The following is a 71,035-nucleotide window of genomic DNA, read 5'->3' as shown; positions in this document are numbered from 1 at the left end:
AGGGACGTATTGAGGTCTATGTATTCACACGTGTATTACGATTTCCGGATAATACAATTATAGCATGAATAAAAGACAATTATCATGAACAAGGAAATATAATAATAATCCTTTTATTATTGCCTCTAGGGCATATTTCCAACAGAACAATCGCACGTGGAGGCTGGAGGAGGTCGACGGTGGACGAACAATAGGACGTGGAGGTTGGAGGAGGTCGATGGTGGAGATGAACAGTATCCCGTGGAGTCCCGTTTTGCGGTACGCCACACCCCACCCGATGAACAGGACCCCCATTTTGACTGTAGCGCTCCAACACAAGTCTGTTTCATCCGTTTTGTGGTACGCCACACCCCTCTTGATCAACAGGACCCCCATTTCGACCGTAGGAGGTCTGTTTCCTCCGTTTTGCGGTACGCCAGACCCCTCCCGATGAACAGGATCCCGTTACGAACATGGCCGGTCGAACACAAGGTCGTTTCCTCTGTTCTGCGGTATGCCAGGCCTCGTTTCCATCGCCTGTTCCGTCCAAGCCGGTTGGCTCCCACACGTTCCGTTGCCTCCCGATGAACACGACGCATTCCTTTGCCTCCCCATGAACACGACACATTCCGTTGCCTCCCCATGAACACGACGACGACGATGTTTCTCCGTTCCGACCCAGCCATGTACACGAGCCCTGGCCATACGTATGCGCGAGTAGGCGTTTGAGACCCCGCCCGTATGTACACATACGTGGCCATATTTTCTTTCTTGCACACTGGCCGATGTACGTACGTGTACATGCTACGTGTGTGCCTCTAGTACGACACGTGCGCGCCTCTACATCCACCAGTATGTACATACATGTTCGTGACCAGAATGACAACGCTACGTACGCTTCGACCAGGTGGGTCCCGACTGTCAGGCACTTCCTGGCGTGCGAAGATGTAGCTGGTGGGTCCCAGCAGTTAGGGGGGCGAATCATTTTCTATTTTTGCCCGGACGCACTTCCTTGCGTGCGAAGATGTAGCTGGTGGGTCCCAGTAGTCAGGGGGAAACGTTTTTTTTTGTGAAATACAGTGGCCCGTACGGTGTGTCCCAGCTGTCAGGTGGAGGAATCATTATTTTCCATGTAATAAGGAGGAACTTCCTTGCTGCGGCCGTGGACCCAGTTGTCAGCCTCTCGACGTACAACCCATGTCTGATGGAAGTCGTTCCTTGACCACGCTGACCACACCGCGCCGAGAGCACCACAGCGGTGGACGACGGCGAGGCCTAGGAAGGGGACGAAGCGGAGCCGGGGAAGACACGGCAGTGGAAGCCCGCGCGGAGAGGAGTACGAGGGTTCACTGGTTCGGCTGCGGTGTGAGGCTGCCGTCGCCGTAGAATAACAGGGGGTGTGGGTGAGTAGAAGGATGGCTTGGCCAGCGGTGGGAGTAGTAGGGGCGGTGAGGCCTCCGCGACATCACAGCCGGCCACGGGAGGCAGGAGCACGCGGCACGAGCGGTGTTGGTTTGGGCGGCTGGAGCAAGAAGACTAGAGGTTGAAGAAGCACTACGGCCGTTGGATGGAAATCGTACGGTCACTGGAGCTAGAATCGTTCATATTGACTAAGTTGACAAAGCCCTCCATCCCCGTCAACTTAGTTGGCCCACAAGTCATCCTCCCACTATGGTGGGTCCCAGCTAGCAGGGGGTATTCATTTTTTTGTGCGTAATAAGGAGGCACTTCCTTGCGTGCGAAGATATAGCTGGTGGGTCCGACCTATCAGCGGGGGGAACATTTTTTCGCATAATAAGGAGGCATTTCCTTGTGTGCGGCTGTGGACCCAGCTGTTAGGTGGAGGCATTTCCGGTGGGTCCTAGCTGTCAGGTGGAGGAATCATTATTTTGCGCATAATAAGGAGGCATTTCCTTGTGTGCGGCTGTGGACCCAGCTGTCAGCCTCTCCACGTACAGTCCACGTCCGATGGATGTCGTTCGTTGACCATGTTGACCAGGCCGCACCGAGAGCACCATGGCGGTGGACGACGGCGAGGCCTAGGAAGGGAACGACACAAAGCCGGGGAAGATTCGACAATGGTTGCCCACGCTGTGGGGAGTACAAGGGTTTACTGGTCCAGCTGCCGTCGCTGGAAAATAACAGGAGGTGTGGGTGAGTAGAGGAATAGCGTGGCCAGCAATGAAGTAGGGTGCGGCGGTGCGGCCTCTGCGGCAGCACAGCCGGCCACAGGAGGTGTGAGCAGCTAGTCCCACCGGCGCTGGTTTGGGCGGCTGGAGCAAGAAGATCAGATATTGAAGAAGCAGCACGGCCGTTGGATTAACATCCAACGGTCACTGCTGCTAGAATCGTTTGTGGACTAAGTTGACAAAGCCAAAGTACACGTCAACCTAGTAGACCCACAAGTCAGCCTCCAAATCTGTCCCAAACAGCATACAGCTCGAAATTTCTAGCCAGATTCAAATTAATTTTAAATCTAAATATACCTTAATTTAAATTCAATGAAATTTTACCCGCACAAAAACAATGAAATTTAAAATATCAAAATCTGAAAGAAAACAGTATTTTGGAACTAATTGCCTGTTTGCTATATTTTTTCATTTTACTGCCCATTTTTATTACTTATAGCCCATTTCTTATTACTCATAGCCCATTTTCTGGGCAAAATGCATCCCTCCTCGTCTTGAAAGATTTCCGGCCCAGCAGGGCATAGAAAGGCAAGTAGGTCTACGTTGGTTATTCTGCAAAAAATAAAATAGCTGGCTAGCCATTTTCAAAAAGGAAAAAAAAACAAACTGGGCTGGTCATGTGCTAAACATATGAAATAAAAGCCTGGGCTAGACGGGCCACGGGTCCTGCACAACCCAGTTGATACCCTTCTTTGTCCCAAAAAAACAAGATTACTGCGCGCGCTGCTGGGTCCCTACTGTCATCCTCACCATGTACAGTCATCTCCTTATTCCTCTCGGTTGTTGATCATGTTGACAACACCATAGGGCGGCGCCGCGGCGAGGGAACCAAGGCGGAGGACGATGGTGAGGCCTCGAACAGGAACGAACAGGAGCCGGGGAAGATGCGCAGAGTTTTAGGGTGCGATGTGGCCACGATGCGTACACGGCAGCACCAGCCGTGGGAGGTGGGAGTAGGCAGTCCCGCCGGCGCTGGTTTGGCTTTGGCGACTCGAGGAAGAAGAGACTGAAGAAACACGACAGACGTTGAATGTCAATCCAATGGTCAAGGTTGGCACAATCGTTTGTTGACTAAGCTGACACCAAGTAGCATACTTTTTTATATACAGGAAGAAAAGAAAAACTGGGGTCGTTGGCCTGATAACTTTCCCGAAACTACGACCGTTCGATCTTGTGTCGCAACTAAAACTACGAGGAAAATGCGTTCGTCTTCCGTCCTCCTCCCAGGGAATGTTCGCCACATAAGTGACCCTTGGTTTTCAACCGAGAGGTCTTGGGTTCGAGTCCCAGGAACTCTCAATTTTGTCCTCCTTCCTTCCTCGCAAAAAAAGGGAAAGAAAATCAAAGACTTGGGAAGGCGTACAGAACAAGCTAGTGTACCAGTAAAGAGACGTTGCCGAGTTTTAGAAAAAAGAGAGACATGCTCCTGTAGCTGGTTCGAATCCAAACCTAGACTATGACTATATATGGTGCTATGCTACTCTGCAAGTAATGAAACTAACATATCCAACGTTCGCTTCTCCTCTTCTCTACTTACTCTGCCTAGCATCAGAATCTCTGGCCGCAGCAACCATGTCCGATGGCTTCTCGTCCACCGGCTCTTCAGCAGGAAACAACTAGATAAGCGCCAAGTGGCCACCCGTACCATCCCCTATGGGTCTCATCACACCCCCATTGGCACGCGCACCGCAGTCGATTGCTCATCGCAACCCGCTGCCATTGGTATGGTGCCACTGCTGCAAATCACGCAGAGTCATCCGTCGTGTCTCAACCACAATCCTAAACCATGGCCGAGTCTTCTACAAATGCGCAAATCATGGGGTGATAATATGTTTAAGTGTTGTTCTGCTGCTTTTAGTTGCTGATTTTTTTGATAGTTTGGTTGATGATCTTCCAATTGATTCATGCAGAAAAGGGAAGATTCGTGTGATTTGTATTTCTGGGAAGTTGCTGATGTGGGGGAATGCAACTACGCTGATTATTTGGTTAGCCGAGGAATCCCAATACTAGCAGGTTGGGGTGTTGGACAAGTAACTGAAGGAACGACAGAAGAGGAACAGGCAGAGCAGAAGGTTAAAGATGAAGTTCCTCTGATCATGGCCAAGCAACAGCTGTTGAACGACCTTGACAGCAATGAGGAGATGAAAGAGCTTGTGAAGATAATGGGCAAAATCGATGTGCTCTATAGGATGATTGTCTCTTTATTTGCAGTGTATGTAGCACTCGTGGTGTATTCAGTGGCTATGACATGAGCACTTTGCTGAAACTAGTAATGAATGAAACCTGTGTAGTAGGCTGGGTGTAGTGTTGTGAACATCTAATGATTTCTATTAACGGAAATCAGGGGGTATCCCTTTTTGCTCATAAATAAATAAATAGCAGAGGCCCTGTCGGGTCAGCTTTGTTCTCATTCGAAGACGTCGAGCAAATTGCAGTCCAACAACAAACTATGTCTTCAAATTCAAGTTTCACAGCCAAATATGAGTACAACTAAACAACAATGTCATCATGTTTTAGTCGTCATACAATCACCAAACACAAATCAGCATACATAACAAGTGATGTTCTCACAGCAAAATACTAAACAACATGTTCATCAGGTTTCAGTTGTCATAGCAAACACAATTTCACATAGTAGATAAAAAACGTCTTCTGACAGGCAAATACGACAAAAGCAATGTAATCATCATCCGCAGCAGCAGCGTCAACATCTTCGCCATGTGTATCAGTCTGAATCGTAATTCCCCATGGTGTCATCTTCTTCTTCGTCCTCAACGTCCTCGAACGTTGGCTTCTTCTTGATCAACTCTTGTATGTCCACAGCACGACAGGCAATCTTTTTGCCGGCGTCATTGACGTGATGGTTCTCAAAGATATTAGGAACATCTGTGTTATCTTGTACATCAGGAGCAGTGTAAGCATCATCTTGTTGTGCAACTTCATTAAACGAATTCCTCTGCTCAAACCTTTGCAATACTCTCCAGTCATCGCTATGTGCAAATGTGTCTTCCAAGAAAAATATCTGTGTTGCTTGATTTGCCAAAATAAAAGGCTCGTTGGTCTGGTACGCCGCCTTGACATTGATGGATTTGAAATAATCATCAGCTCTGGGTTTTGCGATCCTGGAAAACAGGTTATACCAACGACAGCACAACAGAACCACACACCGATGATCCTCGAAACTGGAGATATACTGCAACTGAACAATGTCTGTTATGTTAGCATACATTTCAGTTGTCTCTTTGTCATACGTATCCGTGCTCATGATGGCACTGTTTTGTGTCTTCCTGCCTTCGTCTCGTGCAAGGGTGTTGTAGCGCACATCTCCAACAACGCAAGATTCATAATGTCTTACCCGAGTATCAGGACCCATTGCTAGTGAGTAAAGGGCATCATCAACTGCCTGCCCATCCTCCCGCATCTTCTTAACCTATGGTTAGAAAATAGACAAGTTGATCATCTTATGTACTCAATATATTAAAAAAACTGACAGTGCAATTCAAAAGCTTACATGGCTCTTGAACCATTTCGCAAATCCTGCCATAACCAGTTTGTCAATGTTTCTTGGATTTTGCGGCAGTAACTCCTTTTTGTAGATGCTGCACAACATAGTGATCGCGTCAAACATCTAAATATATAAGAATGTGCTGCAAGTTTAGTAGATTACGATGTATAAGCTGCAGTACTGCACTTACTTGATATAAGGTAGTATCTCAGGACAGTTATTCAACACATACCAAACCATTTTGTCCAAATCTTTAGGTTTGTCCTCTTGTCGACTCTTCCCTGTAACTCGAACAGAATAATCGAAAACATTGAGCCCGGGATTGTCTTCACCCACCTCTTTGCTAAGCTGATCAGCTGTTTCAATGTATTTTGAGCAGAATGTCAACGCTTCTGTAGCAATGTAGGCCTCTGCAATGGAACCCTCGGGTCTAGCTCTGTTCCTAACATAGCCCTTGAAAGTGCCTAGCCGCCTTTCAATAGGGTACATCCAGCCATACTGTACTGGACCTCTAAGTAGTGCCTCATCAGGTAGATGAACAACCAAATGCACCATCACATCAAAGAAGGCTGGAGGATATATCTTCTCAAGGTCGCATAGGATATTGGTATCTTGTCTCTAAGATGCTCCAAAGCATCTATCCTGATATTTCTACTGCAGAGTTCCCTGAAGAATTGTCCCAACTCTGCAACTGCTCTGTATAAGTCAGGGCAGCCCAATCCTCTAAGGATAACAGGTAAAACCCTTTGAAGTAGGACGTGGCAGTCATGAGTTTTCAACCCTTGTACCTTGTTTCCATCTGCACTGACTCTCCTTTCAGGGTTGGAAGCAAATCCATGTGGGAATCTCACACGTGACAGGACCTCGCAGAATTCTTTTCTTTTTACCTTGTCCAAGACGTACACAGCTGGTGCCATATCCCGTGGTTTACCTTCATCTTGCACCTGCAAATCCTGTCTGATACCCAGGTGTGTCAAATCAATCCTAGATTTTAAGGTATCTTTCGTCTTGCCTTCAATATTAAGAAGTGTGCCGATAATGCTGTCACATATATTTTTCTCGATGTGCATCACATCAAGATTATGCCGCAGATCCAAATCTTTCCAATACTCCAAGTCCCACAAAGTGGACCTGCGGGTAAACAATAATCTCTCTTCTGCCCTGCGCTTCCTTTTCCCGCTACCATTACCAGGATGGTTTCCTGGTGTAATATGCCTGACCTTCTCTAATTCCACTTGCAACTCATCGGCGGTGAGCCTCTTTGGTGCATCACGGTTTTCATGCTTTGCATTGAACACATGTCTTTGGTATTTTCTAGGATGCGGCTTGTCCTTGGCAAGGAAACGGCGGTGTCCAATGTAACAGATCTTGCTAAGTATTGCGTATGACAGCGGATTCCTGTCACAGCGAACACATGCATTGTAACCATGTGTCGTTCGCCCTGACATAGTGCCCAAAGCTGGATAATCATGGATGCACCAAATTATAACAGCACGCAGAAAGAAATCAGCTGGTGGGCTGCTATATAGGTCTCGAGTGAGAACACCCCTCCATAGCTGTTGAAGTTCCTCCACAAGAGGCTCCATGAACAAATCAAAATCCTTTCCAGGACTTTTTGGACCTGGGATGAGCAAGGCCATCATGTAGTTTGATTCTTTGGTGCAGACATTTGGAGGCATGTTGTAAGGGATAACAAGCACTGGCCACATGCTATATGTGGCGCTCTGGTGGCCAAATGGGTTAAATCCATCTGAAGCTAAGCCAAGTCTAATGTTTCTCGGGTCAGCAGCAAACTTTTTGTGTTTATGATTGAAGCTTTTCCACTCACTACCATGAGATGGATGGCTCATTACATTCTGATCTCTGTACTCCTGGTTCCTAGAATGCCACAGTACATCCTCTCTTGTTTCAGCATCATGAAACAACCTCTGCAATCTTGGTATAATTGGAAAATGTCTCAGAACATTATGAGGAATCCTCTTCACAGCATCGCCATCTTTCCATCTTGATGATTTGCATTTCGGGCATTCACTTAAGTTGGCATAATCCTTCCGGAACAGAACACAATTATTCTTACAAACATGGATCATATCATATCCAATTCCAACTGCACGAAGGAAATTCTTCATTTTACTGTAGGTGTGTGGCAGCTCAGACGCATCTGGGAAAGATTTGCGGAAAGCAGCCAACATCGCATCGAATGATTTGTTGGTCATCCGCTCAGATGTCTTCACCTGAAGAAAGGTGACCATAGCTGAGAATACTGACAGCTTATTTCCTGGGGTGACAGCCACGTTGCATTGTTCCAACATGCGGGCCCACCATTTTTCTTCTGCAGGTGAAAGTTCACGGAATGCACGAGCATTTCGTAGCATTGTTTCAATGTTGGTCAAACTCACTGGCTCCGCCACCACCACCTCCTCCTCCTCTTCCACCTGAGCATCAGGCAGATCAAGATGGTGATCTGCTGCTTCCACGTAGTCAATAACATTGACGTTCACAGTTTCACCATGATGAACCCACCTAGTATATGTGACCGACATCCCATACAAGTGTAGATGATTTTGCACAGTTGACTGGGGTCTTGTAACTGAATTCATACAACTGCTACACGGGCAGAGCACATCTGATTTCGGACCACCGTACTCAGCTCTGATAAAGTTCATGAAGTTTTCAACCCCCTCGACATATGCAGCGGAGAATCTTCGAGCAGAAGTTATCCAAGTCATGTCCATCTGTTAGACATACAAATTAGTTCTTCTACTAGATATTACAGGAAAAACATATATGCTTTTTTATGAAGTCCAGAAAAAAATACCTAGATCGATGTCTAAAGCTATGGCAAGATATTTGGACGAGCCGATCTAAGTAACGAAATATATGTAAAGCTAATTCAGCAAACAGATTTGAGTGCTAAATTATGGCAGGCTGTTTCAGCAGTCAATGAGGCCGAGCACACAGCCATCAAATTATCGAAGGCCATCGCAACAACAAAGATCGAGTATAGAACGGTGTAGAGCTATTTCACCTAACAGATTGGCTACTAGACCATGGCAATGTAAGTCACAATAAATATGTGGCAGGATATTTTAGCAACTAATCGGCCTTGGCATGCCATCTCAGCTAAGCAGATTGAGTGCAGAACAGGGCAAGTAAGCTTCTTAAGCAGAGCATATTGACTGTAAACTACTTCGGCAAACAGTGAGATTAACAGCGTCTATCAGCTAACATTCAGTGCTACACCGACATGAACGGGGCCTCAGTCTAGAATGTGCGTACCGTGGGAGAAGCTGACTGCCGTGCGTCTCCACACAAATGTCGCCAGTGGTGGCGGTGCTGACCGCCATGTGCCTTCACAAGAACGTAGCCAGCGGTGGCGGCGCGGATAGAGGACGACAGTCTACGAGAGCGTATTGTGGGAGCGAGAGGATCGCCGTGTGTCCCCTCAATGAACCGCGACGCTGACATATCAGTGTGGCGGGGAGGGCGGTTTTGGCGGAGCGAATGGAGTGGAGGGGGACGGGGGTTTGGGGAATATTATTGGCTAGTTGGCCGAAGGGCGGTTGAATCGTATTTGGGGGGAATTTTTGGGTGGGGTGGGGGGGGGAGGATTTTCGCGCGGTGGGTGGGGGGAGTTTGGCGCATGGTTGATTTCTCCAAGTGCAGTCCCACGTGTTAGAGAAGAGGCAAGCCGAAGCGCGTTCCGTTTGCGTGAGCCGTGTGCAGGACCGAACGTGTGTGGGGTGCAATGCGACTGCGACAGGAGTGCTGTGAGTGTACCGCCTTTTACCTTTTAAACTAGGTGCTTTGCCCCCTCAAAAAAAACTTGTTGCTTCGCGCGATCCATGGATACTACTACTAGAGTACTAGTAATCCGGTAATCCCGACTAAAACGGCGCGGCCGGGTCTTTTGCCGCGCGATATGCTGGGAGGTTGGCTTAGTTGGGTTTTTTAGGACGAGTAATGCTACACCTACATAATCCCAGTTACGTAATTAACGTAATGTGAAACGTGTGAACTGTTGATTGTAGATTGGGGGAGGGAGGGGCCCACCACCATGAAAATCAAGGGAGGAGAGAGAGAGGCAATTTACGTTAACCCTTTCGTAGGTTCTCGTAGATGTAGAAAGATGCAAAATGCGTGAATGTGTAGTGGACGTACTATTGGAGTGCCTAGGATAAATTGTGTATGTATAGACCCTATGTGTTTATTTTACTTCGCATGTTAGATTTTCTCGGTTCAATAAAAAGCAGAGTTGGTGATGATGGTGTGCCTGTCATCCTGCAATATAGGTCGTCCGATCTATATCTAACGGATAGGAAGGAAACTATGACAATTTACCCACACTCCTTGTTCATCCTTTTCTCCCACAAGATCTTGATCTTCCGTGCAACGCACGGGCATCTTTCTAGTACTCCTACAATATACTATATTATTGTGAAAGTTCATATACACCGGCCAAGATTAATGCAAACACGGCAGATTTTCATTACATTTTGAACCTTTACAGGACAGAAAAATAAAAGAAACCCGACCCTAAACCTATTCTACGGCAATGACCGTCGTCCTCCATCTGCGATCTCTATGTACGGGGGCAGGGTTCAAGACCCGTGAAGTGAAGGTGCAGTCTCTGGCGAGGAAGAGTAGAACACGGGACACGGACCGGCCAGTTGGCACACACCAGGCCCTGCCGCCTCCCATGCCCTACTCATCCTCGGAGGAGTCCCCAACCTCGGCGGTGCCGGACGTTGGACAGCGGCAAGTAGGACGTGTGGTTGACGGTGCTCCCGTCGTCGACCACCAGCGTGGCCACCGCTTGTGCGGTCGCGTCCTTGTCTGGCTGCGCCGCTATTGCATCGCGAGAGGCGACTTGAGCGAGGGCGGCGACCTCGAGCTTCATCCCCAAAGACAAGCTCTCCTGCAGAGCGTTCGCACATGCGGTCATGGAGGATGTGGTGCCAGGTAGGTGGACGATGTGCTATGGTGTGGAGGTTAGCTGGGCGTTGCCAGTTTAAGTTGCGCATTCCGGTGAGGCAAGGCATACGGGTGCGTCATTAAGTCGCCGGAGTTAGCTCCTCGGGCACCGAGCCTCTTAACGACGACATACGAACGGATGGCATGAATGCGGGCATCTGGCTCCGGCTGGGAACGAACCGCGCGACGGCACGAGGGACGAGGGTTTTGGTGTGCCAGGGTAGTCAGCTACGGTCATGGAAACGTTGGAGATGCCCTTTTCTCACATGTGATCCCCGCATGTCATTGAAAAAGCAAGATGACCCGGCATGGTCTCAGGTCCTGAGGATGCAGTTGGCCGCGCTACACCACTCCGAGGATGCGTCGTGGTGCCCCGTGCATCCTCGACGAGCCGGGTGTTGGGGTGTGTTTGGATTGTGGCCAAAGTACACCTTACCAAAATTTTGGTCATGACCCAAAGATTGGTCTTTGTTTGGATGGTTGCCATTTTTTGGCATGCCAATGAACTCTAGCCAACTCTAGTTCATTTTTCTTGCCAATGTCGGCCAAATCATGGGCAACCAATACCTCAACCAAAATTTTGGCTACCCAATGCTTTGATGGGGCAACCTTGGGCACAACCCAAACATACTGTTGGTCGTGCCACAACACTAACGCCACCCTCGGCACACTGAAACCGACTGTGTCTAGCAACGATATGAGCATGTCGCTCACCACGGTTACTGTGTCCAGAGGCGGTGCTGGAGCTGCACCACGTTGTTGGCCCCAACGACCCACATGAACGGTTGTCGGTTGGCGAGGAGGTCATGGGCCAGCTCCTCCATTGGACTAGTCTGCGCTACGTCGTCCCGACGGGTGTGCCCCACATGTCGGTTTCCCTGTTTTCCTGGCCATATTCGAGCGTCAGTGCTCCGCGTTGCGCATTAGGCCTTTCACTATGTAGGCCAAGCGAGACAACTTGTTGTTTATTTGAGCCGTTCAAGTATAATCATGTGGCGTTTGTTTATTTCTCATTCCTCTCCAACCCTCTTCTTCATCGATCATGTTGCCCTCCGATCGAGTCCATCCTCCCGCATGCCTAAAAAAAGGAGAAAGGCCAAAAAAAGAGGAAAGGCCAAAGAAAAAAAATTAAAAATAAAAAAATAAAAAATAGAGAAAAAAAAAATGAGAGAAAAAGAGAGAAGGGACAATGCTACTATCTCTTTTTCCACACTTGTGCTTCAAAGTAGCACCATGATCTTCATGATAGAGAGTCTCCTATGTTGTCACTTTCATATACTAGTGGGAATTTTTCATTATAGAACTTGGCTTGTATATTCCAATGATGGGCTTCCTCAAAATGCCCTAGGTCTTCGTGAGCAAGCGAGTTGGATGCACACCCACTTAGTTCTTTTTGTTGAGCTTTCATATATTTATAGCTCCAGTGCATCCGTTGCATGGCAATCCCTACTCACTCACATCGATATCTATTGATGGGCATCTCCATAGACCATTGATACACCTAGTTGATGTGAGACTATCTTCTCCCTCTTTTTGTCCTCACAATCACCGTCTTTTACCACCTAAGTGCTATGTCCATGGCTTACGCTCATGTATTGCATAAGAGTTGAAAAAGCTGAAGCGCGTTAAAAAGTATGAAACGATTGCTCGGATCATCATCGGGGTTGTGCATGATGGGAGTATTTTGTGTAATGAAAATGAAGCATGGACTAATTATATGACTTTCTAGGGATAAGCTTTCTTTGGCTATGCTATTTTGATAGGACATGATTATTTGTTAGTATGCTTTGAAGCATTTTTATTTTCATGTTTTATAAGCTTTTATCTTGAATCATTTGGATTTGAACATTCATGCCCTAATAAAGAAAATTACATTGAGAATTATGCTAGGTAGCATTCCACATCAAAAATTCTGTTTTTATCATTTATCTACTCGAGGACGAGCAGGAATTAAGCTTGGGGATGCTTGATACGTCTCCAACGTATCTATAATTTTTGATTGTTCCATGCTATTATATTACCCCTTTTGGATGTTCATGGGCTTTATTTTACACATTATTATTATTATTTGGGACTAACCTACTAACCGCAGGCCCAGCCTGTATTGCTGTTTTTTTGCCTATTTCAGTATTTCGAAGAAAAGGAATATCAAACGGAGTCCAAACGGAATGAAACCTTCGGAAGCGTGATTTTTGGAACGAACGTGATCCAGAGGACTTGGAGTGCAAGTTAAGAAGCAGCCGAGGCGGCTACGAGAGGGTAGGGCGCCCCCCTATAGGGCGCGCCCCTGTCTCGTGGGCCCCTCGGGCGGCCACCGGCGTACTTCTTCCTCCTATATAAGCCTACGTACCCCGAAGACATCCAGGGAGCACCCGAAACACAATTTCCACCGTTGTAACCTTCTGTATCCACGAGATCCCATCTTGGAGCCTTTGTCGGTGCTCCGCCGGAGGGGGAATCGACCACGGAGGGCTTCTACATCAACACCATATCCCTTCCGATGAGTTGTGAGTAATTTACCACAGACCTTCGGGTCCATAGTTATTAGCTAGATGGCTTCTTCTCCCTTTTTGGATCTCAATACAATGTTCTCCCCCTCTCTTGTGGAGATCTATTCGATGTAATCTCTTTTTGCGGTGTGTTTGTCGAGATCCGATGAATTGTGGGTTTATGATCAAGTTTATCTATGAGAAATATTTGAATCTCCTCTGAATTCTTTTATGTATGATTGAGTTATCTTTGCAAGTCTCTTCGAATTATCAGTTTGGTTTGGCCTACTAGATTGATCTTTCCTGCCATGGGAGAAGTTCTTAGCTTTGGGTTCAATCTTGCGGTGTCCTTACCCAGTGACAGAAAGGGTTGCAAGGCACGTATTGTATTGTTGCCATCGAGGATAAAAAGATGGGGTTTATATCATATTGCATGAGTTCATCCCTCTACATCATGTCATCTTGCTTAATGCGTTACTCTGTTCTTATGAACTTAATACTCTAGATGCAGGCAGGAGTCGGTCGATGTGTGGAGTAATAGTAGTAGATGCAGGCAGGAGCCGGTCTACTTGTTGCGGACGTAATGCCTATATACATGATCATGCCTAGATAATCTCATAATTATTTGCTTTTCTATCAATTGCTCGATAGTAAATTGTTCACCCATCATAATACTTATGCTATCTTGAGAAAAGCCGCTAGTGAAACCTATGGCCCCCGGGTCTATCTCTTATCATATTTGCTTCCAATCTACTTTTATTTGCATCTTTACTTTTTGCATCTATATTATAAAATACCAAAAAAAAATTATCTTATCATACTATCTCTATCAGATCTCACTTTCGCAAGTGGCCGTGAAGGGATTGACAACCCCTTTATTGCGTTGGTTGCGAGTTCTTTGTTTGTTTGTGTAGGTGCGTGGGACTTTTGAGGAGCCTCCTACTGGATTGATACCTTGGTTCTCAAAAACTGAGGGAAATACTTACGCTACTATTGCTGCATCACCCTTTCCTCTTCTAGGAAAACCAACGCAAGCTCAAGACGTAGCAAGAAGGATTTCTGGCGCAGTTGCGGGGGAGGTCTTCGCTCAAGTCAAGACATACCAAGTACCCATCACAAACCCATCTCGCTCGCATTTACATTATTTGCCATTTGCCTCTCGTTTCCCTCTCCCCCACTTCACCCTTGCCGTTTTATTCGTCCTCTCTTTCCCAATCTCCTCCTCTCTTTTCGCTTGCCTTTTTCTGTTTGCTTGTGTGTTGGATTACTTGTGGCCATGGCGCAAGATAATACCAAATTGTGTGATTTCTCAAATACCAATAATAATGATTTCCTTAGTACTCCGATTGCTCCTCTTAATGATGTTGAGTCTTGTGAAATCAATACTGCTTTGCTGAATCTTGTTATGAAAGATCAATTCGCCGGCCTTCCTAGTGAAGATGCCGCTACTCATCTAAACAACTTTTTTGATTTGTGTGATATGCAAAAGAAGAAAGATATGGATAATGATATTGTTAAATTGAAGTTATTTCCGTTTTCACTTAGAGATCGTGCTAAAGTTTGGTTTTCGTCTTTGCCTAAAAATAGTATTGATTCTTGGAACAAGTGCAAAGATGCTTTTATCTCTAAGTATTTTCCTCCCGCTAAGATCATAACTCTTAGGAACCATATCATGAATTTTAAACAACTTGATCATGAGCATGTTTCCCAATCTTGGGAAAGAATGAAATTGATGCTTCGCAATTGCCCTACTCAAGGTTTGAATTTATGGATGACCATACAAAAAATTTATGCCGGTTTGAACTTTGCTTCTAGAAATCTCTTAGATTCGGCCACGGGAGGCACGTTTATGGAAATCACGTTAGGAGATGCTACAAAACTTCTTGATAATATTATTGCTAATTATTCTCAATGGCACACCGAAAGATCTTCTAGTAAAAAAGTGCATGCTATAGAAGAAATCAATGTTTTGAGTGGAAAGATGGATGAACTTATGAAGTTGTTTGCTACTAAAAATACTCCTCTTGATCCCAATGATATGCCTTTGTCTTCTTTGATTGAGAGTAATAATGAATCTATGGATATGAATTTTGTTGGAAGGAATAGTTTTGGAAACAATGCTTATAGAGCAAACTTTAATTCTAGACCGTTCCCTAGTAATTCCTCTAATAATTATGGAAATTCCTACAATAATGCTTATGGTAATTTTAATAAGATGCCCTCTGATTTTGAGAATAGTGTGAAAGAATTTATGATTTCTCAAAAGAATTTTAATGCTTTGCTTGAAGAAAAATTGCTCAAAGTTGATGATTTGGCTAGGAACGTTGATAGACTTTCGCTTGATGTTGATTCTCTTAAACTTAGATATTCTTCTCCTAAGCATGATATCGATGAGTCCCTCCATGAGAATTTCCATTTATGACTGCAAGGAAAGAACCGCTAGATTGCGTGCTCAGAAAGATTGCTTTGTAAAGGCGTGTTCTTCTAGTTTCCATGAGAATAATGATAAGGATCTTAAAGTTATTGATGCGTCTCCTATTAGATCTATGTTTTGCAATATGAATCTTGATAATATTTGAATCTTCTCTAAAAAAAATTATGTATGATTGAGTTATCTTTGCAAGTCTCTTCGAATTATCAGTTTGGTTTGGCCTACTAGATTGATCTTTCTTGCCATGGGAGAAGTGCTTAGCTTTGGGTTCAATCTTGCGGTGTCCTTACCCAGTGACAGAAAGGGTTGCAAGGCACTTATTGTATTGTTGCCATCGAGGATAACAATATGGGGTTTATATCATATTGCTTGGGTTTATCCCTCTACATCATGTCATCTTGCTTAATGCGTTACTCTGTTCTTATGAACTTAATACTCTAGATGCAGGAAGGAGTCGGTCGATGTGTGGAGTAATAGTAGTAGATGTAGGCAGGAGTCGTTCTACTTGTTGCGGATGTGATGCCTATATACATGATCATGCCTAGATAATCTCATAATTATTCGCTTTTCTATCAATTGCTCGACAGTAATTCGTTCACCCATCGTAATACTTATGCTATCTTGAGAGAAGCCTCTAGTGAAACCTATGGCCCCCGGGTCTATCTCTTATCATATTTGCTTTCAATCTACTTTTATTTGCATCTTTACTTTTTGCATCTATATTATAAAATACCAAAAAAAATATCTTATCATACTATCTCTATCAGATCTCACTTTCGCAAGTGGCCGTGAAGGGATTGACAACCCCTTTATTGCGTTGGTTGCGAGTTCTTTGTTCGTTTGTGTAGGTGCGTGGGACTTTTGAGGAGCCTCCTACTGCATTGATACCTTGGTTCTCAAAAACTGAGGGAAATACTTACGCTACTATTGTTGCATCACCCTTTCCTCTTCAAGGAAAACCAACGCAAGCGACGTAGCAGATATTTCCGTGGAAGCCTAAAATTTTGAATCGGTTCAGCGAAAAAACTGGCACGCAAAGTGTCATCAGACACGGTCCCTTATTCAGAACTGTGTAGGATATGTGAACACCACAAACGATTCAGATAGCTTAACCCGTGTGTGATGAGTTTGAACGTCAAAAAATTTCGTTCCAATTTCCCTGGTTACAGTGGTCGTCCACGTCATTGCATAATTTGGGTACACAGCACACCCACACTTCTTAATCGAGAAAGTTCAGCAATTAAACAAAGCTAGCTGGCCTAAACATTACTCTAACAAATTAAAGACCGACTCTATTAATTAAACAAAACAAAGAGTACTACTACGGCTGGTGCTTGTCGATCTCCGCCGCCTCCTCCATGTCCAGCTCGCGCCCGACGGTCTCCTAGGGAAGGGGCTCCATGGCATCCATCACACCATACTCAGCAAGCATCTCGCCATCTGCGTCCGCCATCTCTTTGGAAAAGGCCTCCACGAGCTGGGCGTGGGCGACCGCGATCTGGACTTGGACGGGATCCATCATCGCAAGGTATGCGGCGGAGGAACCGACGACTGCTCGAACGCTCTCGGCGATTGCCAACTCTTCAGCCGTGGGTTGCCGATCATTGTCGGAGAAGCTTCATTCGATTTGTGTGATGGCCGCCACGAGCTGGGCGTGGGCGGCCTCGACATGGTCGTGGGCGGCCTCCATCAGGGCTAAGGCCGCCGCTACGGAACGGACAGCTGTTGTGCCCCTCTCGCCAGTTGTTATCCCCGAGGCAGATGTTGCTACCACCATGTGAGAAGCAACATAGGCCGTTTAGGCTGCCTTGGCCGCCCGGTCGCAGATTGTGGCCGCGCTCATGCACCTTCTTAGCACGCGCATGATGGCTGTGGCCGCGCTGTCGCCGGAGTGGGCCGTCAAAGTTGCCCTCACGACGCGGGTCCACGTCCCCATCTTTCACCGGCGACGATTGAACAGTGAAATGATACTTGGGGAGCGAGCTAGTGTGCTTGACACACCGGCTGTGGACTATAGCCGACGCACCTTCTTGTGTAAGCCATAGGCATACTATACACCAACGGTGCTCCAGAATATTTTGTACTGCATTTCACACGGTTGGTGATAATAAACTGTGTGGGATCTACTTGATTTTTCATCTTGATTTGAATTACATAATGGGGTCACAGCGGCAATGGACGGTGTTTGAATGGCTAGACCTTTTATTTGCAGTGAACATGCAACTATATGTGTGTCGTAAAAAAATTGGAATTATTCAGGGTTCGTTTGGAAATTTTATACATTAAATTGGGTTTTTAGCCATTTCAGGTGCACAATTCAAAATTAAAGCACATGCACATGCTCTGGTGCACCAACATGGGTTGTAAAATCATATATGTGTCCATGGGTTTATGCTTATGTCCCATGCAAGAAATGAGGGTGAATTTCGAACACCACGGCACCGTGGCTCTTCGGAAAATGTTGAGGTAGTTGCTTTTGTAATTCTAGTAAATCCAAAACCCGTCTGAAATTCATGAACCTTGGCATGCTATCATGGAATGGCATCAACATGCTGGGGTGAAAAATATTGTCCGATTTGGGGCAGGTTGTGGTATAAGCTTCTCACAAACCAGAGCTTCTCACAAGAAGCCTCATGGTTTCGTTAGGGAAACGTGTCACCTTTGTGGACAAAATGATATTCATCGCGTCTTCTTCCTTCCAATTTTTTTCCTGGTGTCAACATAGAACAACAGGAATGTCGTGTTAAATTTTGGATTTTTTTCGGGAATCGTTTGGACATTTTTATACGGTAATTGAGTTTTCTAGGCATTTATGTGCATAATTCAAAATTGAACTACATGCACATGCTCCAGTCCATAAAAACGGGTTGCAAAGTCAAATGTTTGTCCTTGGTTGCAATATTAGGTCACATGCAAGAAATGAGAATGAATGTCAAACACCTTGACAATGTCGCTCGGCCGCTAACATTGAGATACATGGTTTTAAAATTCTAGTAAATCAAAAACTCATCTGAAATTCATGAAACTTGACATGATATCATGGAACGGCAGCGACATGCCATGGTAAAAATATTGTCCCATTTGGGGCAGGTGTGGGTATAAGCTTCTCGCAAACCAGAGCTTCTCTCACAACAAGCCTGATGATTTCAGTAGGGAATGTGCCACCTTGGGGGACAAAACGATATCTCTTGCCTCTTCTTACTTTCAACATGTTTCTCGTGTCAACATAGAACAACATGAGTGTTGTGTCAATTTTTGGGATTTTTCGGGGTTCGCTTGGACATTTTTATACATTAACTGAGTTCTCTATGCATTGCATAATTCAAATTTGAACTACAGGCACATGCTCTAATGCATATAAATTAGTTGAAAATTCAAATATGTCTCCTTGGTCGCATGCTTAGGTCCCATGCAAGAAATGGAAATGAAAGTCAAACACCCTGCCACCGTCACTCGGCCTCAAACATTGAGATACCTGGTTTTTTAAATTCTAGTAAATCCAAAGCTCGTCTGAAATTCATGAAACTTGGCATGTTGTCATGGAGCGGCATCAACATGTCATGGTAAATTTTTTTGTCCCATTTGGGGCAGGTTTGGGGATATGCTTCTCACAAACCAGAGCTTCTCACAACAAGCCTGATGGTTTCGATAGGGAACATTCTACCTTTGGGGACGAAATGATATCCATTGCTTCTTATTGCTTTCAAAAAAATTCTCGTGTCAACATAGAACAACAGGAGTGTTGTGTCAATTTTTGGGATTTTTCGGGGTTCGTTTGGACACTTTTATGCATTAATTGAGTTTTCAATGCATTTATGTGCATAATTCAAATTTGAACTACATGCACATGCTCTAATGCATATAAATTGGTTGAAAATTCAAATCTGTGTCATTGGTTGCATGCTTAGGTCCCATGCAAGAAATAGAAATGAATGTCAAACACCCTGCCACCGTCACTCGGCCACAAGCATTGAGATACCTGGTTCTTAAATTCTAGTAAATCCAAAACTTGTTTGAAATTCATGAAACTTGACATGCTATCATGGAGCGGCATCAACATGCCATGGTGAATTTTTTGTCCCACTTGGGGCAGGTTTGGGTATATTTTTCTCACAAACCAGAGCTTCCCACAACAAGCATGATGATTTCGGTAGGGAACGTCCCACCTTTGGGGACGAAACGATATCCATCGCCTCTTATTGCTTTCAAAAAATTTCTCATGTCAACATAGAACAACAGGAGTGTTGTGTGAATTTTTGTGATTTTTTGGGGTTCGTTTGGACATTTTTATGCATTAATTGAGTTTTCAATGCATTTATGTGCATAATTCAAATTTGAACTGCATGCTCCCTCTATATATAGGGGGAAGGGAGCATGAGGGGCGCCTTATGGTTCCCTAGGGGGGCCGACGGCCACCAGGGGGAAACCCTAGATGGGTTTTGGTGCGCCTCCCCCCCGGGAGCCTTGGCCCCCAAGGCAAAGGGGGTGGATGCCCTAGTGGAGCACCCCCACGCCTTCTGGTTACATGGGAAATGGTGAGGAGGGCGCACAACCCCTTAGGGCATGTACAATGGTTGATAGGATAGTCTTATCTTAAGTTTTGCATGTAATTTAGAGATGAGCAAAAAACATATCTATAATGGGTCATCTCTTAGCATTATCTTCAATAACTATCTATTCCTAAAAACGTGGTGAGACATATTGTGCTAAGAGATCATCTCTTGTCTTCTCTTAAATAAGAGAAGACAAGCTTTTTCTTATGATTTCTCTCTCCTCCACCTCATTATTTATCCTACGTGGCATTCCTAAGATAGAACCATTGTACATGCCCTTAGTGGGCTGGTTTTCCCCCTCCCCTTGGCCCATGGGGCCCCCTGAAACCCCTTTCGGTGATGCTAGTCATCACCCGATAACCCAGAACAATTCCGGACTCCAATACCCTTCGTCCAATATATCAACCTTCACCTCCGGACCATTCCGGAGTTCCTCGTCACGTTCGGGATCTCATCCGGGACTCCGAGCAACCTTCGGTAACCACCATAATGACTGAACTGTACTTATATCGTCACCAAATGTTAAGTGTGTAGACCCCGTGGGTTCAGAACTATGCAGACATGGCCAACACACCTCTACGGTAAATAACCAATAGCTGGACTTGGATGCCCATATTGGTTCCTACATAATCTATGAAGATCTTATCGGTCGAACCTCAGTGTCAAGGATTATGCTAATCTCATATGCAGTTTCCTTTTGTCTATCAGTATGTTACTTGCCCGAGATTTGATCATGGTATCCCCATACCTAGTTCAATCTCGTTATCGGCAAGTCTCTTTACTCGTTCCGTAATACAAGATCCCGTGGCTAACTCAGTATTCGCATTCTTGCAAGCTTACTGTGATGTTGTACTAGATCATCGATGGCGCGCATTGCTGCGTCCGTCTATTTATAATATATTAAATGTTAGCTTGGCACAAATATGTGAGGCATTTTACATGAAAAATAAAGCAGTAAAGGCACCAACACCATTGTTCCAACATGACACATAAGTAATTCTAAAAAAACATGGCAAACTATGTATGGCAACAGTAAGTATCAGTATTGCATATTACTGCATTGGTAAATATAAATAATTTTGTCGCCAGTTAGATTTCTGTGCCTTGTAGGTCCAACAAATACACACTTTTCTTCTCAACCCAGCCACTTGATGCTCCATAAATGTTGGATTAGATACTTCAAAGATCAGATAGCAGTCGCTAAAAGAAAATCAAGGATAATAATACCAATGTAGGATCACATGTCAAATAGTAGCACATGCCTTGTATTGTTACAATGCAGTACATGCTTCAAGATCATACAGCAACCACTGTATTCCAACAAATGTGTTAAAGTGTTAATGAAAATTTACTTATTATTCCACTCTGGTATTTGTTGTCCGTAATTTAGATAATTTCTATTACTATTGTACAGTTGGCTTTAGAAAAATACCATTCTTCCAAACCTACTTTTCTATTACATGTTGCAGTTTTATCATACAAATTAGAAAACAAGTAGGCATCATCTTCTTCTAGTGAAAGAGCAACAAAATACCAATATACAATGATCCCCAAGATAAAGAGGGTCCTTGGAATTTAACAGGAGGGCAGTAAAACATATCGCAGTGCATATATACCTTAGATTCTAGGTTCATCAAGATTGTTGATTTAACTTATGCATTAACATGATTTGGTTGTGTTTGCTCAACTACAACTAAACATTATGTTTTGGACAAGCAAGTGAACCATAAACTGATTAACAATGAAGCCACAGTTAGCAAACTTTCTTAAGGAAAAATATTGACATTAAAACTGTAATGAAAAAATAAGCAAGTGATGGGGGTGCGAGAATTGGGAGAAAGGAAATTTGATGTCCCCATCTTGTCTATTTTCTATAAAAAGAAACGTTGCAGTTCACGAGTAAATGGCTACACTAGGCAGATACCATTGTAAGTAAAGCATGTCATATGATTAGATACATTATCCTACATTTCCTACAGCATCTGATTATGTAGATGTATACTAACCCTTTATACATAGAAATGTGGACAGCTCATTCGGCCTGATACGACAAACCGAACTAACATATAATAAAAATTGAGAAAAACATTGGGGGGAAGAAGTGTCATGTTGACTTGAGCATGGAGCAGAATTAGAGGCATGATACAATAGACTAAACCAACCTGTAACTCAACATGTAATAACTTAAAAACAAAATATGGCACACTCGGAAGGAAATGACAGTGTCGCTCACCTACAGAGAGGTGCCATGGCACTATCGGGAAAAGGCTTGTGCGCTGCCGGTCAGCGTTCCTGCTATGAGAGTGGGGAGGGAAGGCAGACTGGGAACTCACAATGAGCAGTGGTATGAGAACCATGGCTGCTGGGAAGATGGCAGAGGAAGAAAGGGGAAGTAGCCAGTACCCCTGTAGGGAAAATTCATAAATCAGAGAACAGATGATCCTTTGATAGAGTATAATGACAACAATATAATATGTAAGGCATGTACTACATATATCTTGATTATGAATGCAGCAAAAGAAATCTATTGAGTACCTGCAATAAAATAGTAAATTGTTATGTTGATGCAATAAAACACTAGACTCAAGATGAGTATCTTGGTTCCAATAAACAAATTGTACACCTTGCTCCTGCAATCAACAGTTGATTGACACTATACAGGGAGAATCAAACATCTGCATGTCCTTCGAACTGTAATGTCCTGAATAAACCATGCATTGATTTTGCATTGCCATACCTTGCTACATGTGGGCCTTCTCTTGACCAATACCCCATGTGATTTTGTTAAACCCTAGGAAAGGGAAACTGACCTCGGAGGATGCACAAGTCGGTGAGGCCATCCTCAACATAGATGATCCAGCATCGCCTAACATGGCACAGACAAAAGCAGATGCACATACAGTTTCAACAAAATGAAAGAATCTTAGCGAATACAAAGTGACTAATAGAGATCACACCCACATAAGATTATGAAGGGCTCCATTAGCTTTGCAGGATACAATTAGATGTAAACATTGCTACTTTTGACTTCAGAAACTATAGGATCATGAACAATAATTTACTATTTTATTGCAGGTACTCAATAGAGTTGTTTTGTTGAATTCCGAATCAAGATCCATGTAGTACATGCCTTACGTATTATGTTATTCTTATTATATTCTATCAAAGGAGCATCAAAGATGTTTTGCGATTTATCCTGCAAAGCACAGCTCATGTCATGGCAACCTGAACTTTCAGAGCGTGGGTGTGGTAAACTCAAATTTGGTCTAGAGTTATATGATATTACTGCATACTACTAAAATTGGAACATCAGTAAAATAAAGTGAGCACTAAAATATCATGGACATATCAGAATAATGTGTTTCTTCATGTCAAGATTAGCACTGCCTTCTGCCTATTTTCATTATCCCAGTTATTATAATGGCTCTCCTCAATCCACTATCTTGCAACAGCAGGTGGCAATAGAATTTCTACAACTATTATTGGTCCTATACGTACACCAAGAACCTCTATATGTAAAGTATACCAGAAAATGCAAACAGATCAAACAAATCTAGATTGGCTATTATTAGTCAATGGAAAATTTGCTCATCCAAAAGGAGTTTAGTTACAATTCAAAGGAAAAAATATACTGGAACTGCTAATCCCAGCTTGGAAGCACACATGAGCTCGAGTCAGTCAACCTAGATCACCTGCATCATTTTGGGCGGAGAAAGAATAGCATCAATAACACGGGCAGAGGAATGGAAGAGCACGGAGTGGTAACGGACCTGCAATTAGTAGCCGTTGAAGAGTGGCATGGTGATTTATTTCCTAAATTGTCGGCAAGTGGAGTCCAACCAACAAGCAATGGTTCGCTGCCCTTGTCGCTGCCCTATGGCGTCGCCGGCGATGCTTGAGGCCCATAGCCGAAGTTGTGGCACCGTCCGCAATCTAAGCCAGGTTGTGGGAGGCCATGGGAAGAGGTGTGAAGCAATCTAAGCCAGGTTGCGCCGTCCGCAATCCTTGCGCGGTGCAAAGCAAGATCCCATCAGCATACATGAATGGGTATGAGCGCGATAGAGGTTGATCACCATCGGAAGAGCGGGCACGCGAAGGGTGGGAGATGTGTGACCTAGCAAAATGAAATGATTGATGGCTTAGGGGAGGCTGCTACAGGCCCATGAGGCCCAATTTAACCAGAGACAACCAAAAAAGCGACCGGAGCAGCTGCCGAGGACGGTTTGCGCTCGTTAATAGCGAACGAAGGCTGATTAGGTGCGATTCACATCAAATCTGATGGCCGAGAATGCTTGAAATTGAAGATCGGACGGCCATCGACGCTGATGGCCTGAGAGCGCTGGAAATTTGCACAGTTATAATGTATCTAAATTACCGAGTGGGCCCTGAGATACCTCTCCGTCATACGAAGTGACAAATCCCAGTCTTGATCCATGCCAACTCAACAGACACCCTCGGAGATACTGGTAGAGCACCTTTATAGTCACTCAGTTGCGTTGCAATGTTTGATACGCACAAGGTATTCCTCCGGTGTGAGTGAGTTGCATGATCTCATGGTCATAGTAACATATACTTGACATGCAGAAAACGATAGCAATAAACTTGACACGATCATATGCTATGTTTATAGTTTGGGTCTTGTCATCACATCATTCTCTTAATGATGTGATTCCGTTATCAAATGACAACTCATGTCTATGGCTAGGAAACCATAGCCATCTTTGATCAACGAGCTAGTGTGGTAGAGGCTTACTAGGGACATGTTGTTGTCTATGTACCCACACATGTATTTGAGTTTCTGGTCAATACAATTATAGCATGGATAATAAACGATTATCATGAACAAGTAAATATAATAATAACCACTTTATTATTGCCTCTAGGGCATATTTCCACCCCATACTCTACACATTGCCATCCTTACTGGGGGCCTGGCGCGCCTAGGTGGGTTGTGCCCACCTGGTGGGCCTCCTCCAGTAGTTATTTGCTCCAGTATTTTTCATATATTGCAAAATAATTCTCCGTAAATTTTCAGCTCATTTGGAGATGTGCAGAATAGGTGACTCTGACGTAGATTTTCCAGGTCCAGAATTCTAGCTGCCGGTATTCTCCCTTTTTGTGTTAACCTTGCATATTATAAGAGAAAAGGCATTAGAATTACTCCAAAAAGCATTATTATGCATAAAAACATTATAAATAACAGTAGGAAAACATGATGCAAAATGGATGTATCATACGTCTCCGTCGTATCTATAATTTTTGCTTGTTTCATGCCAATATTATACAACTTTCACATAGTTTTGGCAACATTTTATATGATTTATTGGACTAACATATTGATCCAGTGCCAAGTGTCAATTCATATTTTTTCTCAGAATATCCATATCAAACGAAGTCCAAACACGGTAAAAATTTACGGAGAATTATTTTGGAATATTTGTGATTTTTGGGAGCTGGAATCAACACAAATGAAGGCCCACATCCACCCCGAGACACCAGGGCGCGCCCCAGGGCCCAAGCGTGGGGTGGTGGGTTGTGACCTCCTCGTAAGTCGGTTGGAGCTCTACTTCAGGCGCAAGGAAGCTTATATCCTAAAAAATCGTGTTAAAATCTCAGCGCAATCGGAGTTACGGGTCTCCGGATATTTAAGAAACAATTTTCAGCCAGATCTGGGGAACGCGAAATAGAAGATAACAGAGAGGGAGGTCCAATCTCGGACGCGCTCCCTCCCCTCCGCCGCCATGGAGGCCATGGACCAGAGGGGGAACTCTCCTCCCGTCTAGGGGGAGGCCAAGGAAAAAGAAGAATGAGGGGGGCTCTCTCCCCCTCTCTCTCGGTGGCGCCGGAGTGTCGTCGGGGCAAGGATCGTGACGGCGATCTACAACAACAACCTTGCTACCGTCAACACAAACTTTCTCCCCCTCTATGTAGCGGCGTAATACCTCTTTTCCCCACTGTAATCTCTACTTAAATATGGTGCTCAACACTATATATTATTTCCCAATGATATGTGGTTATCCTATGATGTTTGAGTAGATCCGTTTTGTCCTATGGGTTGATAGATGATCGTGATTGGTATGAGTTGTATGTTTTATTTTGGTGCTGTCATATGGTGCCCTCCATGTTGCGCAAACATGAGGGGTCCCCACTGTAGGATATTGCAATACGTTCATGATTCTCTTATGGTGGGTGGCATGAGTGACAGAAGCACAGACCTGAGTAAGGGGGTTGTTGCGTATGGGAGTAAAGAGGATCTGATACTTAATGCTATGGTTGAGTTTTACCTTAATTATCTTTAGTAGTTGCGTATGCTTGCTAGAGTTCCAATCATAAGTGCATATGATCAAAGTAGAGAAAGTATGTTAGCTCATGCCTCTCCCTCATATAAAATTGCAATAATGATTACCGGTTTAGTTATCGATCACCTAGGGTCAAAATGACTTTCTTGAGTGACAAAAGCTATCTACTCTTATCTTGCATTTTATTTGTAGTTTTATTCTTGCAAAGTAGTTCTAGCATCATACCTACAAAATAGTTTCATACTTGTTCTAGGTAAAGCAAACGTTAAAGTGTGCATAGAGTTGTATCGGTGGTCGATAGAACTTGAGGGAATATTTGTTCTACCTTTAGCTCCTCATTGGGTTCAACACTCTTATTTATCGAGATAGGCTACAAATGATCCCCTATACTTGTGGGTTATCACTGTCCTGGAAAGGAAACACCTCGTGACTATGGACCGTCGCAAAAAATGATTTTTGGTGGCATTTCCTGGTTCGTCACCAGGGTTTTGGTCATTGAACAGAGCAAATTTTGTAGTGAGTACTACTTAGTAGCACCACTTCGACCAATAGATTTTTCTGATTTTTTTATCATTTTCTGATAACAATGCCCGCCTTAATATTCATAGTAATGTTTAATAAATTTGCATGGTTGTGTTTTTAGAGATAAAGAAGAGGGTGAAAGACATGTCGGTATACGTGCATCCAAAATTAGTCAAGTGCATCCAAAATCAGTGTGCGTATAAAAAACAATCAAGTGCATCAACACTAGCAGTTTCTGGCGCAGATGAACTAAATATGTGCTCAGGACCACTCACATTGATATCATCCATGTGGACGTCAACATTTTCTTCTGTGGGATCATCTCCCTAATAATTTTTATTAGTATTAGTTTGGTCACCGCAAGAAATCACCAACTCGTCTGGATTTCTTGAAGTGCTTGTATCACTCTTAAAATATTTACAAAGGGGTCTTCTCAATGATCTTTTCATCTCATCTCCCTTCCTCCTTTTACTTTTATCACTGCTAAATGGATACTTTCCACCCAAGTCTCACATTATGATGCTCAATCTAAACAGAACAAATATCTTTTAAATTAAGCGCAAAGCTATGTAGATAAAAGATCAATTACAGAAAAACCTAGGGCATAGCTTCTCTCTAATCTAATCTGGATATAATTGTGTTCCGTGTGCAATGATTCGAGCGACACAATGTGACAATTCTCTATTCGATTGATCGAGATTCGGGAATTCAAGATTAGATATGGAACCAGAAGAACACTAGAACAATACATGGAAGGATAAGAGCATCTCTATAACGGGTTCGGCCTGTTTTTCTGGCTAGAATAAACACCATATCTGCAACCCGGTCCGTAATTTTTTTACCATGGCCTGTAAAACTCTCTCCCCACCGTTATATATGAGGTTTCACCGCTCAGATATGGGTCAAACCCTATCCGCCTCCGTCGCCGCTCTGCCACGATTCCCCTCCTCCCCCGCCCAATTTCTCTCCGCCGATGAGCCTGAAAAAGCCATGGATAGCAACGGGAGCTCAGGAGATGGCGCGGAGCGCTGCCGTCGCGCCAGATTCGACGCCGCACACAAGCGGGCGCGTGGAGGTGGCTCAACCGTGGGAGCCGGCCGCTGGAGTTCGAACGCCGCGAGCTAGCGAGCACGAGCGCGCCCGCCGCCGCCACACCTCCTCCGGCCCCTTTGCCGCGGGGAGCTCATCCGCGGGCGCCTCGAGCTCGCGGCTCACTCCGGTAAAGAGAGAGCCGGAGGAGCTTGGGCCGCTCGCCGTCAAGCTCGAGGCTGACACACCACTACGTTGAGGAGTGATCGGCCTCGAGGACTACCTCCCCCTGGGGCAGGAGGAGCACCCAGAGCGCGTCGTCTTGGAGCGGTCAGCGAGGGAGTAGGAGGAGGCCGAAGCACGCCGCCGCCACGAGCTCGAGTACGAGCAGATGTTCCTCCAGATGGGCGTCGCAGGCGCACACGTCCAAGGAGGTGGACCTGCGCGTCATGAAGGCGGAGCAAACCAAGTTCTTCATTGACCTCGACTCCTCCAACGAGGAATGAGCTCCTCTGTCGCGTCGTCGCCGCCGCGAGCTCGTCGTTTTTGGTAGCTAGGCTCGGGCCCGCAGATTCCCCCACTAGTATGATCAATGTAGATGAACTATGTATGACCAATGTAATATGTAGATGAACTAATGTATGATCAATGTCGTTGCAAGTTTCTCCTGCGAATGTTTTTTTTATTTTATAGTTTCATAAATGGGATTTGATCTGCAGCGCACTAATTTGACCCGCAAAACTCATCTGTAGCAAACTGTAAACACATTTTGCGGGTCGGCATTATACGAGGTTTGCTAGAGATGTTACGGCGCGAGGAGACGCAGTCGTAGTCATACCTGGCGTAGCTGCATGCCCACGTCGTTGTCGGTCGTCAGGAACAGTCATCCACGATCGAGGGGGATAAGCCAAACAAACGTGCACCCGCAAACCTATAGGACTGTCGACTCTTTCCTGTTTTCCTCTCGTCCCTGGCGGCTGGAACCCTAGCCGCCGCTAGGGGAGGCCGATCTTCCAACACCGCTCTTCGGCGGCTCCCCTCCGCTGGCGACCTCGATCATCGGTTGTGAGGGGAGTTGCCGGATCCACGCGTGTGGATCGCTTTTACTCTCTCATAGTCTAGGTTTTTAGATTGTTCATCGTCTTTGCTTCGGCGGCGACGATGACAATGCTGAATAAAGATTCTTCGGATCCTTCCCTGACGAGGCCATCGGTCCTATGGTTGGGGATGGATTTGGAAACCAGTCTGCTCAAGCAAGGATGGCGTGGCGGCGACGGCATCCTTGTGGTGGACCTGTGTCCTCGGGCTTCGCCGTTGCGATGGCGTTTGCTCCAGCATCGGCGCGGAGCTTGGGATGTAGTCCAGGAGCGGATGCAGATTACGGTCTGCATCGACGACAACTGGAAGACGGAGCATGTGCTGGGCTCGTGGTTCGTGGATGACAGATATGGTTTCCTCCTTCGGCGTTTTAGTCGTGATGGGGTGCTAGATCTGGAGTTCGATGGCGTGTCTGGGGTGTTGCCCCGGTCTTATTCGTTCAACGGTAAGGGCTTCACTTTTGGTGAGCCACCTTGGAGGTCCGCAAAGCTGCATATCAGCGATGGAGCCACGTCGAGCTCGGGTGAGGAGGTGATCTGTCATTCTTTTCTTTGGTGACTGCTGTGGTGGTGCCAGAGGCAGGTGACGGGCATTGGTGTCAAGCTCAGAGATGTTCTGCTATCTTTTCCGTTTTGTCATGTCAGTCTTTACGTGACTTGTACTTTGTTTTTTATTATATGAATGAGACACGTATTACCATGAAAAGAAAAAAATAGCCATCCACCTATTGAAGATGAAGAGGCAGGGAATGATCGGAATCAAGGTCTGATCCCGTGATCCGAATGAATAGGGCAGGATTAGTCCTGGCCATCTCAGGCCCGGCCCTATCGGCCCACCCAGGCCCGGCCCTAAAATCTAGGGCCTAGGCCCGATGGGTTTGCCCATGGGCCGGGCTTGGGCCTGAGTTTTGAGCCCACCAGTAGGGCCTGGACGGGCTTGGGCTTGGCATATTAGCATTTTAAGGAAGAGGCCCGGCCCACGGCCCTAAGCCCTAAGGGCTTTTTAGGGCTTTTTACCAGATGGGGCCGGGCTTGGGCTTGAAAAGTAGGCCCAGTGATAGGGCCTGAGAGGGCCTGAGCCTCAGTTTTCTGCCGTGGGCTTTTTCAGGCCCGGCCCAAGCCCGGCCCGGCCCATGGCCAGATATAGGCACGATTACAAGAAACGAACGATTCCTTTCCACGTTTGTGTGGCCTGCCTATACATGTGAGCATAGGCCAGGTCCATCGCCTCCCTTCTTATTTTTCTCCCTTCTTACTGTATTTTCTCCTATGTACGCGAGGCTGAGAGATGTGGTGCATAAACGGGGAGCCCCTATTTCTCGCTTGACGCGAGTCGAGTGCAAGCTCTTGCTGAAAGGCGGGCGAGCTGGGCCGGCCCACGAGGACGGGAGGCCACAACATCTTTCCCTTTTTTTACGTTTTCTGTTTTCCTTTTTACTTTTATTTTTGCAGCGTTTGTTTATATATATTTCCAAAAAAACTCTTCAAAAAACATTTGAAAAAAATGTTGATCGTGTATACAAAAATGTTAAACAAGTATTTGAAAAAATGTTGAAGTCTTTGAAAAATTATTTGAAAAATATTGAACAAGTGTTTGAAAAATTTTGAACAATTATTTGACAAATTTTAAACAAGTATTTGAAAAATGTTGATCAAGTATTTGAAGAAAATCTTGAACAAATATTGAAACATGTTGATTATGTATATAAAAAATTTGAACAAGTATTTGAAAAATGTTGCACGATATTTGAAAAAATGTTGAACAAGTATTTCACAAATGTTTAACATGTATTTGAAAATGTTGAACAAGCATTTGGCAAATGATGAATAAGTATTTGAAAAACAATGTTGATCATGTATATAAAAATGTTAAACAAGTATTTGAAAGAAAAATGTTGAGAAAGTATTTGAAAAATGTTGAACAAGTATTTGAAAAAATGTAGATTGAAAAACAAAAGGAAAAAATGGAGAAGAAAAACAAAAAAAAGGAGAAAAAAAAGAAGAAAAAAAAAGGAGAAAACCATCTCGACTTGCTTCATGTAGGTCGTGTCCTTTTAGTTAACACAAGCTGCGCGCAGGCGCGGTTGCCAGTGGCGAGTAGTTCGTTCGCGACGACCAGGGATCGAACCCTCGCGTTTTCTCGTTCTAAATACGAGCCTTGATACAACATATGCATACCTAGGAGGCCCCCCTGAGTTTTGGGGGCCTGGGGCGGCCGCCCCGTCCCCCCAGGCCCAGTCCTGAAACAAATGCAGAGGAAGATGGGAGGATGGACACGTGGGGCCCGGTAGGGTTTTTGGGTAGGCTGGGGGTGTCAGAGTCCTACATGGCTACTATTCGGACTCCCGCAAAACCCTCTAAAGTTTGTCTCGGGTTTGCGGAAAAAAATGCATCCGGCGGACCGGTATAAACCCGTGTTGGATGGCTAAACACATTCAGACCACGCCGTCCGAACGGTTGCGGACGGTTTGAGGGTCCGCTTTGAAGATGTCCTAAGTGGTTATTTGGCCACCAAGGATTAGATGAGAGGTTTTAGAGGATTTTTTGACAAACTAGTTTTAGTGTTTTTTTCTTTTTTGATAAGACGAGTATACAGAATTCTTTATTTGGATGGGAAAATAAGAAAACACGATTACATAGTTCTTAGCTTTACTCGCCTATATATTGAAAATCACATTCTCCTAATCGCTACTCCCTCCGTTCCTAAATATAAGCCTTTAAAGATTTCATTAGGTGGACTACATACGGAGCAAAATAAATGAATCTAAACTTAAAATGCATCTATATAATCCGTATGCGGTTTATAGTAGAATTTCTACAAAGACTTACATTTAATAACGGATGGAGTATTTCTCTTGCTCATCTCGATTCACAATGTCTTCTAACGGCCTCGCCCTCGCGTCGTTCTCCCACGCTAGAGAACGCTTCACGTATCTCTCCATGCACTCATGTAGTTGATGTTCTCGTCTCGTATGATGAGTGGATCAGCGAAATTGCATGCGCACCCACCAGCGTAATTATCGAATAGTCGATTGTTAGGTCTCTCGTATGATCGCGCAGCTTAATTATAGTCTCGGACGTGCTACGTACAAGTAAAGCATTGTCTTTTCTTTTTTTCGCGAATACGCAAAGTCATTCATTGATAGATAGAAGAGAAGTTATATAGGCATACAAGAGGAAAAGAGAGAAGCACCACACGAAATGTGGGAACAACAAGAAAAGATAAAACACACCAAAGAACTCTCCTAGCTCGAACTCCGGCCGTCAACCTAAAGATACAAGATACAAAGGTATCAAGGCCGCGTCGCGACCAACGCCGGGCACCATCGTTGCACGGCCGCGCCTCCAGGACAAACCAGATCAACGTACCTCCCACCTATGCGCCTAGAGGATCGGCAAGTGGGGTGCAGGATCTGACCAGACTGAAAGGAGAAGCCATGGAGAGAGCGCCCGTCGAGGCCGTGCATAGCGCCCTGGAAGCCCATGCCAAGAGGAGCAGCCCGGACCAGCAAAGCGTTCGAAGTCTCCAATGCAAACACCAAACACACCACGAGCAACAAAACAACGCCTTCATGAAGGATACAACGCCAAGACGCCGCCGCCGTCCGATCTGGTGAACCAGATCTGGGGTTTCCCCCGATACTCGCGTAGGGGCGCGGAGAAGAGGCCATGACGGCACCTCCAAGAAGGGAACGACATCCGCAGGTGTCGCTGCCGCCAGCATCGGCGAGCCGAGCAAGGCTTTCGCCCTGGCCAAATTCCGCACAATCCCAAAGGTCGGATAGGATTCAGAGACAAGGCCGCCAAAGCAGGCCAAGACCACAACCGCTGGGAGAAGAGCCGCACACCAATCACCGGGGGAGATGACATAAGGCGTCGTTGGACGCAACACCGCAGATGGCCACCACAGGACAGATCGTCGCCCACAGCACACAACAGCCAGCTCAAGGGAAGAGGCATATGGCTGGGAGCCTGGGACGAGGCTCCGCTGCCGGGAAGACGCCGGACAGCCGAAGGCCAGGGGGCATCAGCCCCACCGCGGCCAGCCAGAGAGGAGGCATTTCATGGGGAACTGCGAACCAGGTAGAACACAAAGGAGTCTTTTCAGGGGGAATTGCGAACCAGGTAAAACACAAACAAGATTTTTCTGACATGCAATTCATAAGCACTGTTTGCATGACATAAGAGGCTCAGTTGTATATGTAGTTGGTAACCAATATTACATTTGCTAGAATTTGTAATAAAATTATTGTTGGAGCAAGAAAAGAAGCATCGTGTTAGGCGCAACAACATTGATTGATTTTGCATTAGGCGCCAGTCGAGGGTTTGCCACTGAGGCTGCATGCAGTCTGGCAACGATCTTGGCATTTTTCCACATGGAAGCACACTGGAGGATTCACTCCATCTTGAACTGCAAGTTCGGTCGACGATCCATATAAGGCCCAACATGAATTAAGCAATTAATAGCACCACACAAAATATTAATTGAAGTATGTGTGTAGTGAAAAATAGTGACGGATTTTTGTTAACAAATTTACAGACACAAATATTCAATGCAGACATGAATAAAACAACAAGAAATATTATTACTTGTACGAGCATAGCAGGACGATGATGATAGGGTGGAAGACATGATCATAAGAACCACAAAAAACGCAGCCATCCGGGTCATTGTGCTCTTGGATGCCATGATGAAGAGATGGATGAAGAATCACTTATTTCTTTGCTGTGTGCTCAAGGATACCGTAAGCTTTGCACCTTATATGGGCGGTTATATATTGAGAGAAAATCAAATATTTGACATTAGATCAATGTATATCAGCTAACAGATATGCCTTCCCGATTTTTTATAGATTTTTTAGTCGGAATTGATTGGTTTCCAAAAGTGTAGTAGTATCCTTTTTTCTTGGAGGTAATAGCATCAGGAGTCCTGGAACTTGTCCTAGATGTGATGATCTAGTTCAAAACTTGCAAAAGCAAACTATTGCATCCTGCAACTTGCAGTCAATGTGCAAATTTAGTCCTAGCTAATCAGACGACGACAAGTGGAGCCAAGTCAGCACATCCCAGTCCATCCGGTCAGCGCCGCAGTTTTTGCAATTACCCCCCTGTCCTTAGCACAAATAAACCCGCACTACACCTCACAAATCCAGCCAGGCAGCCAGGAAGCTAGCTCGTCATGGCCATGTCAATCCTCGGCGCTCTCAAGCTCGCCCCGTCCCCTCCGGCGACGGCGGCGCAGCCGGCGTGGCTCGGCTCCTCCTCGGTGCGCTTCCACCTCGCCAACGCCGGCGCCGCCGCGCTGGTCGCCGCCTCGCTGCTCGTCGCCGACCCGGCCCTCGCGTTCAGGGTTAGTTGTATTGCGTTTGTAGTTGTACCGGTCGACCGAGTGTCGTGGCGAGGCGATTGAGGTGGCGTTAATGGCGTGCGGGTGGATGCGGGGAGGCGGGCCGTACGGGCAGCAGGTTACGCGGGGGCAGGACCTCACCGGCAAGGACTTCAGCGGCCAGACGCTCATCAAGCAGGACTTCAAGACCGTACCTACTCCTTTTCGCCTCCTCTTTCCATCGATTCCTACTCTATGATGTTACCGTGCCTCAAATTTGTGCTTGCAGATATATAAATAGCGTCAGATAGAACAAAGCATCTGAATGTCCAGAATGTTTTGCTGATTTTCTGAATTTTGTTTCTGCTGCAGTCCATTCTGCGGCAGACCAACTTCAAAGGCGCAAACCTGCTCGGCGCCAGCTTCTTCGATGCGGACCTCACAGGTAGCCTACTGATTCGCGTCTGTTCTTTATCTCACCGGCAAGGACTTCACAGGTAGCCTACTGATGCGGAACTCACAGGTAGCCTACTGATGCAAACCTGCTCGGCGCAGGTGCTGTCCAGCCTGCTGGCGCTCAAACCAGGTCATCTTCATCCAGGACGGCGACAACCTGGACCGGCTGCTGCAGCTGCTCGACCCGTCCGAGGGCAAGCTGATGGCCAAGGGCCTCATCCTCTCCGCCGTCATGTCGCTGGCCGAGATAGGCGCCGGGAGGAAGAAGATCGTGTCGTCGGAGCACTTCGGGAGCCTCAATGAGCTGGCCGACTCCGGCGACTCCGACGCCAAGAAGGTCGTCAAGAAGATCGCCAACAACAGCAGGCTGCAGTCCATGTTCAGCAAGATATGGAGCGCCTAAGTTATTTTCCTGACCCTCAGATGTCTTTACTAAACAGTTAAACACCCCTTTGATTTAGCGTTAGTGCATTTGATTTGCTGTCCATAGTTTCTGCATAACTACATCCAACCGTCAGTGTGATTCCCTTGTGCTGTACATTGCAACTTCAGTGAAATCCAAGTTTTGTCATCAGTCTGGTGTGATGATCAGCCCTTGGAAGTTGTAAATTCCAGTTGAAATTCAGTTTTTGTCATGGGGGTTTCAGACATCTTGTAAGGCTGAACCGTCAACCCTGACAAGTCCAGCAAATTACAGTAGCAAGTATATCCAAACACACTCCATAGTCCACAGGCATCTCACCAGTTTTGTCAAGACTGGCAGAGAGCAAGTGGGGATATATCCAAACCAATGGATTAACTACCAACTAGAGTTACTCCATCACTGCAAAACGCCACTTATAAATAGCAAGACAAGAACATGTTGTTCAGATCGGAGATCCAATAAATTCAGGTGTTTTGTGAGGTGTAGTGTGGGTTTATTTGTGCTAAGGCCAGGGGGGTAATTACAAAAACTGCGGCGCTGACCGGATGGACTGGGCTGTGCTGACTTGGCTCCACTTGTCGTCGTCTGATTGGCTAGGACTAAATTTGCACATTGGCTGCAAGTTGTAGGATGTAATAGTTTGCTTTTGCAAGTTTTGGACTAGATTATCACATTTAGGACAAGTTCCAGGACTCCTGGTGCTGACCTCCTGCCCGAGCCACGGCTGCGAGGTTAGTTTTTTGTTCTTTTTTTTTCTTGAAAGGGTTAGTTTTTTGTTCTGGCAAGAAAGCAAACCATTTTTGAGGGAAAGAAAAAAAAACGGTTAGCTCGTGCGGGCTATTGTCACTAATGGGCTAGCTGAACTTTGCCTAAGGGCTGCAGCACTCGACTTACAGCCCGCAAGTAGCCCACCAGCCCACTGCCTATCGGCGGACTGGACTGATGGCCATCGCCCCGCCGCCCCCACCCCTCATCGCGGCTCGCCGCCGCAGGCCGTTCGGCCGCGCGCCGCGGCAGCCGGCGCAGCAAGAAGCGGCGGCGGTGGTAGTTGTCGTGGCAGAAGAAGGTTATGAAGAACAGGAACGGGCGGAGAAGGATGATTATTGCAGAGGGATTTAGGGGTTAACGAGCCGGAGGAAGCAACGCGCGGCGCCTACTCGTACTGGTGGAGGAACCACATGCGCGCGCCATCCAGTCCAAATTGCTCGTCGCCAACATCCAAGGTGAGGCACTGTCATGTCACGCCCTCTACTATTTCTATTGCTGATGTCAAATCGATGATCAAGCGATGGCTAGTATTTATTTATTTTTGGAAAGCTTATTACTAGTTCACTACTAGTCAGTACTCAGTACAGTAGCACCTCTTCGACCATGAGATTTTTCTGAATTTTTTGTAGCATTTTCTGATAAGAATGCCTGCCTTAATATTCATAGTAATGTTGAATAGATTTGCATGATTGTGTTTCGGAGATAGAGAAGAGGGTGAGGGGCTGACGGCGATGATCACTTGATCGGACGTGCCGGTGCTTTTGGAAAGGATGTGGAGCTGTTCTTCAAGAGCAGGCCTAACTGATAAACTATGTTGAGGTGAAATGTAGATGTTATCAAGCCGTTGTTGATTGAACTGCTAGGTGCAAGCAGGCCTCAAATTCGACTTCTGATGAGTACTGAACTGGCAACCGAATCACTAGGACTAACACCTTTGCCGTGTTTGAGTGTTGTTAGGCCTCGATGATAGACATGTGGATATTGATGGCAGCTGGAAATGCCGACGCCAGGTGCTGACGCAAGGCTGGTTAGATCACCAGCTACATTTTGTTTTCCATTGTTTAACGTATAAGTTATATCCCCATTAAACGCATAAGTTATATCCCCAACATATATGTGTTAGTTTAAATTGTGTTAGAGCTTTTGTAGGATAACGAGCATTTTATCCCTGAATTTTTATTAAACCATGTAATCCCGTAATTTGATTTTTGATTTATTTTTTCTTTCCTGATACCGTTGACCTGTACACTGACTTTTAGGAAAAAAAATCCTCATTGTCAAGACGCAGAAAGTGAAAAATAGTAATAGTGAGATAAATGTATGTTACACTCATTGGTGTCACTCTGTGACTTTGGAGGGGGGTATTGTGCTGGGTTACGTTCAGTTGACAAATAGAGTTTACTCGTAAGGTCGATTCGCTGTTTGCCTACCCACTAGAGAAAAGTAGTGGCGCAACTATGTTGCCGCTTGACCTATTACTTAGAAGTTTTAGTCTCCTTAGTGCCTTATGTTGACTTGATCAACTATTACCATCAATGATTTGCTCTCACCTTTTTTAATTTAGTTAATCCATTACCTGGCAAGAAATATGCAACCTCTTCCGTGTCATATATACAAAATATTTTGGTACATGGGATACTAATATTCAAAACACTGAAAGCTGCCAAGATGCCACTGCACATAATATTCCTGTATTTTCCGATTGTGACATTTCATCATTATCCAATTACCTTTTCAGTCAGTGCGAGATTGGAGAAACTTCATGGTCTCAAAAACAGTTGTACTTTCAAATGACAACTGACAATGTCTTTCTGCACACAGGGCATCTGTAAAGTAGTAATGCTAGAGATAAGTGTGTGAAGACTTATTCATGTTTGGTTGATGTCCCATCCACAGTCGGTTAGCATAGTTTGCTCTTCTACTGTTCACATAGGTAAAAAGAATCCGTCTTCCTTCTGAAACCGAACTGGCACTAGTCTTTATCCCTTTCTTGTATCGCATTACCTCCTTCCTTCTTCAATACAAACCATTTTGTCCCTGAAATTTGATCATGCAAGGATAAAATTAGAACTTATTTTCAAGTACAGGAACTGACCATAACTTGGTAGGTGCCATTTTTTTATGTAATGTTGGGAAAATTGAAATATATTGACAATCAATCGATGTATCATTGATCAAATTTCTCTGACTAAAAGTAAGTTCATTGTGGAGCAGAAAGAGAAATTACCAAGTTAAAAACAGATAGAGAAACCAAAATCTAACACATCCACAACTCCAATAATGACTTGAATTTTGTAGTCCCTAATTATTAGTATTTACTTAAATTTCTTCCAAAAAATCAGATATTTTCAGCTAAAGAAAGATGAAGTTGGCTCACCCAGATGTTGTAGGTTTAAGATTTGAAACAGTCACGTCCAACAAAATTATATTTCAATACACAGCCATGAATATTTTACGTAAACTAATGGAATAAGAATGCAAACTATTTGGAAGATGGGCCAATTTAGAAGCTCTGGTATGTTATTAGTCTACTAGTAGCAAAACATGCACAGATCTGACGTATCTCTGGCTATTACAGGATAGGTTGCTCAAAAGACATCATCTATGATTGGGTAGTACCATGCTCAAAGTGATTTACTTTGACCATGTTATTACAGGCAATGCTCATCCATGAGAGAGATGTATCATAATCTTCGTGAAGTGAAATTTTAAGGTGATGGCCATCCCATGAAGACCGGATCTAATAGATTGACATATCAACCTACTTATCAAATTTTGCTAATATATTTCAGAGTTGCCTATGAACTTCACATGGTAATCACTTTGCATTTTGTTCATAATTTATTGTTAATGTAGGCTACCTTAAGTATATATTCCAAGATCCCTTGCACCAAAAGGAGAAAAGAAGTAGAAACGCCTAAGTATATATTCCAATGCCTATTCTGTAACAGAGAATCACTGCTTTGCCAAATTTTGATATGCATTAATTATAACTGAATGTGCTAATCCAAAAGCCAGAAGTCCTCAAACACGTTAAGTTTGGAAAAGCATCTCAAATGTCTAATCGGAATGAACAAAACGGTCGCCAGCTAAGTTAGACCTATGTGCTAGAACATGCATCTAAAGACATATCTGAACCTGTGGATTGTTTCAGGACATCAGTGCATCCATTGAATGACATAAATACTCTGTATATGGAGATGATATGTTATGGAGAAATCAATAGCTCCGTATTGGTACATGTATTAAGAAGAAAAAATGGAACCCGTTCTCTTGATTGTCGAAACAACTCTGATCAGTGTTCTGTCCTGGTTCAAGAGGTGAGCATGGCGGGGACCCCCTCCTCCTCCTTCGGTCCAGTGCAAATTGTGCGATAATGAGCCCCATAAGATCTTTGATAGTGACATATATCTTGTACATCAAACTGCCTTTGGAATATGGCAGGGAAAGCATCTTCTTGTTTATCTAATTTCAGCACCACAGTACTATTGGGGATCTTAATGTACGAAGATAAGAGCTACTTGGTGAAGCTTGTTGATTCGGAGATAAAGCCCAGCAAGTTGATGTAGAGGGACCATAGTCCCCTTCTGGCAAGCAGCATATCGTTGTCCGATTACAGTACGTATTCTACACCATTCCTTTCCTGCTCCATTTCTGTTTAGTACTGCTGCTCTCTGCTTGTTATGTTGATCTAAACCGGCGATAGATATCCAAATTAAGCTGAAACAGGATATCAAGAGTGTGTTTTCTCCCTCTTTCTGTTCTGTTGCTGTACTGAAGTCCCTATCTTGTTAGGTATAACAGTTCGTTGCTTCACGAGTGCGGTCAAATTAATCTTTGTCACGAGGTGGTACCACTTAGGCAAAACCTTTCCTCTCTTTTTCGGAAAGTTAGGGTCATTTGTTTGCGCCTGATTCCAGTCTCATACTACTACTATGCTGGTCTCGAGGCTAAATTGTAATTGTAAGGCCATCTGAATACTAACTGCCGTATAAACAAAGTACTAGCCGTGAACACGTACCGGCAGTCGGCAGATGGTCGTCCAAGCAAGCAAAAAAATATCTTTGAGTAAGGCGTGGCTCCGTACCTTATTGTGCTGATTTTATACAGAAAGGTTCTGGCATCAACTTGCTTGTGTTTGATAATCGTCCTGCACTTAGTTGGGGCATATTCCCTAGCTGTTCATTCTTCGAGCAATTTCTTTTGGTTTTCAAGTAAGAGCATATTGCAACGAGTAGCACCTTTCATTCACATATAATGATAAAAATAGAAGCCAGGCAACCTTTTTAGGGACTATTGGCTATGCCACACAATTCAGCAGTACGACAAGTCCTTGATGCTCTTCAGTCTGGACGATCTTGTAATGGTAGTCGGCTTATATGGTAGAATGGGCAAAAATGGCACCATCTCTTCACGGAATATGGCTTTTAAGGCTTTTATCATCAAATTTTCACAGTAATATATTTGTTCAAAAATACACTTTCGTGCGCGATCAATCTGAATAGTTTGTGCACATCAAGGAAGCTCGACCATCAAAATTGTGCAATTTCATGTAGGCTGTTCTTTGTTGGTCCGGTGAAAAATCAACCCATCGCCTTTTTTTCTCATCGGAAAGAAGGGTCTTCTCCGGCCTCCGCATAGTTGCTGCATGTTTTTGGAGAAAACGGGGGTTTCCCCTGATTTCCATTGCTGGAAACCAGATGGAAGTTCTTACAAACCACCAGCGTACAGTTGGTGCTTGTATTCACATCACTCATAGTCGTCTTCGTAACCTTCCACTCTTCCAGTGGTAGGGGGATGTGACGGATCCCTCTTCACGTACGCCATCCATCTAAAAGCCTGATTCGACTGCTTAGGCGACTTGCCAAACATTAGCGGTAAACAGTTATCATGCGGCATCGCCTGGATTAGTCTTTTTTACTGCAGGGGGAGAGAATAGTGCGCGTGACCCTACCCTACCCTGCATCTTTCTTTTCAGTGCACAACAGCAGCACCGCTCGGGCGTGCACTAGTAGCTGTAGTGTACGCGCCAAGCCCCGACCCTTCTTATACCCACGCCCCCTCCACTTCAACCTCCCAGCAAAACACACACGCACGCACACAGTCCCCGCACGAGCTGAAGGCACCCACAGGGCTTTTCATTTCCACGTACAGGGGAAGAAAGAAAGCCCGTCCGGCCGGAAATGTTCCGCCATTCCTCGTCGGCGCCTTCGTACGGCGACGCCTACATGCAGGAGGCCCTGCCCGCAGTGCCGACCCTGATCCCTCGCTCTGCCGCCGGGGGATACTTCGACGGTGGCAATGTCGGTGGAGTGTTCCCTCCCTTCGCCGCCGCCTCGTCTCCGCCGTCATCCTACTCCTCGTCGTACTACAACATCCATCGCAGCATCAGCGCGCACTCGCTGCCGCTCCCGCTCCACATCCAGCTCGGCGACAACTTCAACGGCGGCGGCGCATTCTTCTCGTCCTCGTCCCCGTCCCCTCACCAGCAGCTGTCTTTGCCGCCCATGTCCTCCTCCCCGTCCTCCTCCTGCGGCGATCTGTATGATTTCAGCAGCTCCGCATGCACAGTCCGCCGCGTCTTCAGCACCGGCGATCTCCAGGTACCACGCGCGCCACAACCCCATCACTTGCACAATTGCGATCAGGCTGTGTGGAGAGTGAAATCAAGCTGATCATCTGTTGTCTTCCTTCCCTCGTGCTGACAAAACTAATGAAGCAGGGGATGAACGGGTCATCGCCGGTGCCGTCAGGCGACGGCTGCGGCCAAGACGCCGGAGGAGGCCCGTTCTCGCAGAAGGTCGGGCGATACAGCGCTGAAGAGCGCAAGGAGCGGGTAGAGAGATATCGCTTAAAACGCCACCAGAGGAACTTCACCAAAAAAATCACCGTAAGTACCACCCCGATCTCCATCAGACCCTGCAAATGCACACCGTCTCTTGCCACTAACGTCTTGCCATCATTCGCTCTGGTTCCGCCAGTACGCGTGCAGGAAGTCGCTGGCCGACAGCCGGCCGAGGGTGAAGGGCCGGTTCGCGAGGAACGGCGAGGCGGAGGCGGAGACCGACGACCGGGAGGCGTCCGATAACAGCTATGACTATTGCGGCTACAGCGAGCCCAGCAACCAGAGCACCGGGAACAGCCGCTACCACGGCCAGCAGCATATCAAGGACGACAGAGTCTGCAACGGTGCCGCCGCAGCAGCGTTCGCTGGAGTCAGCGACAATGGCGACTGGTGGTGGCGGGCTCCGGGGGCGGAGGGGCCGCGGCAGGTCGGCTTCGACGTCGACGAGGAGCTGTGGGCCACCCTGGGCGACATGCTGTCCGTGAACCTGGCGTCGTAGTAGGCGATCGGTGGATCGACGGCATGGATGGGTCGGTGGAGCCGTTAGTGGTTTTTGGTGGGCTCCGTCCGACGCACCAGACGGCAGCACTACCATAGCCCGATCGGTCAGGTCAGGGTGGCGGCTCGGCCAGCTGCCGTGTGCGCGGCACAGTGCAGCCATGGAGGTCAGAGTGGCGCCCGTTGACCTTGTCCCCCGGGGTTGTATTATTGTAACCTTTAGCCAGAAACATCATGAGAGTCGGAGACAAAAGGAGAGACCGATCGCCTTCCTCGTGTTAGACTTTGAGAACAACTTGTGTGTGTTCCGTGAGTTCCCGGTTACTTCCATGTATAAAAAAGCTTGAAAAATTATCTGTCCCACTCCCGGGTCCAAGTGCATGCTCCTCTGTCGTCCAAAACACCCCTGGATCCTCAGTGCTGCCTGCCGGCTCCCCTGCAACCTTCCGTGCTCGTTTTGTTTTGCCATTTTCCTTCTCCCCTGCGACTGTTGTCGATCTCCCAGTGGCAGGGGGCACCTGTTTGTAACAAAGTCCACGCACTACATGGGCCATGGCCAGTCAGTGACGTGACAGGACAAGACACGACACGACGCTTCTGCATGCAGTCCGCGCGCATTTCAGCTCACACTACCGGCTTGCCCAGCCCGGCCGCGTACGTGGTTGGGTGGGGTTGGGCTGGCTGTTCCGTCCTCGTCGTCGTCGCGGGGAGATGGATCGATCGCAACGGCGATGGGAGGTCAAAGGGGTACGTGCGTGCGGATGGATCGCCGTCTCATCTCATCGCCAAGAGAGGCGAGGCGCCCGTGACTGACGCGCAACCATCTCCATCTCCTCCGTGGCGACATCTACCTCAGCTTTTTCACGAGCGGTTAATGGCCGCTTCTCGGGCCTTCTCATTGGCCCTGCGGTACGCATGTGAACCGCCCGAGCCAGTCCCCGAGTTGGTTAGCTGTTCGTTCGCAGCCGGGTCAGCTCAGCGGCACATGAATTTCACCTGGATTAATGCATCTCTGACTCTCACAACGGCAAAAAACCATCTGTGCTGATGATGTTTTTCCAGGAGGAAGTTGTGATGTTCTTCGCTTCGGTTCTGCAGAAACATGCCTTGCTTGCAATTTTAGCATGCATAGTGGGACTGCCGTACCGGATTCCAGCAATTTTAACTCGTCCATGTCCCCAAAAGACAAGGGAGCAAGTGTATGTATGTGAAAAAGAAAAGAAAACTGCGGCCCGTGGAATTTCAGAGGGGGGATAAGGTTAGGGTTTATCGCGAACAATTTACTCCACAAGGGGCAAAAATTCGATTCGGGGGGCTGCCCCAAATGCAATTAATCTGTATTGGTAGTACGCTACACTGGCCTTTTGACCACCAAAAAGCCGAGCAAATTTCTATCTTCAGAGAATAAGAGCGAGCACCAATTAGTTGCGCCTCCAAATGTAGCAGGACAGGGAAATGTAGTAAAAGGACGTTCAGGAAATGCACTCAACTGGAAAGAAGGAATTCAGTTCCAGTGATCCAATTCCAATCCTCACCCCCTCTATCTCGTCTCGTCTCGGGTATATTTTCTGAAATTGCGATTTGGGAATCATCCATCAAAGAGTTAGAAAGAAAGACGGAAGAACAAAGAAGACCTTTAGGCCGATCGCAACGGGCACGATCGATCCATCGTCGAGTAGCACCACGGCCCAGGACAAGATACCGCGAGGATGGGTCAAACGAGAATAAGAACCCTAATAGTGGCTGTCTTGGGGACTCAAATCATTAGGACTTAGAGCGATGGAGAAGCCTCTTCTATGCGTGCTTTCCAGTGAGTTAACTAATACTCGATGCTACAAAATACATGAAGCAAAGAGACCAGCATATGCCTCTTTATCACTTAATTAGCAGAAGGCTGCCTAGCTCTCTCGTTCATCGCTGTCATTAGTTGTCACTGTCACCACTAATTACTGGCAGTAAAAGAATGGGGTTTTGACAGCCGCTGGTGATTAGCCGCAAATGGTAAAACGAGCACATGCAGAACTTGACATGTGACATCACTGAGCATTAACCAGGATTAATTCAACTCAAACTCTACTATGCTAGTGCATGTGGTGCCTTTTTGCATGTGACGATGGGATTCATGTGATCAGTTGCCTGATTAATTATGACATGAAAGTGACCTATGCATCTTTGAACTTAATTACATGATGTCCACATCGCCGGTCTCCCTACATACTACTGCCCCTCTGCTGTCAGTTATAATCATCATCATCATCAGTTTTTAATGGCGCAAGGCATTCTCAAGCTCACATGAAGGCCACTGCAGTTTGAATGCTGCGTATATAGGGTAGGATAATTACCAAAAGGGATTACTAAGCTAGGAGAGCCCTATAACTAAGGGCGCACTAATTCCCCACCCCATAGTATTTTAGAGCAAGCAGCAGCATGCATCTCTCTCTGCCTCTTTGGAATTTGCTGCTTTGGCCAAGGCTACCTCTCTTTTCCCTTCTTCCCTAGAGCTGCGGAGTGTGGCTGCCGATTCTTTGTCGGCCGCTAACAGGGGTACTTTGCGCTGATAATCTTGTTAACTAGCTATGATTTCAAGTGTAATTAGTACTCTTTGTGGCACAAATTCTTATGCAATGTTGAGTTCATGGATATGTGACTGTTTCTGAATGTGCCACTATAGTATTAGGTAAAATGCCGCATTCCGAACCTGCTAATCTGAGCCCTTTTCCGCTAACGGCGCCGCGCGACAGTTGATGTTGGTTAATGCTCTAATCTCCAGGTAGAGTAGCTACATGATGATGAGAGTGTGTTTGGGCGAGGCATATTTCGTAGTAGCACCCAAAGCAATCGACTGATGAATTTACAATTAGAAGCACCAAACCGCTTTCTCCAGTGGAGGAAGAAGAAGAGAATCATGTGAGGTGTTGCATTCGCTAGCTATCTATATAAGCATATATTATGTGTCTTCGTTTTCTTAATTAATTGTGTAAGTTTCTTACACGAGAAGGCGAAGTGGAGGCCCATGAATCAAATGATGGCCTTGCCTTTTTGGACAAATCAATCATTACTAAAACACATGGGCTGAACATCTGAAAGTGCACACTTGGATGCTATTGTTGACCCTAGTAAGAAATGTAGCCACACGTAGGGAGTAGCCCGCCCTAACCCCTGCACCAATTAGAAAGCTCTTACCTGGGGGTTAGAGCAAAACAAAAATGATGTGATCTTTGCGCACTCAACAGGGGGATCCTGAATGGGAAAGTATCATTAGTCTGTCCAAAGCTACACAGAATCAAGATTAAGACACTGAATGTGAGAATATGGTCAAAAGATTCCATAAAAATTCCTTTCTCAAGTGGGAAAGGGCATGGTAAAAAGTATGGAATCAGCTAAGCACGAAATATGTTTACTGGTAATAACTAATAACAACAGAATCAGCAAGGACATCATCAAGAATAAAGACAGTGAATGTGGGAATAAAGGAGTGTTTGTTAGTATAAGTGGTAATAACAACGGTCTTTGAAATTCCCACAAATGCCAGATTTATACTACTAGCCAGTGGTTGTTTGTCACTTGCAAAAAGTTAGTTATTACTAATGTAAATTCGGTAGCTTAAGCATCTCTGAATCGTGCATGACAGCAGCTTGAATGTGAAAATCATATTTATTATGATGGTCAAACGACTTCTGCAATACTCTTTCCCAACACTGAACACAGTCATGTTCGTATATATGAAAGTATTTATAACAACTGTGGTGATTAATTAATATAATATGCATGCAACATTGAAGCTCATGGTATATAAAATCTATTTTTTATTGTCTGTCGTCATTTTGAACCATTTGATCCAAATCCATTGACATGTCTCCCTTCTTCCTCTCACCACCATCGCCACTACCCTAATGATTGTATTAGTGTTACATCCCAGGGGTCCCTCGTCATACCGGAAGCCTATGGCCCCCGGGGCGGTTATGCCCTGGGCCGACGTCCCGGCCTATGGGCCCTATGAAGACAATGACTTGGAGGACTCTGAGTGTGCACCAAGTAAGCCGGTGTCTAGGAGGACTCCTTCACAACCCTAACCGACTAGGATCCTGTAAACCCTAGGCTCCGGTATCCCATATAAGCCGGGGCAGGGCTAGTCAATAAACGCGACAACATAGAGACTACTATCAATCCCTCAAACACCATTATACACCCCTATACATCATTTAATACAACATGAGCAAGAAATAGGGTTTTACCTCGATCCCGAGGGCCTAAACCTGGGTAAACCATCTCATGTTCCCCCTCTTATCTTTGTCTAGCCGGAGTACCCTATTGAGAGATTTGTCGGATATAACTCCGACACCTAACAACTCCAACAAAGTATTTCTTGCTCGGTTATGCCTTATGTGGCAGTCCTCTGCTAGTATTGTCTCCATTTACTACTTTGCCAGGTCAAGCATCATATACCTCGGGGGACTTCTGCCAAAAATTCTCAACCCTAAACCCCATATTCCTAACCAACCTAAAGAGCCTCTCCCCCATCAGATATAAATCACCGCCCTTCATCTTACCACCCTAACCACTTCAACAAAGTCTCCTCCCCTCCGTCTTCGCACTTGTGTTGCCAGTGACTCCTACTAGTAATCCTAAAAATTCCAATAAAGTCATGGCGCTGAAAACATGATAAGCAAAGTCAATGGTCGTCACATGGGCAAATTAAAAACAATGGATTTTGAGATTATATAACATTAGACTACTGAATAATAAAAATAAAAAACATTTTTAGTAGAAATAGAAAGCTATTTTGGGGGAAGGGAGCGGGGGACAGAAAACATTTTTAAGCAGACAACTACGTTTTTTTAGAACATTTAGCAGGAAACTATGGGTCAGGAGTTTCTTCAAGAATCATTCGGGAGATTTTCTAAGTAGGCCGGATCCAACACAGCCCGCGAAGAATATAGCCCAACCCAAAAAAAATTATCTGATACAAAAGAAGGAGGGCTTCTCGGGAGCAACTAGTTAACGAGCGCTCCTTCGGGAGCCTCACAACGATCACTTGAGGGTTGGCTGAGAGCGCGTCACTTGGCGCGCTCTTAGCTGCCGCCACGTGTCGCGCTCTAGGAGCTCCGTTCGGATTTTGTTTTTTCGCACACGTTTTCGGCTTTTTAAATGGGTTTTTTTGAGTTTTTTTTGACTTTTTGGTTTTCCACCGGTCTGCCTTAGCTTTTGGACCAACAAAAAATTTGAAAAAAAAGTTGCACGAAAAACATGTTTTCTTTTTTCTTTTTGCTTCCATGAAAGGCGCGGTTTTGCTTCCTTGAGAGGCACAATTTTGCTTTTGCAAGAGGCACGGTTTTGCTTTCACGTGCCTGTTGAAAATGAAAAAAAATATGTTTTCTGTATTTTTTTCGCGTGAGGCACGATTTTTGCTCCCACGAGAGGCACAGTCATGCCTCTCGGGAACGAAAAAACGTGTGTTTTGTTTTTTTCCTTCCGCGAGAGGCATAATTTGCTTCCGCGAGAGGCACGGTTGTGCTTTCGTGAGAGTCTCGACCGTGCCTCTTTCAGAAAGGGAAAACAAAAACATGCTCCCGATTCGGTTTTTACGTCCCGTTTTTGTCGTGATAAAAGTTCGCCAAAACCTATCAATATGATATCTAGTTTTGAAGATTTCGCCGCAAAGAATCTAACGATGAAAATGGTTCGAGATTTGGACGCATGGTTTAAGAGATAAAATGTTTTGAATAAACGGATGCATGGAAAAAGAGAAAACCTCTCTGGTTGTGACAAGTGACGCGCATGTAGTGCCCCACTTGTAGCAACCTGATGAGGTGGGAGTGATTTTGGAAGAAGTACTCCTTAATTAGTGATTCCAGGGATCTCATAGGGGCGTGGCTATGTGCCGCTCGCAGCAAGCTGGAAGAAGCATTCGCCCACATCACCTCGTACATGTTCCAAGTGGGCCACCGCTCGCGAGTAGTAGTAGGCATGAGTTTGGGAGCGTGCAGACTAGTTTGTTTTTATTTTTCTTTTCTTTTGTTCATATTTTCATAAGATAAAATTTCTTTAAAAAACGTGAATTTGAAAGAAAGAATGTTAACACATATTAATAAAAATGTTCAAAAGAATTGAAAAACACGTTAATCATACATTTAGAAAATTTAAACGTGTATATAAAAATGTTTATGATATCTAGAAAATGTATAATGTGTATGAAGAAAAGTAGACATCAAAACATATATTAAAAAATAATGCATAGAATAATTTAGAAAAATGTTGATATCATTCAAAAAATGTTTCAAAATGTATTTGAAAATATGTTAACACATATCCAAACAAAAGTTCAAAAACATGTGCTGAAAAAATGTAATCATGTACTTGAAAAATGTTTAGCGTGCATAAAATAATATTTTAGGTGTATACGAAAAATATACAATGTGTATGAAAACATGTACACATCAAAACATATATTTTAAATGTTAATCATGTTTTTTTCATGGGAATATGTGTCTCATTCATATAATAAAGAACATGTTACATGCCACGTAAACACGGACCTGCCAAAACAGAAAAGAAAGAGTAACTCTAGCCTTTGCACAAAAGACCATCAGTCAGGAAAGCAAAACACAATCAAAATTGAATACTCGCATGAGCTTGACATCAACGCCCGTCAGCTGTCTCCGGCACTATTGCAACAACCACCAAACGCGATGCAGCTCCATCGTTGATATGCACCTTTTTGCGGACTTCCATGGTAGTTTACCAAAGGCGAAGCCATTACCGCTGAAAGAATCAGACCATAAAAACACGTAGACATGTATCAAAAAAAGTAGACATGTGTTGAAAAAATGAAAAATAAAGAAAAATAAAAAACCCAAAGAAAACTGAGAAAGAAATGAATTAAACAACAAGAAAGGAAAGGAAAAAAAACCCAAAGAAACCGATGCAAAACATCAAAACACTGTGTAACTAAAAAAAGCGATGAAAACCAAGAAAGAAACAAAAAACAAAGGAAAAAACAAAAATAAAAAACTAAACCAGAGAAAACCGAGCGAGCGAATGAACGCAGCGACCCGGGAGAGCGAACCCAGCGGCCGAGCGAGCAAAACGCGTCAGTGGTCCGTCCCATACCTTATACTTAAGGAAAAAGTCTAAAATAAATCTTAAACTTGTAGAGAAAAGCTAAATCAAACCCTGAACTTGTAATCTCGGAAATCAGCACATCGAACTCTCTGATCCTGATCTATTTTAAATCTTGAGGGTGTTTAGCTGCTATACTGCCTGACACTGGCGGACCTCTCCGGTGGGCAGGGTATGGCGCCCGCCATACTTTAATTTTGAGCAAAAAAGAATTTATAACTACTATGCATCGATCGCTAACAGAATATGTTGCGTTGACGCTGCCAATACCTGATGGGCCGACGCAGCGGTCGGCCTGATGGGCCAACAGCCAAGGCAGCCAGCCAGGTTCGAGCACACACGCGAGCAGAGACGCAACACACTCGACCACTCCTCTGTTCTCTCCACGCGATGCCACGCAACAACTCTGATCCCTAAGCTAGCGCGGCGACGACGGCTGGCCAGGTCGCCAGGAGCACAGGACTGAAGGAAATATGCCCTAGAGGCAATAATAAAGTTATTATTTATTTCCTTATATCATGATAAATGTTTATTATTTATGCTAGAATTGTATTAACCGGAAACATAATACATGTGTGAATACATAGACAAACTGAGTGTCACTAGTATGCCTCTACTTGACTAGCTCATTAATCAAAGATGGTTATGTTTTCTAGCCATGGACAAAGAGTTGTCATTTGATTAACGGGATCACATCATTAGGAGAATGATGTGATTGACTTGACCCATTCTGTTAGCTTAGCACTTGATCGTATAGTATGTTGCTATTGCTTTCTTCATGACTTATACATGTTCCTATGACTATGAGATTATGCAACTCCCGTTTACCAGAGGAACACTTTGTGTGCTACCAAATGTCACAACGTAATTGGGTGATTATAAAGGTGCTCTACAGGTGTCTCCAAAGGTACTTGTTGAGTTGGCGTATTTCGAGATTAGGATTTGTCACTCCGATTGTCGGAGAGGTATCTCTGGGCCCTCTCAGTAATGCACATCACTTAAGCCTTGCAAGCATTGCAACTAATGAGTTAGTTGCGAGATGATGTATTACGGAACGAGTAAAGAGACTTGCCGGTAACGAGATTGAACTAGGTATTGAGATACCGACGATCGAATCTCGGGCAAGTAACATACCGATGACAAAGGGAACAATGTATGTTGTTATGCGGTTTGACCGATAAAGATCTTCGTACAATATGTGGGAGCCAATATGAGAATCCAGGTTCCGCTATTGGTTATTGACCGGAAATGTGTCTCGGTCATGTCTACATTGTTCTCGAACCCGTAGGGTCCGCACGCTTAACGTTACGATGATAGTTTTATTATGAGTTTATATGTTTTGATGTACCGAAGGTTGTTCGGGGTCCCGGATGTGATCACAGACACGACGAGGAGTCTCAAAATGGTCGAGACATAAAGATTGATATATTGGACGACTATATTCGGACACCGGAATTGTTCCGAGTGATTTCGGAGAAAACCAGAGTGCCGAAGGGGTTACCGGAACCCCCCGGGGAAGTATTGGGCCTTAGTGGGCCTGAGGGGAGAGAGAGGGCAGCAGCCCAGGAGGTGGCGCCCCCCCCATGGGGAGTCCGAATTGGACTAGGGAGGGGGGGCGCGACCCCTCTTTCCCTCTCCCTCTCCCTCTCTTTCCTTTCCCCTTCCTCCTTCCTAGTGGGACTAGGAAAGGGGAATCCTACTCCCACTAGGAGGAGGATTCCCCCCTCCTTGGCGCGCCCCCTAGGGCCGACCGGCCTCCCCCCTTGCTTCTTTATATACGGGGGCAGGGGGGCACCCCAAGACACACAAGTTGATCTTCGTGATCGTTCCTTAGCCGTGTGCGGTGCCCCCCTCCACCATATTCCACCTCGGTCATATCGTCGCGGAGTTTAGGCGAAGCCCTGCGCCGGTAGAACATCATCATCGTCACCACGCCGTCGTGTTGACGAAACTCATCCCCGACACTTTGCTGGATCGGAGTCCGGGGATCGTCATCGAGCTGAACGTGTGCTGAACTCGGAGGTGTCGTACGTTCGATGCTTGGATCGGTCAGATCGTGAAGACGTACGACTACATCAACCGCGTTGTCATAACGCTTTCGCTTACGGTCTACGAGGGTACGTGGACATTACTCTCTCCTCTCGTTGCTATGCCATCACTATGATCTTGCGTGTGCGTAGGAATTTTTTTGAAATTACTAAGTTCCCCAACAGTGGTATCCGAGCCAGGTTTTTATGCGTTGATGTTATATGCACGAGTAGAACACAAGTGAGTTGTGGGCGATATAAGTCATACTGCTTACCAGCATGTCATACTTTGGTTCGGCGGTATTGTTGGATGAAGCGGTCCGGACCGACATTACGCGTACGCTTGCGCGAGACTGGTTTTACCGACGTGCTTTGCACACATGTGGCTGGCAGGTGTCAGTTTCTGCAACTTTAGTTGAACCGAGTGTGGCTACGCCCGGTCCTTGCGAAGGTTAAAACAACACCAACTTGACAAACTATCGTTGTGGTTTTGATGCGCAGGTAAGAACGGTTCTTGCTAAGCCCGTAGCAGCCACGTAAAATTTGCAACAACAAAGTAGAGGACGTCTAACTTGTTTTTGCAGGGCATGTTGTGATGTGATATGGTCAAGACGTGATGCTATATTTTATTGTATGAGATGATCATGTTTTGTAACCGAAGTTATCGGCAACTGGCAGGAGCCATATGGTTGTCGCTTTATTGTATGCAATGCAATCGCCCTGTAATGCTTTACTTTATCACTAAGCGGTAGCGATAGTCGTAGAAGCATAAGATTGGCGAGACGACAACGATGCTACGATGGAGATCAAGGTGTCACGCCGGTGACGATGGTGATCATGACGGTGCTTCGGAGATGGAGATCATAAACACAAGATGATGATGGCCATATCATATCACTCATATTGATTGCATGTGATGTTTATCCTTTATGCATCTTATCTTGCTTCGATTGACGGTAGCATTTTAAGATGATCTCTCACTAAATTATCAAGAAGTGTTCTCCCTGAGTATGCACCATTGCCAAAGTTCGTCGTGCCCAGACACCACGTGATGATCGGGTGTGATAAGCTCAACGTCCATCTACAATGGGTGCAAGCCAGTTTTGCACACGCAGAATACTCAGGTTAAACTTGACGAGCCTAGCATATGCAGATATGGCCTCGGAACACGGAGACCGAAAGGTTGAGCGTGAATCATATAGTAGATATGATCAACATAATAATGTTCACCATTGAAAACTACTCCATCTCACGTGATGATCGGTTATGGTTTAGTTGATTTGGATCACGTGATCACTTAGAGGATTAGAGAGATGTCTTTCTAAGTGGGAGTTCTTAAGTAATATGATTAATTGAACTTTAATTTATCATGAACTTAGTCCTGGTAGTATTTTGCAAATTATGTTGTAGATCAATAGCTTGCATTGTTGCTTTCATATGTTTATTTTGATATGTTCCTAGAGAAAATTGTGTTGAAAGATGTTAGTAGCAATGATGCGGATTGGATCCGTGATCTGAGGTTTATCCTCATTGCTGCACAGAAAAATTAATGTCCTTAATGCACCGCTAGGTGACAGACCTATTGCAGGAGCAGATGCAGACATTATGAACGTTTTGCTAGCTCAATATGATGACTACTTGATAGTTTTGTGCACCATGCTTTATGGCTTAGAATCGGGACTTCAAAGACGTTTTGAACGTCATGGACCATATGAGATGTTCCAGGAGTTGAAGTTAATATTTCAAGCAAATACCCGAGTTGAGAGATATGAAGTCTTCAACAAGTTCTATAGCTAAAAGATGGAGGAGAATCCCTCAACTAGTGAGCATGTGCTCAGATTGTCTGGGTACTACAATCGCTTGAATCAAGTGGGAGTTAATCTTCCAGATAATATAATGATTGACAGAATTCTCTAGTCACCACCACGAAGTTAGTAGAACTTCGTGATGAACTATAATGCAAGGGATGACGAAAACGATTCCCGAGCTCTTCGTGATGCTGAAATCGACGAAGGTAGAAATCAAGAAAGAGCATCAAGTGTTGATGATTGACAGGACCACTAGTTTCAAGAAAAAGGGCAAAGGGAAGAAGGGGAACTTCAAGAAGAACAACAAGCAAGTTTCTGCTCAAGTGAAGAAGCCCAAGTCTGGACCTAAGCCTAAGACTAAGTGATTCTACTGCAAATGGACTGGTCACTGGAAGTGGAATTACCCCAAGTATTTGGCGGATAAGAAGGATGGCAAAGTGAACATAGGTATATTTGATATACATGTTATTGATGTGTACTTTACTAGTGTTTATAGCAACCCCTTGGTATTTGATACTGGTTCAGTTGCTAAGAGTAGTAAACTCGAAACGGGAGTTGCAGAATAAACAGAAACTAGTTGAGGGTGAGGTGACGATGTGTGTTGGAAGTAGTTCCAAGATTGATATGATCATCATTGCACACTCCCTATACTTTCGGGATTAGTGTTGAACCTAAATAAGTGTTATTTAGTGTTTGCGTTGAGCATGAATGTGATTTGATCATGTTTATTGCAATACGGTTATTCATGTAAGTTAGAGAATAATTGTTGTTCTGTTTACATGAATAAAACCTTCTATGGTCATACACCCAATGAAAATGGTTTGTTGGATCTTGATCGTGTGATACACATATTCATAATATTGAAGCCAAAAGATGTAAAGTTAATAATGATAGTGCAACTTATTTGTGACACTGCCGTTTAGGTCATATTGGTGTAAAGCGCATTAAGAAACTCCATGCTGATGGACTTTTGGAACCTCTTGATTATGAATCACTTGGTGCTTGCGAACCATGCCTCATGGGCAAGATGACTAAAATGCCGTTCTCCGGTACTATGGAGAGAGCAACAGATTTGTTGGAAATCATACATACAGATGTATGTGGTCCGATGAATGTTGAAGCTCGTGGCGGATATCGTTATTTTCTCACCTTCACGGATGATTTAAGAAGATATGGGTATATCTACTTAATGAAGCATAAATCTGAAACATTTGAAAAGTTCAAAGAATTTCAGAGTGAAGTTGAAAATCATCGTAACAAGAAAATAAAGTTTCTACAATCTGATCATGGAGGAGAATATTTGAGTTACGAGTTTGGTTTACATTTGAAACAATGCGGAATAGTTTCGCAACTTACGCCACCTGGAACACCACAACGTAATGGTGTGTCCGAACGTTGTAATCGTACTTTACTAGATATGGTGCGATCTATGATGTCTCTTACCGATTTACCGCTATCGTTTTGGGGTTATGCTTTAGAGACGGTCGCATTCACGTTAAATAGGGCACCATCAAAATCCGTTGAGACGACTCCTTATGAACTATGGTTTGGCAAGAAACCAAAGTTGTCGTTTCTGAAAGTTTGGGGCTGTGATGCTTATGTGAAAAAACTTCAACCTGATAAGCTCGAACCCAAATCGGAAAAATGTGTCTTCATAGGATACCCAAAGGAAACAGTTGGGTACACCTTTTATCACAGATCCGAAGGCAAGACATTTGTTGCTAAGAATGGATCCTTTCTAGAGAAGGAGTTTCTCTCGAAAGAAGTGAGTGGGAGGAAAGTAGAACTTGATGAGGTAACTATACCTGCTCCCTTATTGGAAAGTGGTTCATCACATAAACCAGTTCCTGTGACGTCTACACCAATTAGTGAGGAAGTTAATGATGATGATCATGAAATTTCAGATCAAGTTGTTACTGAGCCTCGTAGATCAACCAGAATAAAAACCGCACCAGAGTGGTACGGTAATCCTGTTCTGGAAGTCATGTTACTAGACCATGATGAACCTACGAACTATGAAGAAGCGATGGTGAGCCCAAATTCCGCAAAATGGCTTGAGGCCATGAAATTTGAGATGGGATCCATGTATGAGAACAAAGTGTGGACTTTGGTTGACTTGCCCAGTGATCGGCAAGCAATTGAAAATAAGTGGATTTTAAAGAGGAAGACTGACGCTGACGGTAATGTTACTGTCTACAAAGCTCGACTTATCGCAAAAGGTTTTCGACAAGTTCAAGGGATTGACTACGATGAGACCTTCTCACCGTAGCAATGCTTAAGTCTGTCCGAATCATGTTGGCGATTGCTGCATTTTATGATTATGAAATATGGCAGATGGATGTCAAAACTGCATTCCTGAACGAGTTTCTGGAAGAAGAGTTGTATATGATGCAGCCAGAAGGTTTTGTCGATCCAAAGGGAGCTAACAAAGTGTGCAAGCTCCAGCGATCCATTTATGGACTGGTGCAAGCCTCTCGGAGTTGGAATACACGCTTTGATGAGTTGATCAAAGCATATGGTTTTATACAGACTTTTGGAAAGGCCTGTATTTACAAGAAAGTGAGTAGGAGCACTACAGCCTTTCTGATAAGTATATGTGAATGACATATTGTTGATCGGAAATGATGTAGAATTTTCTGGAAAGCATAAAGAAGTGTTTGAAAGGAGTTTTTCAAAGAAAGACCTCGGTGAAGCTGCTTACACATTGAGCATCAAGATCTATAGAGATAGATCAAGACGCTTGATAAGATTTTTCAATGAGTACATACCTTGACAAGATTTTGAAGTAGTTCAAAATGGAACAGTCAAAGAAAGAGTTCTTGCCTGTGATACAAAGGTGTGATGTTGAGTAAGACTCAAAACCAGACCATGGCAGAAAATAGAAAGAGAATGAAAAGTCATTCCCTATGCCTCAGTCATAGGTTCTATAAAGTATGCTATGCTGTGTACCAGACCTATTGTATACCTTGCTCTGAGTTTAGCAAAGGAATACAATTTTGATCTAAGAGTAGATCACTGGACAGCGGTCAAGAATATCCTTAGTGAGGACTAAGGAGATGTTTCTCAATTATGGAGGTGATAAAAGAGTTCGTCGTAAAGAGTTACATCGATGCAAGCTTTTACACCGATCCAGATGACTCTAAGTCTCAATTTGGATACATATTGAAAATGGGAGCAATTAGCTAGAGTAGCTCCGTGCAGAGCATTGTAGACATAGAATATTTGCAAAATACATACGACTCTGAATGTGACAGACCCGTTGACTAAACTTCTCTCATGAGCAAAACATGATCATACCTTAGTACTCTTTGGGTGTTAATCACATAGTGATGTGAACTAGATTGTTGACTCTAGTAAACCATTTGGGTGTTGATCACATGACGATGTGAACTATGGGTATTAATCACATATAGATGTGAATATTGGTGTTGAATCACATGGTGATGTGAACTAGATTATTGACTCTAGTGCAAGTGGGAGACTGAAGGAAATATGCCCTAGAGGCAATAATAAAGTTATTATTTATTTCCTTATACCATGATAAATGTTTATTATTCATGCTAGAATTGTATTAACCGGAAACATAATACATGTGTGAATACATAGACAAACTGAGTGTCACTAGTATGCCTCTACTTGACTAGCTCATTAATCAAAGATGGTTATGTTTCCTAGCCATGGACAAAGAGTTGTCATTTGATTAATGGGATCACATCATTAGGAGAATGATGTGATTGACTTGACCCATTCTGTTAGCTTAGCACTTGATCATATAGTATGTTGCTATTGCTTTCTTCATGACTTATACATGTTCCTATGACTATGAGATTATGCAACTCCCGTTTACCAGAGGAACACTTTGTGTGCTACCAAACGTCACAACGTAACTGGGTGATTATAAAGGTGCTCTACAGGTGTCTCCAAAGGTACTTGTTGGGTTGGCGTATTTCGAGATTAGGATTTGTCACTCCGATTGTCGGAGAGGTATCTCTGGGCCCTCTCGGTAATGCACATCACTTAAGCCTTGCAAGCATTACAACTAATGAGTTAGTTGCGAGATGATGTATTACGGAACGAGTAAAGAGACTTGCCGGTAACGAGATTGAACTAGGTATTGAGATACCGACGATCGAATCTCGGGCAAGTAACATACCGATGACAAAGGGAACAATGTATGTTGTTATGCGGTTTGACCGATAAAGATCTTCGTAGAATATGTGGGAGCTAATATGAGCATTCAGGTTCCGCTATTGGTTATTGACCGGAAACGTGTCTCGGTCATGTCTACATTGTTCTCGAACCCGTAGGGTCCGCACGCTTAACGTTACGATGACAGTTTTATTATGAGTTTATATGTTTTGATGTACCGAAGGTTGTTAGGGGTCCCGAATGTGATCACGGACATGACGAGGAGTCTCGAAATGGTCGAGACATAAAGATTGATATATTGGATGACTATATTCGGACACCGGAATTGTTCCGGGTGATTTCGGAGAAAACCGGAGTGACGGAGGGGTTACCGGAACCCCCCGGGGAAGTATTGGGCCTTAGTGGGCCTGAGGGGAGAGAGAGGGCAGCAGCCCAGGAGGTGGCCCCCCCCCATGGGGAGTCCGAATTGGACTAGGGAGGGGGGGCGCGGCCCCTCTTTCCCTCTCCCTCTCCCTCTCTTTCCTTCCCCCTTCCTCCTTCCTAGTGGGACTAGGAAAGGGGAATCCTACTCCCACTAGGAGGAGGATTCCCCCCTCCTTGGCGCGCCCCCTAGGGCCGGCCGGCCTCCCCCCTTGCTCCTTTATATACGGGGCAGGGGGACACCCCAAGACACACAAGTTGATCTTCGTGATCGTTCCTTAGCCATGTGCGGTGCCCCCTCCATCATATTCCACCTCGGTCATATCGTCGCGGAGTTTAGGCAAAGCCCTGCGCCGGTAGAACATCATCATCGTCACCACGCCGTCGTGCTGACGAAACTCATCCCCGACACTTTGCTGGATCGGAGTCCGGGGATCGTCATCGAGCTGAACGTGTGCTGAACTCGGAGGTGCCGTACGTTCGGTGTTTGGATCGGTCGGATCGTGATGACGTACGCCTACATCAACCGCGTTGTCATAACGCTTCCGCTTACGGTCTACGAGGGTACATGGACATTACTCTCTCCTCTCGTTGCTATGCCATCACCATGATCTTGCGTGTGCGTAAGAAATTTTTTGAAATTACTACGTTCCCCAACAAGGACCTGGCGGGGCAGCCGACGACAGGGCAGGCAACCGCGGCGGCAGGATGGGGGGCTAGAGGGCGGCGGCACCGTGGTAGCAAGCGACAACGGCTCAAGCGGCGGCTCCAGCCAGGGCCTAGGCGCCTAGCGGCAGCAGCAACAACAGCAGTCCGGCCGTCCGGCCACTTCTGATTCCGACGGAGTTCCGACTAGCTTGCCAGAAGATGGAAAGGAAGAGGAAGGGAATAGCAAATCCAAAGGAAAGGGGAGGGGATAATTTCTTATTTTTTCTGAAATTTTTTAAGCAAATTTTAACAGTAGCTTGAAGCCTTAAATTCAAGCAGATTGTAGTTACATATTAATGTTGTGAACATTCTGGTTGTGAATTGCAGATTTGAAAAGATATTTTGAAGTGCTTGGTAGTGGCAGCAGCTCAAAATCGAACCCAAGTACCCGTGAAAGTGTCAATGTTTCGGCACATGCCACTCATCAACATCAAGTGAGTTCTGTGGAACTAGAGCATGAAAATTTGATGCAATCGAACAAGTGGAAGAACAAACTACAGATTCTCTTGAAGCTATAGTGGAAGAGAATTTATTTGGTTATTCGTTTGTAGTGTGCATTGTTAGTGTGTTCTTAATGAGAATTCGCCCCACTTTAAAAAAAAATCGTGGTCTGCCTCTGCTGCCTGATGTGGCAAGGATACTTCACTGACTTGTTTTTTTTTTTTGGAGAAAAAGATACTTGACTGATTGGCTGGATACTAGGATAAATCAGGCCAGCCCATCGACGCAGTTAATTGGGTGTTTTTTCTTTTTCGTTTTCTACGAACCCAAGCGAGAAAAAATACTAGTAGTAAGTAATGTGCATGACAGGATGATTCGAACAAGTAACCTCAGGCTAGTGGTGGCCGCACCTAGCCAACGCAACTGAAGGATGCAATTGATCTGACATAGCACATTCCTTATAAGAACAGAGAGTATCGTTCATATATGATTTGTTTTTTGAAAAATTATGAAACATTTCTTGAAAAAAATTTGAACAGTTTGAAATACAGAATATTTTTTAAAAACAAATAGTATACGAAATTCCAAAAACATGTTTTGAACAATGTGACACAACAATATTTTCTAAACATCATGTTTTACATTTACGTGATGACAATAACATTTTTTGACATTGTATAAATATTTTGAAAAAATTGTTCATGCTTCAGAATCTGTACCTGTTTTTATTTTAAAATAATTATGTCCGAAATAGTGTTTGCTTTTTTAAAAATTGGTTGTGTTTTAATACAATCAATGTTTTGAAAAACTATTCAGAATTTGTAAACAATGTTCGCAGTACAAAAAATTATTCAGACCAGCATGTCTTCAATATTTTCTGCTACAGTACCACCTAGTTTTTCAAAAAATGTTTGCTACGGTTTCTCCTAGTTTTTTTTTCATCTTTCAAAAAATGTTCACGTTTTGAAATGTTCAAATTTGAAAAACAGTTCAAGATTGGAGAAATAGTCGTAAGTGAGAGTAGTACCTTATCCAGACGGGATTGATAAGTTCAAAGTGTCAATTTCCGGGATTTAAAGTTCAGGGTTCGATTTACCTTTCATTCACCTTAAATTCACCAATTTAAGGTTCGATTTGCCTTATAAAAAATAAGGTTCGTTTTGGACCCTTTCCTTAACTTTAAAAAAAAGAGTCTGGACCCGAAACTGCTTTCGTCGAAAAAACGCCACTACGGGTCCGTGGTCCGGCGCCTCCGTGCTGTGTCGATCCGGCCGAGGAACGTCGGTCCCCTCCCCTCCTGCGCAGCAGCCGGGGCCGCTACTTCTAGCCGGGCTCCTCCGGCGTACAACCCTACTCCTCTCGGGTCTCGGGTCCAGCCCTCCGGCTCCACCCCGCCCTTCTCATCCCGACCTAGGGTTTGTGCGCCCCTGCGAGCTCCGTCCCCGCTCCACCCAGTAGCGGGCGTACCAGCCGCCCCCCGGAGCCGTTCGAGCACAGACCTCCTCGCAGAGGCACCGCCGCCGCCCCGCCCCCGCCGCCGCCAAGCACGAGGTGAGGTCAACGTATCTGGCGCCCTACATTTCGGCCCTAGGTTTGGCTTTAACAATTGCCTGCATCCCTTCTGTTCGATGAGATGCTGCTGTAAATTCCCATAGTAGACCAAGCGCCTTGTCTATCTGTTGCATATCATGTTTTGGCTTTAAAATTAGGGATAGCCGGTTCCCTTTAGGCCTTTAGGAGCAAAATGTTTGGGCTGGATCTCGTAAACGTTTGGGTAGTTATAGATGGAACATATGAGATGCAGCTTACTCTACAAATGGTCATCTTTCCCAAATTAACTTGACATAGGACGACGATAGCACATTTTTCTGTGGACTTTGTAGAGAAGTTTGACTTAGGACAAAACTAGGTTATACTGTAAGGAGGAATGTTATGTTGGTAGACTATCTCTTTAATTAATTTATAAGCTTACTATAAACTTGCCTAGCTAAACTCTTATCAGTAAATATTTGACCCCCCCCCCCCCCCCCCCCCCCCCCCCAAAAAAATCTTCCTTATTTCACACTGGATGTAAATTTTATTCCTTATGTGACACTTCCGTCCATTTTGACCACTAATGGTATTAAATGTGATGTGAAAGGAGCATTTCGCCCCTGGTATTGTATTTTCTAATTTTTGCTTTTTGCTAATGAAAGTAATACTCTATAAATGTAATCTATAACTAGTAAGTTAGACATGCCTTGCACGTGAGAGTAAGTGGGACCGAATATCGATTTACCACATCATAATAGGCAAACGTATAAATTTGGAGTTACGTATGATGAAGTACATGATATAGCCATATAGGTTTAAGTCTGAACGCTCATTCCATTAAAAATCAAATTATGACTATATAATATTCGATGATTGTGTGGTATATACTACACAAAAAAATGTTAAATATATAAATAGTTAAATACTCAATCTGTGAAGACAAAGTGAACTTCAGGGAGATGTTACCGCAGATTTGAAACAAAACAAACAAAAATCATACAGTAGAAACATATTTCAAATATTTTGTAAGAAAAAAACTTGGGAGAAGAGTCTAGAATAAATGAGAAGTGGTTGCATTTTGTGCATATTGTGCAATGTACTCTCTCCGTCCCATAATGTAAGACGTTTTCTGACACTAGTGTAGTGTCAAAAAGCGTCTTACATTAAGTGACGGAGGGAGTAAATGATAGAAAAAATGAACGACAATTATCTTAATAGAAAAAAGTTAGAGAATCGAAGTATGGAAGAATCTAGAACAAAGAAGTTTCTTTGTTTTGAGATTGCATATTATGATTGTGTCTAAGTTCAAGTAGAATCTTCTAGATATTACATGTGGCAAAATCTAATGTAGTGAAGAGAATATCTAACGGCCAATACTACTCGGATTTGCCACCTGTCAGGCGTTATATGGGTTTCATCCAACGGTCAATAGTCAAAGTTATTCACACACTATATAGTGGTATAGATTAGTGTATGTAACATAACAGTTGAACTTTACGTCCTGTGTACGGCATAAAAAAACTGTGCGCCTTGTACGCACCACTAATGGTGTACTAATGCTGTCAGAAAAAAATGATGTGCTAATGTACACTGCTAACTATTCGATTAGAATTAGTTGTAGAAACTTGCACCAGCATCCGAGTACCATACTTTCGATTTCATCAGTCCAGCGAACGCACGACGTGACTTGCATAACAAACCAATCAAAGATGGCATCGCTTTTTTGTTTACAGCAGGCGAAATAGAGCGGGCAAACAAATGAGTTGGTATTTGTTGATTCTCCATATCAAAGTGGAACTAGTCTACTTTTGAAGTAGCAGCTGTTGGTTTTTGAAACATAATAAAGATCATCGTTTCTCACGGTTAAGATTTACATGTGTATGCCAGTTGGGACGCACATCACTTCATGCCAATATTATATCGACCTAGTTGTTATTACATTTCTGAGCCACGCAATGTGCGCCTTTTCTGGCATGAAGCAAGCATGCTCACGAGAGCAATTCTGGCATGAAGCAAGCATGCTCACGAGAGCAACTCGACTTCATGTTGTTCTTCTTCTGGCTGGCGTCTCCTTGCTTTGGGCCAAAAATCACCTAGCTTGCTACAATTAAATCACCTAAATACAATATCAGGGGCAAAAAGTCTTTTCATGTCACATTTAACACCGTTAGTGCCAAAAACGGACGGGAGTGTCAAATAGGGAATAAATTTTACATCTAGCGCAAATAAGGAAGAAAATATTTTTTGGGGGCCAAATAAGGAAGCGGATTTTAAGAAAGGGCCAAATAAGGAATTCTCTCTTTTTCTGTGGACTTGGTAGAGAAGTGTGACTAAGGACAAAACTAGGTTTTCATTAATTTGGAGAGCAGGGAGTACAAGATAAGTCAGAGAGACTGTTTTTAGGTTAATACTTGGAAAACTATACTGTAAGGAGCAACATTATGTTGCTAGAGTATCTCTTTAATTGATTTATAAGCTTACTATAAACTTGCCTAGCTAAACTCTTGCTCATTGCCGACACGGCTATCTCTTTAGGATCACTCTGGAGCATAATTATCATATTGTCTGGAACCTGTTGGACTGCGGACAGGCTTGCTCGCCGAGGACTGCAGCACCACCCCCGCTGCCTCCTTTGTGACCAGGCACCCGAGACGATCCGGCATCTACTGCTCGTGTGCCCCTTTGCCCGTCAAACCTGGCACTCGACCTTCGCATGGCTGTGCATCCCGGCCCCTGTTCCAGGACACGAGGCCAATCTTATGGACTGGTGGCTGCGCGCGAAGGATGCCACGCCACTGGCGCTGTGCAAGGCCCTGCAATCTGTCACGCTCCTCATGCCCTGGATGCTATGAAAGCACAGAAACGATTGTGTCTTTGAACACACGAGACCATCGTTTGACCAGCTACAGACAAGATCAAGGATGAGATCCGCTGCTGGGCAACGGCCGGGGCTCAAGGGCTTAGGGTCGTTTTGCCACAATCATGGGATGTCCACTGATCATAGTGTTAGCCATGTAATTCTTACCTCCTAGGAGGATTGTACCTGTACTCCCTATTTTTGCAATGCAATGTCTTTGCGTTTTCTCGAAAAATATTGTCTGGAACAGAAATACATTTGTACTTCAGCTATGTGCCAGACTGCCATATTGAGGCACGATACATACCATGACATGATACCTGTATCACCTGTGCGAAGTGCCGTGCTTCCTAAATCCTAGGTGTTGGTTAATATCAGGGATGTTTCTACATGCCTGACTCATCTAAATACTGCATTGTAGCTGTGAAAGTGCTCGCGTTATTGTTACTTGTTCTTTGAGTTTTCTTGCTTATGGTGACTCATTTTGTTGATAAAACTATTTTCTTTCTCTTCCAGGTTGTTTCTAGCTAAATCCAAGGAATTGGTGCAATATCAGGTCATGGAGGGGAGTAAGAACATGCAAGAGTCAGACACTGCATCTGTTGTCATAGTACCCAGGGAGCCTGCTGTCATTATCAATGGTGTCCCAGACTTGCCTCCTGATTTCGCATCTGGTTCACAACCTGCAGTAAGAGATGCTCCAGGATCTCGAGTTGATCATCGCTTTGGTGAATGGCTAGAAGGGCGGAAAGTGAGAAAGCAGTTTGGAGACAAGTATTTTGCAGGGAAAGTTGTCAAGTATGACAGTGAAAGCAATTGGTACAGTGTTGTCTATGATGATGGAGACCAGGAAGATCTTGAATGGCTTGAACTGGAGGAGATCCTGCTACCATTGGACATAACCATTCCACTCAGAAAACTTGTTATGGACAAATTCAAACATCAGAATGCTGTTCCTGACTACAGACTTAAGGGGGCTAGATCATCGCAAGGAACTAATGGTACTAGCAACCAGATGGTGGTTAGAGCAGTAAATGGCCAACAGTCAAACAACCTACCACTACCAGGGTTGCTTCAGGCGTCCCCGTCAAATGCAGAGACTGTCAGGGCAGAAAGACTGAAGATGCAGACCTCCAAAAGAAAAACTGAAGAGGTATATCAGCCTAAAAAAAGGGGCAGGCCTCGAAAGGATAGAACTATATCAGTATCAGGTGACATTGAACCTAAAAAAAGAGGCAGACCTCCAAAAGAAAAGAACATATCTGGGGAGAGTAGTGTTCATAAGCGCAATGCAGAGACTGTCAGGGCAGAAAAACTGAAGAGAGAAAGCTTGCGTGTTCGAGGGGCATAACCTAACAATCAATCTCACTGTTACAATACAGATATTTCTAAATATTCCAGTCTATGTATGCTGGTGACACTAGCTTTCAATGTACTTTGTACAACCCAGCGCACAACAAAACTTGTAAAGCTATATTTACTATTCGAGCGCTACCATATTTCTTTTCCTATACAAGTATATCTGCAAACTGTTTGAAATTCTTCGGGTATGGCATTAGAAGTTTTCCTTGTGGAAATGGAACCTAGTTGTGGTTGTCTGGCTGAATTCTTTTGAAAGATCCTTGAGTTGTTTCGTGAGTGTTGGAGATCCACAATAGAAAACACCTGTAGATTTATGTACATGTTAAATATTGCACTGTCTAGTATAAATCTGCCATGACAAGGTCTTTAGCGAATTTAGCTCACCTATACGAGAGTTCTTGTGGGCATTGGCCAAATCGGAGAACACTTTTCTCCAGTTAGGTCTTGCAAAATGTGTCCGAATCTACAAGAGGCGTGTCAGAAAAGGAAGCAAAGATATATGGGATCAGATGAGAATGCAGAGCTGGGCAAATACCTTGCTTCCGGAGACAATGTCAACACCATTTTTGGCATGCTGGAGTGACTGAACCATGGCAATCAGCGCTGACCTTGCGTCGCCTTCTTCATACACGCTGGTGAGGTAATTGTGCATCTCGATGACATTCTGCATATTACTTTAGCTCAGTTCTATAGATGCGACTAGACAAAGATGAAATTGATAATGTCAGAGTGAGATAAGTACGCTGTGATCGTTGTCAGCAACTTCATTCATGACTCCTTTGAACCAGTCGAAGGATCCTTGCTCTCTGGTAACCCAGTAGAAGTAAGCTCTTCCTGGCCCACTGTTCTTGAAGCTGCCTATCTCAGAACCGTGTATGCTTTCCACCTCCTGTTCCATCAACTCATTTTCTCAGTTATGTTACCTCCATTAGCTGTATTATGTATATAATGTTGAGAATACTTTTCTGCAAAAGAAATTTACATCATTGGACTTTATGTTGTTCAAGAGATCTTTCAATATGCTGATGAAAGGAGTGGCGCCAATCCCAAGACCGATAAGCAAAAGAATGTCGTATTTCTTGTAATTTTGCGCCGGTGCACCATAAGGGCCATCGATAAAGACCTTAGGAAACCTAAAGGAGACACAGCAATGATGATATTAAAAGTCTGTACTCAAAACTAACTGAATTTTGCGTCGCCAAATAGTTAAATGAGCTCACCTGGTGTCTTCTGTCGCAGAGTCTGCCACAACTGTAGTTTCAAGTCTCGAAAGGGTAGCCTTCTTGGAAGTAACTTGTGCCTCGCAACACTATGAATATGGATCTTTCTAATTATTCATTCTTGGGTAGTCCACATTTGTTCTACTCTCCTGTGTTTAATAGTGAAATAAACATTTGCAGTTTAGTTGCCTGAACTGACCTTCCCGAACAAGCTCCTGAGTTCAGATGTCCAGTCACCTAGCGTGCGGATATGCACGCTCAGGTAATCATCTCCAGGTGCAGAAGTGATGGAGAACGGATGCCTGCAAGACCACTATCAACTGTAAGCAAGAACCTCGGATGAACTGTATCTTGGTTCATATATGCAGCAAGGATGGAGTAATACCATTCGAAAGGCGAAACGTCAGGGCATTTCACAAACAGGTACATCCCACTCTTGTACTTGAAACCCGGTGGCTTCTTCATGTGAAGAGAGAGCACATTTCCTGGGTAAATCGCAGCCTGCATAGTATGTGGCAACATTGGTTAATAATAGCTAACAGCAGTCAGAAAGAAGTAATAAATCGTGCGAATTCTCAGTGGCCTGCCTTGAGAATGTTCACGTGGTAGTTGTTTTCGCGAACTTTTCTGATAATCCTCTCGCAGGCGTAGAAGAGGACAGGGACTATGAGGAACATCCATGTCTGAGCGAACAAATAAACGATCATCAACACTTGAATTTACATACAGGAAAGAAAAGCATTATATAGGTGGCTGATCATCATCAGTAAGGAGGGCAGATGATTAATTACCGTCTTCTTGTACCAGATTCTGGTGAGGAATATGAAGTAGGAATGCACCACGAGGAGGACATAGACGAGCAGCAGCAGGTGGTGCGCGTACCAGAAGGCGTTGAAGCCGGCCAGGTGGTGCAGCGGCGACGGCAGCTTGACGACGCTCCGCCTGAAGGTGTGCATGGCCAGCGTGAAGGAGAAGGTCATGATGATGATCATGAGGATGCCGGTGACCCCTGGGGCGCTGGCCAGCAGGTCCGGGTACGTCGGCTGCCTGAAGCCGAAGTTGGGGCCCAGCAGGGCCATGAACTTGTCGCTCGGGCAGGAGATGAGCCTGGGGAAGTCGCAGGTGACGTGGGCGAGCGTGTGCACCACGGTGCCGACGGCGATGGCGCCGGCGAGCACCTTGTGGAAGTTGATGTTGTCGTCGAAGGGGATGACGTGGCTGAGCGCGGTGGAGCGGAGGGTGGTGAGCGTGTTGCGGCAGACGGGCAGCAGGATGAGCGCCATGTTGAGCTTGAGCGTCTCGGCGGCGCCCTTGGCGACGCAGACGCAGTTTCCCATGACCTGGAAGGAGGACCGGTGCTTGTACTGCTCGAACTTGTAGACGAAGAGGGCGAGGTTGGCGGCCAGCCAGAGCGTCACCAGCCATATCCGCTTCCAGTTCTCGTGGATGAAGTCCATGGTCCTGGTGACGTGCCGCTTCAGCGGGCTCCGGTACCGCATCGGGATCATCGTCCTCGCCAGGCTCGACGTCGTCCGCTTCAGCTTCACCTCCGGCGCCTGCGCGCTCACCATCCCGCGGAGCAAAGTCTCCAGCTGCCAAATCTGCATTGGAGGTTTGGAGGTCAGCGACTCGCGCCCTCTGAAGTTACTTTCGACATGGCGACCACTACTAGTAGTCTATTATTACTGCCGTACCTCGATGTAGCCGCGGTCGTCGGGGTCGAGCTCCTCCATGATCAGCGACGAGTAGGTCGCGGCGTGGCTCTTGAGCTTGGCCAGCTTGTTCGCCGACGCGCTCAATATAATAACCTGTCAGCAGCGAATAAAAACAACAGGTTGATTGTTCATTTCTCATTGTTTCAGAATACAGTAGATCCCATCGAGCAAAAGAAAATCCCCACCTCCTTGACCTCATCTTCCGTGAGCATCCCATCGCCGTTCTTGTCGCACCTGTTCGTGCCAAATTTCATCCATCAGCAGGTTCGGTTAATGAGCTCCAACGTTGATGCTAAAATCAGACTGAACCTATAGCTTACATGTCGAAGAAAATGCGGAGCCGCGAGTCGAAGTTCTGGTCGGTCATCTCCGTCCAGAACTCCCTGAGCTGCTCCTTGGTGATGCCCTGCTCCGGCTCGATGCTCCTCCGCCTCGACAGCGTCACGAACAGCTCGCCGGCGAACTCCTTGGAGTCCCCCATGCCTTTGGATCAAGAAGCATTCCCCCATTAGTGATTAGTCCACCGACCATGTGAGCCCGTTTGGGGGATCCATGGACATATTACTTCTTTTGAGCGAACATTGTATCATGGGCATTATAATTGCTAAGATCCAAATTAGCAAGCTAGGAGTGGGGGTGCTGGCAGAAACTGTACTTAATTTTGTGTTCTGACCAGGCACTATTTGGGACAGCAAGCGCTGATTTGGGGAAATTCTTGTGGGCCAAATAATGGATCTCGGTTCGGTACGCCGACCCTGCCAACAAACTCTTTTTGGGCAAATAGGAACAGTTCGAGGTAACTTCAAACGACTGTGGCCAAGCATAAAAATGGTGGATACAGCAACAAGATGCCCCCAATAGAACTACATAAGATTCCCCATACTCGTGGCCACTTTGTCAGATTCAATCGTGCAGTTCTAATTAGAAATCAGCTACCATTCTTAATCACACGGCCATCGAACCAGATTAGTTGACAGTTTTGTTTGAAAGAAAGAGAAAGATTGGTAGCACGCAGTCGATGCATTGGGGGTGGTTTGGTTTGGGTGCTCACCGATGCACTTGCCGAAGCTCTCCTTGGGGAGGCGGCCGCTGGCCTTGCTCATCTCGTCGAAGCGGCGCTCGACGGCCTTCCAGCCCTCCTTGCTCCCGGAGGTCTTGTCGAGGAAGCGCAGCCCCTTGAGCCCCATCTGCGCGCTGGACTGCATCCGCGTCATCCGCCCGCCGCCCGGCCGGATGCCGGGCACCACCTCCGGCACCTTCATCGACACCCGCGACGCGAACTGCCGCACCCCGGACGCCAGCCGCGACGGCTGCTGCATCAGCCCCCGGAACCCCGGCGGCCTCGGCAGCCCCGCCGGCGGCGGCGTCCTGCCGCCGCCCCCGTCGACCGTGATCCCGTCCAGCGGCGGCGCTGCCCGGTCCGCGTACCCGCGGCCCGGCGACGCCATCCCTCACGCAATCCGTAAGAAACCGGCCCGGAGAGCGCAATGCCGCCCGCCGGCGGCTCGCCGGAAGCTGGCGGCGGGCCCCGCCTGCTGCGAGGTAGCTAGCTAGGGGAGGTGGGGTGGACGTGCTGGCCTGCTGGTGCCGCTGCCACGAACTCTTCGGGGGGAGGGGAGGAGACAGGATATGGCGGGTAACATGCGTGGATGTCCCAGTTATAGCCGTTGCGACGACGCCACGACGCCGTCCGTATACTGCCGTCGCCGCTGTCCACCGCGCGCGCGGGGATCGATGAAGCGTCGTGGATGAACGGCTAGCCGTCGGATGCGGGATCTGCGGCCCGCGCACCACCCTGGCGAGATTTTGGGTCGGGGAGGCGATATGTCGTGCCGTCGGTGTGCGTCGAGAGCTTATCGTGTCGTTCTTCCCGAACAGGCAAAGGCCCGCGGGAACCGTCGGATGGTGAACCGACGGTTGGTGATAGTGGACGTTAGGTGCGGCGACGTGGTGCCCCGCCGGAGGGAATGGCGCTCGGCTCGACGTGGACTGGCCCCGTGGGCCCGCCGGGAAGGTTGGTGCGCGTGTGGTGTCGTGGGGCGCGGTGGTCTTTGCCGGTGGGAGCTTGGCCGCGCGAGAAATCGGAGGGCAGAGAAGAAAAAAAGCGGGGCAGATCGCTGCCGGCCTCGTTGCAAAAAGCAGGCCAGTACTAGCTATCATTTTCAAAAAAACTGCTTAATATGTTTGCTTAAATGTTTTTTACATGCAAGGCCTGCTTAATGTCCTGGTGAACAGTGAAATCTGAACCGTTGACGGGGATTACATTAGTGTCGCCCGCATAACATGGTTAAGGTGGGGCAACACGTCGCCCGCTGTTTGGTGACACAAGTAGGCACCTTAAACATGCCAGACTCAAACTGCCAGCCTCTCACGAGTAGGCACGACCAAGATCCCGTACGCCACATGGCGTACTGCGTATCCGTATGCAGGTACTGTGCTTGATGAACACAAGGGCACAGCGTGTCATCGGCATCAGGACCAGCGACCCTCCAAAACCTTTGCCACGACCGATCGCTTTAGCTGTTCATACTTGTCGCGTACGGTGACCCGAGTTTCGTCTTCTCACGGAGAAGATCTCCACAACACAGGAAACCGTTGTATGCATGCGTGTGCATCCGATCCGACCACGAGAATCTATCCTGCACGACACTGTCCTGCGTACTGTGTGATTCTACCCGTAATTTCTAGTGCCTTCAGCAGGACAATCTGAAATCAAATTCTTACCGTGGGACTTGTCAGTAGTTTTTAGTTGATAACTATAGTAATTAGTGCATGCATCATGAAGTAAGACGTCCTAAACTTTCATCCGGGCACTAACTTGCCTCCGGCTTGAGATGACTAGACAGACCACAGACGTCCAGGCTTTGCTTGATGTGATTCTGAGGCATGGCAGTGGCCACCTATCATGCCGGATGGAATGATGGCTTTGCAAGAAATAATAATAATAATACTGACAAATGATTTCTTCTTTTAGTTTAGGGGTTTGGTGGTGTGGAGATGTCAGATGAACACGTGGTTTTGTGATGCACTGGAAAAGCAGCGAAAAATATGACACTGATCAGATAGTCCTATGGTGCAGCCGATCGAATCATTTCGAGGTAATTAAATATCTTCCTTGGGACAGTTTTGCAGTTAGGGCATCTCCCTCAAATCGATCCGCGGACAGTTATGCGGAGCCGGCCATCTAACTCTGTCTCTTGAAACTTTGGTCTCTTTTTTCTTGAGTCCACAAGCTCAAAACAATAGCATTCAAAACATAGGTGATTGAAAATGTTGAAATGTGACAATATTT

The 71,035-nt window shown here is 45.3% G+C and overlaps 4 protein-coding genes across 18 annotated transcripts; 3 read left to right on the top strand and 1 right to left on the bottom strand.

Moving 5' to 3' along the window:
• The first annotated feature begins 34,207 nt into the window (after positions 1-34,207).
• LOC123065883 (uncharacterized) lies at positions 34,208-35,420 on the top strand. Of its 4 annotated transcripts, none has more exons than XM_044489083.1 (3): positions 34,208-34,417; positions 34,766-34,838; positions 34,960-35,420. In XM_044489083.1, exons 1-3 carry the CDS (start codon positions 34,247-34,249, stop codon positions 35,250-35,252), a joined length of 537 nt encoding a protein of 178 aa, XP_044345018.1. In that variant the 5' UTR covers positions 34,208-34,246; the 3' UTR covers positions 35,253-35,420. The 4 variants fall into 4 exon arrangements, 3 of the variants coding, with proteins under 3 accessions (XP_044345018.1, XP_044345021.1, XP_044345019.1); XM_044489086.1 differs by having other exon boundaries at positions 34,917-35,200; XM_044489084.1 differs by having other exon boundaries at positions 34,236-34,604.
• A 772-nt stretch (positions 35,421-36,192) lies between these two features.
• Positions 36,193-42,744, top strand: LOC123071325 (transcription factor GHD7). 11 transcript variants are annotated; one of them, XM_044494862.1, is made up of 7 exons: positions 36,193-36,496; positions 36,721-36,904; positions 36,999-37,974; positions 38,620-38,855; positions 39,196-41,644; positions 41,761-41,931; positions 42,023-42,744. In XM_044494862.1, exons 5-7 carry the CDS (start codon positions 41,225-41,227, stop codon positions 42,383-42,385), a joined length of 954 nt encoding a protein of 317 aa, XP_044350797.1. In that variant the 5' UTR covers positions 36,193-36,496; positions 36,721-36,904; positions 36,999-37,974; positions 38,620-38,855; positions 39,196-41,224; the 3' UTR covers positions 42,386-42,744. The 11 variants fall into 11 exon arrangements, with proteins under 11 accessions (XP_044350797.1, XP_044350800.1, XP_044350793.1 ...); XM_044494865.1 differs by lacking the exon at positions 36,721-36,904 and having other exon boundaries at positions 37,863-37,974; XM_044494858.1 differs by having other exon boundaries at positions 36,721-37,974.
• Positions 42,745-60,265: 17,521 nt separating this feature from the next.
• On the top strand, positions 60,266-64,990 carry LOC123071324 (uncharacterized). 2 transcript variants are annotated; one of them, XM_044494857.1, is made up of 2 exons: positions 60,266-60,612; positions 63,963-64,990. In XM_044494857.1, the coding sequence occupies exon 2, from the start codon at positions 64,006-64,008 to the stop codon at positions 64,795-64,797; it is 792 nt and encodes a 263-aa protein (XP_044350792.1). In that variant the 5' UTR covers positions 60,266-60,612; positions 63,963-64,005; the 3' UTR covers positions 64,798-64,990. The 2 variants fall into 2 exon arrangements, with proteins under 2 accessions (XP_044350792.1, XP_044350791.1); XM_044494856.1 differs by having other exon boundaries at positions 60,268-60,607.
• On the bottom strand, positions 64,763-69,387 carry LOC123071323 (putative respiratory burst oxidase homolog protein H). Its single transcript, XM_044494855.1, has 14 exons — positions 68,795-69,387; positions 68,064-68,226; positions 67,929-67,977; positions 67,723-67,836; positions 66,820-67,629; positions 66,616-66,711; positions 66,414-66,529; positions 66,228-66,330; positions 66,029-66,117; positions 65,791-65,941; positions 65,551-65,697; positions 65,344-65,472; positions 65,193-65,271; positions 64,763-65,111 (listed from the first exon to the last, which is right to left on the bottom strand). Exons 1-14 carry the CDS (start codon positions 69,189-69,191, stop codon positions 65,002-65,004), a joined length of 2,553 nt encoding a protein of 850 aa, XP_044350790.1. The 5' UTR covers positions 69,192-69,387; the 3' UTR covers positions 64,763-65,001.
• Positions 69,388-71,035: the final 1,648 nt, after the last annotated feature.

This window comes from Triticum aestivum, chromosome 3B (assembly GCF_018294505.1).
Source record: "Triticum aestivum cultivar Chinese Spring chromosome 3B, IWGSC CS RefSeq v2.1, whole genome shotgun sequence".
Classification (NCBI taxonomy): domain Eukaryota; kingdom Viridiplantae; phylum Streptophyta; class Magnoliopsida; order Poales; family Poaceae; genus Triticum; species Triticum aestivum.
Note: the sequence above shows the minus strand (reverse complement) of the source record. Positions and strands in the feature narration are given on the sequence as shown.

Coding starts and splice junctions, on each gene's coding strand:
- LOC123065883 (XM_044489083.1), top strand. CDS start 34,247: ATGGCCATGTCAATCCTCGGCGCTCTCAAGCTCGCCCCGTCCCCTCCG. Junction 34,418..34,765: donor ACCCGGCCCTCGCGTTCAGG/GTTAGTTGTATT, acceptor TTTCTGCTGCAG/TCCATTCTGCGGCAGACCAA. Junction 34,839..34,959: donor CTTCGATGCGGACCTCACAG/GTAGCCTACTGA, acceptor GGTGCTGTCCAG/CCTGCTGGCGCTCAAACCAG.
- LOC123071323 (XM_044494855.1), bottom strand. CDS start 69,191: ATGGCGTCGCCGGGCCGCGGGTACGCGGACCGGGCAGCGCCGCCGCTG. Junction 67,837..67,928: donor CGGAAGATGAGGTCAAGGAG/GTGGGGATTTTC, acceptor CGCTGCTGACAG/GTTATTATATTGAGCGCGTC. Junction 67,630..67,722: donor ACGACCGCGGCTACATCGAG/GTACGGCAGTAA, acceptor CCTCCAATGCAG/ATTTGGCAGCTGGAGACTTT.
- LOC123071324 (XM_044494857.1), top strand. CDS start 64,006: ATGGAGGGGAGTAAGAACATGCAAGAGTCAGACACTGCATCTGTTGTC.
- LOC123071325 (XM_044494867.1), top strand. CDS start 41,225: ATGTTCCGCCATTCCTCGTCGGCGCCTTCGTACGGCGACGCCTACATG. Junction 41,645..41,760: donor TCAGCACCGGCGATCTCCAG/GTACCACGCGCG, acceptor AAACTAATGAAG/CAGGGGATGAACGGGTCATC. Junction 41,932..42,022: donor ACTTCACCAAAAAAATCACC/GTAAGTACCACC, acceptor TGGTTCCGCCAG/TACGCGTGCAGGAAGTCGCT.